This window comes from Schistocerca piceifrons, chromosome 2 (genome assembly GCF_021461385.2).
Source record: "Schistocerca piceifrons isolate TAMUIC-IGC-003096 chromosome 2, iqSchPice1.1, whole genome shotgun sequence".
Lineage (NCBI taxonomy): Eukaryota > Metazoa > Arthropoda > Insecta > Orthoptera > Acrididae > Schistocerca > Schistocerca piceifrons.
In genome coordinates, this window is record NC_060139.1 from 441,908,557 (window position 1) to 441,980,645 (window position 72,089).

Below are 72,089 nucleotides of genomic sequence, written 5' to 3' on the forward strand. Positions count from 1 at the left end.
CCGTAAGTTATTTGAACATGTCTACCATTCTTCTTATGTAATGGCAGTGTAAAATATCCTTCTCACTGGTAGAAAATAAAGTGAGGAAAAAAGTTACTAGGTCTACAACTTTGCTTCTGCCATTTTTTCTCAAAGTTCGGAGCTTTGTTGTGAAAAACTTACCAAAAATTATGATTCATAGTATTGCCCATCACTGGTCACTACATTCTATCACCTTTAGGATAGCAAACAAATCCTGTGGCAGGATTGTGGGGATCCATGAATCAATTCAATTTTGCACTTATTCATATGATCGGAAGTGCTGGTCAGCCAGATTATATGCCACTGATCGAAAAAGGTAGTAGTCTGAGAGAGCAATGTATGGAGAATACAGCAGGAGGGATAGGACTTCTCATTTCAATGTTTCCACATATATTTTGATGGGTTTTGATCGGAAGTGCTGGTCAGCCAGATTATATGCCACTGATCGAAAAAGGTAGTAGTCTGAGAGAGCAATGTATGGAGAATACAGCAGGAGGGATAGGACTTCTCATTTCAATGTTTCCACATATATTTTGATGGGTTTTGCAACATGGGGTTGCGCACTGACCAGCTGCAAAATTACCTTTACGTGTCTGTCACTGTATTGTGGCTGTTTGTGTTTGAGTGCTGAGTTTGAATGCATCAATTGCTTTTGATAATGACGTCCTGTGACTGTCTTCGTCCATTTCAGTAGTTACGAAAACGTTCTGTCTTCCCCCGTCATGCCAGTCTTCGACATCAAAATCACCATTCTTAAGGTGTTGAAAACATTCTCTGTGTGTTCTTCCACTAATAGTTCCCTCACCATTGGTCTTACCCAGAATTTTAAGAACCACAGCCAGACATTTCTTCATGTTAAAGCAGAAAATTAAAACTTCCCGCAAATGGCGAGAAATGGGCATGTAAGTTGATGTACTTAATCAAGAATAACCTTATGATGCAATCACAAATTGACTAATATTTTTATGGCATTATGTTTGCAGATGCCTAAGCGTATTGTATTACACCTATGACCAACTACCTGAATCCCACTTGGCGCTACTGCCGTCTATTGCAAAACGGCAAAGTTGTAGACCTAATAAATTGAGCAAAAAGCTATCGGTCATTCTACCTACAAATAATGTGTGCACAATTCTTGAGACAATGTAAAACTCTTAAATAAAATTAATACATCATTACTAAAAGGATTCTACAATGAATGAAGACTAACTTATTGTCAATATGGCAATTATTATTCATTGACATAAATTACAGAACCCAATCACACATTCTTCCTCTAGGTTCATAAGCAATATATGAAGTGAATTATTAGAAGAAAATGGCACTGCTTCTGAATATTTTGTTTTAAAAAAAATTGAATGAAGTTTACAGATTTTTTTAACATTTCTTGTATACACTGCTTCTGAATTACAACCAATATTCATTCTCAACACTTTTATATTATACACATATTTTATAACATGCCTCTCTTACAGATTAATTATTTCATCATAATCATTAAAAAAAAATAGAAATAAAGCATCTTTTACAAGACATGTTTTAATTGCCCGCTTTCTTTCCCTGCTTGTCACTGTACTATGTATTATATGATTTTAAACTTACACGTTGGGTGGAATCCTTGCAGTAAATATGTTATACATTAGATGAGGGAGAAAAAGAATGGGGACTGATGATCTAGCAGTTTGGTCCCGCCCCCCTCTTTTAAAACAAACCAACCAACAAAAAGTATGTTGGCAGTTTTGCTTTTAACATAAATATAAGAATGAATTTTATAGAAGTGATTATTTTATAGAAACTAATTATAAACATACACTGTAGATTTGTGTGGCATTTACACAGTATCACAAACACAACTCTGTGAAAGAACCTAAAAAAAAATTCTGCAGCATTCTGAGGATGGTTTTCAAATAAATTTATTGTAGAAGTAGATTTCATACACTTAGATGTTTGTACAACTGTTTTTATCTTGCACAAGGCAATATCCAGATGTGTCTGTTTAGCTTAATACTGTAATCATGATTGCTTTTACTGTAAATAAAAAATGTTTCATTTCACAGAATAATTCGTTTTCCACATGCATAACTCCTGCCATATAAATGCATGCAAGTGCAAGTGGTTGGACTGACATTGTTTTCCTTTATTTACTGTTTGTTAAATTTCTGTTACCTGCAAAAATTGAAAGTCTTATAATTATTTTACTTGTTCCATAAAAATTACTTTGGTTTAAGAAGAATCACATGCTTCCGTTATTCAGTACAGGCAGTATGTAAGCAAAGTGTACAGTTGTGACTGTTTCACCACCTCTTTACCTGAAATGGGAACTTGCTCATCATCACACTCACACTTTGCCATCATCCCAGGCTCTATTTATAGTAGCCTAAACTTTCAACTTCCATACTCAATTTAGAACTTTTTGTCATGTATTCATTTTTATACATTAAAACCAATTTTAATTGCCCTTCTCTATGTTTTATCTACTTGCTACACTGTTGTGACACGCAACATAAATAAAAGTATGGCACAACAGTCAATCAGCATACTTCACAGCAAAAAGTACAATACAAACTTTCACAGGTGAAACGAACAGTTCTAAAAAGCAAATTGACAGATTAAACAATGGAAAATCCACAATGGAATGTAACAATATTAGAGATGGAAAGTTACTACTCACCATATAGAGGAGATGCGGAGTCGTGATAGGAAGGAACACGAGCAACATGCACAACTCCACCTCAAAAAGCTCTCCACCCCGCTCACTTCCTATTCCCTCCTCGGAGTACCACGGTCCACCACTTCTACATCAACCTCCAACCCTCCCTCATGTCCCCTCATAGCTGACAAACCCTGTTTCACAGACCTACTACACTTATAGACAGGACCTAGTGGAGGGTGACAGCAACTGTGAGGAGGTTGTGTGAAAGACGAGATGAGTGCCTATTAACTGGATCTGGGCCCTGGTGGCAGCAGGCAGGAGGAGGTGGCGCAGTGGCTGATGTGAGTGTTTATTGCCAGAACCTGGGCCTGGGTGAAACGAGGTGTGGGGAGGTGGCGTGGTGGCAGATGTGAGAGTCAATTGCCAGGATCTGGGGCACAGTGGCAGCAGCTGTGGGAGTTGGCGCAGTGCCCAAAGTGAGCGTTTGTTACCATTACCTGGGACAGGGTGGCAGCAGTCATGACTAGGTGGAGCAGTGGCTAATGTGAGTGTCTATTGCCATGACCTGGGCCAGGGAGGCAGCAGTAGAAAGGAGCTGGAGCAGTGGCAGATGTGACCTGCAGCAGTGTGGCATCAGATGCTCAGAGGAGGCGCTGTTGCCAATGTGAGCTTCTGTCACCATGACCTGCGCCAGAGTGGCAGCAGGTGAGAGGAGGTGGCCCAGTGGCCGAAGCGAGCATCTATGGCAGGGACCTGGTCCAGTGTGGCATCAGGAGCGAGAAGGTGACACAGTATCTGATGTGAGCATCTAATGCCAGGACCTGGGCCAGTGTAGCAGCAGGGGCAACAAGGTGGAGCGGTGGACTATGTAAGTGTTTATTGCCAGGACCTGGGCCAGGGTGTCAGCAGGCATGATGAGGTGTTGTGGTGGCTGATGTGACCATTTATTGCCAGGACCTGGGCCAGAGTGGCAACAGGCCGGAGGAAGTGGCACGGCGACCGATGTGAATGTTTATTGCCAGTCCCTGGGCCCTAGTGGAAGCTTGTGGGGGGGGGGGGGGGGGGGGTGGCATGGTGGCGGATGGGAGCATCTATTGCCAGGACTCGGGGCCAGATGACAATAGGCACAAGGACTTAGAGTGGTGGCTGATATGAGCGTCTACTGCCAGGATCTGGGCCAAGATGACAACAGGTGCGAGGAGGTGGAGTGGAGGTCACTGTGAGCATCTATTTCCGGACCTGGGCAAGAGTGGCACCAGGGGCGACACGGTGGAGTGTGGCTGATGTGAGCATCTACTGCCAGGACCTGGGCCTGGGTGGAAGCAGGTGTGGGGAGGTGGCATAGTAGCAGATGTGAGCAACTAATCCAAGGACCTGGGCCAGGATGGCAGCAAGCAAGATGAGATGGAGTGGTGGCTGATGTGAGTGTCTATCGTGAGGTCCTTGGCCAGGGTTGCAGCAGGTGTTAAAAGGTGGCGCGGTGGCCTATGCGAGCATATATTGCCAGGATCTGGGCCAGGGTGGCAGCAGTAACCAGGAGGTGGAGCAGTGGCTGATGTAACTGTCTATTGCCAGGACCTGAGGACCTGCACAGAGTAGCAGCTGGTGTGAGGAGGTGGAGTGGTGGCCAATGTGAACGTCTATTGCCAGGACCAGGGCCAGGGTAGCAGAATGCATGAGGAGGTGGAGCAATGCTGATGTGAGTGTCTATTTCCAGGCTTAGGTAGGATTTTCTTGGAAATAAATGATGATATAAGATAGTGGAAAATAAATCACGAGGTAAGAAATATGTGAACATATAAATACAGAAAGCATGGTTTAATAGGATTTTTTTTTTGTGTGTGAACAAATATTGAAATAATAGTAAAGATCTACGGAATGAAGTTTTGGTTTGGACTGCAGTACCAAATGTTACACTGAAAAGAAACCCTGTCCTTTCCTTTTGTGTTATTCGGCTATGTGTTTGTGTACCCTTCTGTATTTGTGTCTTTCCTGTCTGTATGTGTTTAACTAACAAGATTTATGTTGTAGAATTTTTCTAATACCAAGCTACATTCACTATGATGAGGAATACTGTTATCCACAAATATAATTTGCATTATTAATATGTTATTTCCTTTCTAAAGTTGGTTAGACATTGTTTTCTAAGGCTATTCTGATCTTTTATGTAATTACTTATGTCTAATTCCTGTAACACTGATTTATTTATTTATTTATTTATTTATTTACATGTTAAGTTCTGTAGGAGCAAATTGAGGAGCAAATCTCCAAGGTCATGGAATGTGCCAGTACATGAACTTACAACATAAAAGTAATAACAGATAAAAATAAATGTTCGTGAACCTAAAAAAAAGTCAGTCCATAAGTTTAAGTAAACGCTATCAGCAATACAATAAGAATCAGCTTAATTTTTCAAGGAATTCCTCGACAGAATAGATGGGGTGACCCATTAGGAAACTCTTCGGTTTTGATTTGAAAGCACGTGGATTACTGCTAAGATTTTTGAATTCGAGTGGCAGCTTATTGAAAATGGATGCAGCAGCATACTGCACACCTTTTTCCACAAGAGTTAAGGAAGTCCAACCCAAATGGAGGTTTGATTTCTGCTGAGTATTAACCAAGAGAAAGCTGCTTATTCTCGGAAATAAACTAATACTGGTAACAAGAAACGATGATAAGGAATATACATATTGAGAGGCGAATGTCAAAATACCCAGACTCGTGAACAGAGGTCGACAAGAGGTTCGTGAACTCACACCACTTATTGCCCAAACCACCCATTTCTGAGCCAAAAATATCCTTCTAGAATGGGAAGAGTTACCCCAAAACATAACACCATACAACATAAGTGAATGAAAATAAGCAAAGTAGACTAATTTACGTGTCGAAGAATCACTCACTTTTCATACCGTTCGAATAGTGAAAATGGCAGTATTAAGTCTTTGAACAAGATCCTGAACGTGAGCCTTCCATGACAGCTTACTATCTATCTGAACACCTAGAAATTTGAACTGTTTGGTTTCACTAATCATATGCCCATTCTGTGAGATTAAAATGTCAGGTTTTGTTGAATTGTGTGTTAGAAACTGTAAAAACTGAGTCTTACTGTGATTTAACGTTAGTTTATTTTCTGTAAGCCATGAACTGAGGTCATCTTCTGCACTACTTGAAACCAAGTCATTGTTGCACACAACATCCTTTACTACCAAGCTAGTGTCATCAGCCCATAATACTAGAGGGCATATCATTTATATAAATAAGGAACAGGAGCGGCCCCAGCACTGACCCCTGGGGCACCCCCCACTTGACAGTACCCCACTCAGATCGCACATCACAGCCGTTATCAACATTGTGAATAATGACCTTTTGCTGCCTGTTGCTAAAGTAAGAGGAGAATCAATTGTGAGCTACTCCCCTTATTCCGTAATGGTCCAACTTTTGGAGCAATATTGTGGGATAAACACAGTCAAATGCCTTTGTTATATCAAAAAATACGCCAAGCGTTCGAAACTTTTTTGTTTAGGCCATCCAGTACCTCACAAAGAAAAGAGAATATAGCATTTTCAGTTGTCAAACAACTTCTAAAGCCGAACTGTACATTTGAAAGCAAATTGTGTGATATAAAATGATCAATTAACCTTACATACACAGCCTTTTCGATAACTTTTGCAAACACTGATGGCATAGAAACAGATCTAAAATTATCTACATTATCCCTTTCTCCCTTTTTATAAAGCGGCTTTACTACTGAGTACTTTAATCGCTCAGGAAACTGACCATTCCTAAAGGAAAAATTACAAATATGGCTAAATACAGGGCTAACATGTGCAGCACAGTATTTTAATATTCTGCTAGACACTCCATCATAACCATGAGAGTCCTTAGTCTTCAGTGATTTAATTATTGACTCAATCTCTCTCCTGTCTGTATCACAGAGGAGTATTTCAGACATCAATCTCGGAAAGGCATTTGCTAAGAAATTTATATGATTTCCTGTAGAAACTAAATTTTTATTTAATTCACCAGAAATGCTCAGAAAATGATTGTTAAATACTGCACATATATCTGATTTATCAGTAACAGAAATATTGTTAATGAGAACTAACTTTATATCGTTGACCTTGTGCTGCTGACCAGACACTTCCTTCACAACTGACCATATGGCTTTAATTTTATCCTGTGAATTATCTATTATATTTGCATACCACATACTTTTTGCCTTGCTAATAACATTTTTAAGCACCTTACAATAATGTTTGTAATGGGATACTATAGCTTGATTGTGATTACTTCTAACATTTTGATATAATTCCCGCATTGTTCTACATGATATCCTTATCCCACTAGTCAGCCAACTGGGCTGTCCATTACTGCTAGTATCCTGTTTAGAATGTTCTAATGGAAAGCATCTCTCAAAGAGCATGCGAAATATGTTATGGAAAGCATTGTATTTATCATCTATATTATCGGCACTATAAACATCTTGCCACTCTTGTTCCTTGACAAGTTTTGAAAAACTCGCTATTGCTATTGGATTAGCTTTCCTACATAATTTGTAATTAAATATGACATTGGTCTGAGTACAAAAACCTTTTAGTGTTAAAATTTACGAATCATGGTCTGAAAGGCCATTCACCCTTTTACTAACAGAATGCCCATCTAGTAATGAAGAATGAATAAAAACCTTGTCTATGACTGTGCTACTGTTCCCCTGCACCCTAGTTGGAAAAAAACACAGTTTGCATCAGATCATATGAATTTAGGAGATCTACCAACGTCCTTTTTCTTGCACCATCATATACAAAATTTATATTGAAGTCACCACATATAACTACTTTCTGGTAGTTCCTACAAAATGAATCAAGAACCCTCTCTGGCTTAAGCAAAAATGCTCTAAATTCAGAGTTAGGGGACCTATAAGCAACAGCAATTAGAAGTTTAGTTTCAATAAATTCAACAAATGCTGCACAACTTTCAAATATTTGTTCAGTGCAGTGTCGTGATACGTCTATGGACTCAAATGAAATACTGTTTTTTATGTACAGAGCCATTCCCCCACCCCACAAGGAACTCCTTGAGAAACAGCCAGCTAATCTGTAGTCTGGTAAAGGAAGCCTCTGAATCATCAAATTATTTTAAGTGGTGCTCTGATATACCAATAATTTCAGAGTTAACATCTATTAACAGTTCACTAACTTTATATCTCTAATACCTCTTATATTTTGATGAAATACGCTAATTCTTTCTCTACTTGGAAACATTACATCCTCTGGAGGTGAGCCCTTAGTTAGAGGTACTTCCTTTAAGCAGGTATACCTGTCAGCTGACTTCAGTCTAAAAAAGGTGCAGTTCTAACACCAGTTACTACAGGATTTTTCCCATGAGTGACACCACTACCACCACCACCACCAACTACCTATAAGCTTAGCCAGCTTCCCCTTCCCATACCTATTGAGGTGTAGGCCATGTCTAGTGAAACCCCATCTACTGATAGACCCAACTGGCACCACTGAGATGTGATCCATGCCCTCCGCCATCAGTGCCCTCCCCAGCCCCACATTAACGTACCTAACAGCCCCATTAAGGTGAGGCCGATCATGACACTGAAACAGTTGCACGAAATGCACATTAGTGCCACCAGTTTGAGTAGCTATCTTAACCAAGTCACCACTGACATCATATTTCTTGTCCCTATCAAGACTGTTCCCTGCTTCACCCACTATCACTACCTGATCCTCCTTTGTAAAATTCTTACATAACTCCCCTAAGCTTTCAGTCACCTGAGCCAACCCTGCACTAGGCTTCACAATGCTGGTGACCTGGTACTCACTCCCCAACACTTCCTGCAACTGCTGGCCCATACCTCTACCGTTTATTTCTATTCTTTTGTAAAGCCTGTATTACTACAAATGTTATCTGTATTCTTATGTTTTAATGATATATTCTGTACCTTTGTAATTGTATTCTCATGTTAAAAAATTGTAATTGACACCAGTTCATCAAATTAAGTAATTTTTAAGCATTCATTTCAGTGCACACATTTCTGTTTGTCATAGTATATGCACAATATGTGAGAAGTTGGGCCTGTTAGTGTTTGCACGTGTGTTAATAATTCAGCAAGGGACTGGTTAACAGCAATGCTGGTTCTAAGGACAATTCCAAAAACTATGTGAGTGCATAAGTAGTCGTTTATGGTCTTGCTATATTGTCCGCAAGACTCTTCGCTGGTGATTGTGCACTTGCACAGCCCCAACAGATGCCTGCTGGCCATCTCTACAAGGACTACAGTGGGTCTGCACCTTTGATGGCCCACCAATACCATACTCTCTACCAGGACTACAGTGGGCCTGCTCTGTGATGATATTGTTGTTGTTGTTGTTGTCTTCAGTCCTGAGACTGGTTTGATGCAGCTCTCCATGCTACTCTATCCTGTGCAAGCTTCTTCATCTCCCAGTACTTACTGTAACCCACATCCTTCTGAATCTGCTTAGTGTATTCATCTCTTGGTCTCCCTCTACGATTTTTACCCTCCACGCTGCCCTCCAATGCTAAATTTGTGATCCCTTGATGCCTCAGAACATATCCTACCAACTGGTCCCTTCTTCTTGTCAAGTTGTGCCACAAAGTCCTCTTCTCCCCAATTCTGTTCAATACCTCCTCATTAGTTACGTGATCTACCCATCTAATCTTCAGCATTCGACTGTAGCACCTCATATCAAAAGCTTGTATTCTCTTCTTGTCCAAACTATTTATCATCCATGTTTCACTTCCATACATGGCTACACTCCATACAAATACTTTCAGAAACGACTTCCTGACACTTAAATCTATACTCGATGTTAACAAATCTCTCTTCTTCAGAAACGCTTTCCTTGCCATTGCCAGTCTACATTTTATATCCTCTCTACTTTGACCATCAGTTATTTTGCTCCCCAAACAGCAAAACTCCTTTACTACTTTAAGTGTCTCATTTCCTAATCTAATTCCCTCAGCATCACCCGACTTAATTCGACTACATTCGATTATCGTCGTTTTGCTTTTGTTGATGTTCATCTTATATCCTCCTTTCAAGACACTGTCCATTCTGTTCAACTGCTCTTCCAAGTCCTCTGCTGTCTCTGACAGAATTACAATGTCATCGGCGAACTTCAACAGTTTTATTTCTTCTCCATGGATTTTAATACCTACTCCGAATTTTTCTTTTGTTTCCTTTACTGCTTGCTCAATATACAGATTGAATAACATTGAGGACAGGCTACAACCCTGTCTCACTCCCTTCCCAACCGCTGCTTCCCTTTCATGCCCCTCGACTCTTATAACTGCCATCTGGTTCCTGTACAAATTGTAAATAGCCTTTCACTCCCTGTATTTTACCCCTGCCATCTTTAGAATTTGAAAGAGAGTATTCCAGTCAACATTGTCGAAAGCTTTCTCTAAGTCTACAAATGCTAGAAACATAGGTTTGCCTTTCCTTAATCTATTTTCTAAGATAAGTCATACGGTCAGTATTGCCTCACGTGTTCCAACATTTCTGCGGAATCCAAACTGATCTTCCCCGAGGTCAGCTTCTACCAGTTTTTCCTTTCATCTGTAAAGAATTCGCGTTAGTATTTTGCAGCAGTGACTTATTAAACTGATAGTTCAGTAATTTTCACATCTGTCAACACCTGCTTTCTTTGGAGGTTGGAATTAATATACTCTTCTTGAAGTCTGAGGGTATTTCGCCTGTCTCATACATCTTGCTCACCAGATGGTAGAGTTTTGTCAGGACTGGCTCTCCCAAGGCCGTCAGTAGTTCTACCGGAATGTTGTCTACTCCCGGGGCCTTGTTTCAACTCAGGTCTTTCAGTGCTCTGTCAAAGTCCTCACGCAGTATCGTGTCTCCCATTTCGTCTTCATCTACATTCTCTTCCATTTCCAGAATATTGTCCTCAAGTACGTCACTCTTGTATAGACCCTCTATATACTCCTTCCACTTTTCTGCTTTCCCTTCTTTGCTTAGAACTGGGTTTTCACCTGAGCTCTTGAAATTCATACAAGTGGCTCTCTTTTCTCCAAAGGTGTCTTTAATTTTCCTGTAGGCAGTATCTATCTTACCCCTAGCGAGATAAGCCTCTACATCCTTACATTTGTCCTCTAGCCACCCCTGCTTAGCCATTTTGCACTTCCTGTCAATCTCATTTTTGAGACGTTTGTATTCCTTTTCGCCTGCTTTATTTACTGCATTTTTATATTTTCTCCTTTCATCTATTAAATTCAATATTTCTTCTGTTGCCCAAGGATTTCTACTAGCCGTTGTCTTTTTACCTACTTGATCCTCAGCCGCCTTCACTACTTCATCCCTCAGAGCTACCCATTCTTCTTCTACTGTATTTCTTTCCCCCATTCCTGTCAATTGTTCCCTTATGGTCTCCCTGAAACTCTGTACAATCTCTGGTTTAGTCAGTTTATCCAGGTCCCATCTCCTTAAATTCCCACCTTTTTGCAATTGCTTCAGTTTTAATCTACAGTTCATAACCAATACATTGTGGTCAGAGTCCACATCTGCCCCTGGAAATGTCTTACAATTTAAAACCTGTTTGCTAAATCTCTGTCTTACCATTATATAATCTATCTGATACCTTCTAGTATCTCCAGGATTCTTCCATGTATACAACCTTCTTTTATGATTCTTGAACCAAGTGTTAGCTATGATTAAGTTATCCTCTGTGCAAAATTCTACCAGACAGCTTCGTCTTTCATTTCTCTCCCCCAATCCATATTCGCCCACTATGTTCCCTTCTCTCCCTTTTCGTACTGTCGAATTCCAATCACCCATGACTATTAAATTTTCGTCTCCCTTCACTACCTGAATAATTTCTTTTATCTCATCGTACATTTCATCAATTTCTTCATCATCTGCAGAGCCAGTTGGCATATAAACTTGTACTACTGCAGTAGGCATGGGCTTCGTGTCTATCTTGGCCACAATAATGTGTTCACTATGCTGTTTGCAGTAGCTTACCCATACTCCTACTTTTTATTCATTATTAAACCTACTCCTGCATTACCCCTATTTGATTTTGTATTTATAACCCTGTATTCACCTGACCAAAAGTCTTGTTCCTCCTGCCACCGAACTTCACTAATTCCCACTAAATCTAACTTTAACCTATCCATTTCCCTTTTTAAATTTTCTAACCTACCTGCCCGATTAAGGGATCTGACATTCCATGTTCCGATCCATAGAATGCCAGTTTTCTTTCTCCTGATAACGACGTCTTCCTGAGTAGTCCCCGCCCGGAGATCCGAATGGGGGACTATTTTACCTCCGGAATATTTTACCCAAGAGGACGCCATCTTCATTTAACCATACGGCCATAGTTTCCCCTTGCTTTCAGCCATTCGCAGTACCAGCACAGCAAGGCCACTTTGGTTAGTGTTACAAGGCCAGATCAGTCAATCATCCAGACTGTTGCCCCTGCAACTACTGGAAAGGCTGCTGTCCCTCTTCAGGAACTACATGTTTCTCTGATGATGACATACCTACAAAAATTCGAATGACACTGTTGTGGGTTTGCTCTGTTGTAGCCCATTACCTGTCTGCATGTCAAGAGTCAGTACTGTCTTTCCGTTGGAAGGACAACACCACTTCTTCAAGACTGCAAGACTGTATGGAAATCCACTACTTCCGTGTGCATTTTCTTTTACTGCTCAGACTTTCAAAAGAAAAAAAGAAATCATTCCTCACTATTGTGATGAATGATGAGGACTGTCTTTGTGAGAAGAAATTTGGCTTTTGACCAACATTGCACCAATAAGTGTGTGCATTTGATATCTTTGTTATTGTAATTATGAAAAATTTTATCAAATCATTAATGGCCACTGCCCAAAAAAATTTGTAAATTTTTTTGTGGGGAGCATGGGGACTTTGTAAGTAGGCAGTTTAGGTTTTTATGTTGGTAACGCCACATAGTCCTCTGTATGAAAATCACTGACTGTGCTGTGTGCAGCCTGTGGCTGGTTGTATTGTTGGAATATTTGCTATTGTAGTGTTGGGCATTGGAATCTGAACAGTGCGTAGTGTTGCACAGTTGGAGGTGAGCCATCAGTAGTGGTGGATGTGAGGAGAGAGATGGCAGATTTTTCAACAGCAGACAATCTGGACATGTGTCTGCCAGAATGAGTAAATTTGTAATACTGTATATCATGAAGTGATATATATATATATATATATATATATATATATATTTATGAATTTTGAACATTATTAAGGTAAATACATTGATTGTTGTATATCAAAATCTTTCATTTGCTGACTATGCCCATCAGTAGTTTGTGCCTTCAGTAGCTAGAACCTTTTATTTAGCTTGCAGTAGTGGTGCTCACTGTATTGCAGTAGCTGGAGTAATGAAGATTTTTGTGAGGTAAGTGATTCATGAGAGGTATAGGTTATTGTTAGTCAGGCCCATTCTTTTGTAGGGATTTTTGAAAGTCAGATTACATTGTGCTAAAAATACTGTGTATCAGTTTAGTGTTGATCAGAATAAGTAAAGAGAGTAACGACTGAGTACGTTCAGTTTTCTCAGCTCTAGGAAAATCAAATAACATAGAGGTTTATCAGCACGATAATTCATTAATTTCTCAAAGGGTATGTTTCAAGTTGTGTGGAGGTGGCACAATGGCCAATGTGAGTGTCTATTGGCAGGACTCTGGGCCAGGATGGGAGCCGGTGTGGGGAGGTGGCATGATGGCAGATATGAGCGAAAAATGCCAGGGCCTGGGCCGGGTAGAAGCAGGGGTGGGGAGGTGGCGTGATGGCAGATGTGAATGTTAATTGCCAGGGCCTGGGCCAGGGTAACAGAAGGCACGAGGAGGTGGAGCAATGGCTGATGCGAGCGTCTGTAACCAGGGCCACAGCCAGGGTGGCAGCAGGTGCGAGGAGGTTGCGTGATTGCCGATGTGAGCGTCTATATAGAGGTCCTCTACAAGAATGGCAGCAGGTGTGAGGAGGTGGCATGGTGGCCAATGTGAGCCTCTATTGCCAGGACCTGGGTTAGGGTGGCAGCTTCCACAAGCGGGTGGAGCAGTGGTCAATGTGAGCATGTACTGCGAGGACCTGGGCAGGGTGGCTGGAGTTGTGTGGAGGTGGTACGGTGGCTGATGAGAGTGTCTGTTGCCAGGACTCGGTGCCAGGTTCGCAGCAGGCACAACGAGGTGGAGTGGTGGCTGATGTGAGCATTTACAGCCAGGATCAGAGCAAAGAAGGTAGATTGGAGGCTGATATGAGCGTCTACTGCCCGGAACTGTTCCAGTATCACAGCAAGGCTGTGGCTAATGTGAGTGTTTATTGTGAGGATCTGGCAGCAGGCACAAGGAGGTTGCGTGGTGTTGATGTGAGCGATTATCACCAGGTACTTGGTCTGGGTGGCAGCAGGCAAGAGGAGGTGTCCCAGTGGCCGATGTCAGGACCTGGCCCAGGGTGGCAGCAGGAGCGAGGAGGTGTAGCGTGGCTGATGTGTCTATTGCCAGGACCTGGGCCTGCATGGAAGAAATGACACAGTGGCCAATGTGAGGGGCTATTGCTAATATTCAGGGCCAGGTTGTAAGTGGGCACAATGAGATGGAGCAGTAGGTGATGTGATTGTATATTACCAGGACGTGGGCCAGGATGGCATCAGGCACAAAGAGGTGGAGCAGTGGCCAATGTGAGCGTCTATTGCCAGGACCTAGTCTAGGGTAGCAACAGGCTTGAGCAGGTGGAGCAGTGGCCAATGTGAGCATCTATTGCAAGGACCTGGGTACAGATGCAGCAGTCGTGTGTAGGTGGCCTGGTGGTGGATGTGAGCATCTATTGGCAAGACTCGGGACCAGAATGGCAGCAGGCACAACGAGATGGAGTGGTGGCTATTGTGAGCGTCTACTGCCAGGAGCTTGGCCACGGTGGCAGCAGGGGTGACATGGTGGAACGGTGGCTGATGTGAGTGTCTATTGCGAGGACCTGGGCAGGGTGACAACAGTTGTGTAGAGGTGGTACAGTGGCCAATGTGAGCGACTATTGCCAAGACTCGGGGCCAGGGTAGCAGCAGAGGTAGCAGCAGATGTGAAGAGGTGTAGCGGTGGCTGATGTGAGTGTTTATTGCCTGAACCTGTGCATGGGTGGAAGCAGGTGTCAGGAGATGAGGTTGTCAATTGCGAGAGCCTCGGTCACGGTGGAAGCAGGTGTGGGGAATTTGAGCAGTGGCCAATGTCAGCATCTATTGCCAGGACATGCGCCAGTGTGGCAGCAGGGGCGACGAGTTGGAGCTGTTGCTGATATGAGTGTTTAATGCCAAGACCTGAACCTCGGTGGAAGCAGGTGTGATGAGGTAATGTGGTGGCAGATGTGAGCATCATTTTCCAGGACCTGGGCCAGGGCGGCAGTAGGTGTGGGGAGGTAGATCGGTGGCCAATGTGAGCGTCTATTCCCATGTCCTGGGCCAGGGTGGCAGCAGCCATGGTGAGGTGGTGTGGTGGCTAAGGTGAGCATTTATTGGTAGGACTTGGGCCAGGGTGGCAACAAGTGCATGGAGGTTGCATGGTTACTGATGTGTGAGTATTTTGCCAGGCCGTGGGTGAGGGTGGCAGCAGGCATGACGAGGTTCTGTGGTTGCTGATAGGAGCATCTATTGCGACAATGTGGGCCTAGGTGGAGGCAGGTGTGGGCAGGTGGCATTGTTGCAGATGTGAGCATCAATTGCCAAGGCCTGGGCCAGATTGGCAGCAGTGGCCAATGTGAGTGACTATTGCCAGGACCTGCACCAAGGCGGAAGCAGGCATGAGGAAGTTGCAATAAGCTATCGGTCATTCTGCCTACAAATAATGTGTGCACAGTTCTTGAGACAGCGTAATACTCTAAAAGAAAATTAATACATCATTACTAAAAGGATTCTACAATGAATGAAGACTAACTTATTGTCAATGTGGCAATTATTATACATTGACATAAATTACAGAAACCAATCACACATACTTCCTCTAGGTTCATAAGCAATATATAAAGTGAGTTATCAGAAGAAAGTGGCACTGCTTCTGAATATTTTGTTTTTTAAATAATTGTATGAAGTTTAAATTTTTTTTCATTTTTCTTGTATACACTGTCTCTGAATTGCAACAAATATTCATTCTCAACACTTTGATATTATACACATATTTTATAACATGCCTCTCTTACAGATTAATTATTTCATCATAATCATTTTAAAAAATTAGAAATAAAGCATCTTTTACCAGATATGTATCAATTGCCCACTTTCTTTCCCTGCTTGTCACTGTACTATGTATTATATGATTTTAAAGTTACACGTCGGGTGAAATCTTTGCAATAAATATGTTATATATTAGATGAGTGAGAAAAAGAATGGGGACTGATGATATAGCAGTGTGGCCCCTCCCCCCCCCCCCCCCCCCGCCCCCTCTTTGAAAACAAACCAACCAACAAAAAGTATGTTGCCGCCCCTTTAACATATATAGAAGAATGAATTTTATAGAAGTGATTATTTTATAGAAACTAATTATAAACATACACTGTAGATTTGTGTGACATTTACACAGTATCTGTTGTGGGTTGGCAGGAGAGCCAACACCGGGTTACAAGAGGAAGCCTAAAGGCACGCATTTTAGCTCACGCAGGCTGGCATGAGGTCTGGAACAGGACAAGGAAATTAGAATTTAGAAAAACGGACGTAGCTGGTGGAATACTTAACTTTAATCCGTTAATGGTGAGTGTCGGTCTGACGGTACATGAATCACAAGATCAATAGCAACTGATAATGGCGCCTTGCTAGGTCGTAGCAAATGACGTAGCTGAAGGCTATGCTAACTATCGTCTCGGCAAATGAGAGCGTATTTTATCAGTGAACCATCGCAACAAAGTTGGTTGTACAACTGGGGTGAGTGCTAGGAAGTCTCTCTAGACTTGCCGTGTGGCGGCGCTCGGTCTGCAATCAATGATAGAGGCGACACGTGGGTCCGACGTATACTAACGGACCGCGGCCGATTTAAAGGCTACCACCTAGCAAGTGTGGTGTCTGGCAGTGACACCACAGTATCACAAACACAACTCTGTGAAAGAACCTAAAAAAAATTCTGCAGCATTCTGAGGATGGTTTTCAAATAAATTTATTGCAGAAGTAGATTTCATACACCTAGATGTTTGTACAACTGTTTTTATCTTGCACAAGGCAATATACAGATGTGCCTGTTTAGCTTAATAATTTAATCATGAATACTTTTACTGTCAATAAAAAAATATTTCATTTCACAGAATAATTTGTTTTCCCCATGCGTAACTCCTGCCATATAAATGCGTGCATGTGTAGGTGGTTGGACTGACATTCTTTTTCTTTATTTACTGTTTGTTAAATTTCTGTTACCTGCAAAAATTGAAAGTCTTATAATTATTTTACTTGTTCCATAAAAATTACTTTTCTTTGAGAAGAATCACCCCAGCACATGCTTCCTTTATTCAGTACGGGCAGTATGTAAGCAAAGTATACAGTTGTGACTATTTCTCCACCTCTTTACCTGAAATGGGAACTTGCTCATCATCACACTCACACTTTGCCATCATCCCAGACTCTATTCATAGTAGCCTAAACTTTCAACTTCCATACTCAATTTAGAACTTTTTCACATGTATTCATTTTTATACATTAAAACCAATTTTAATGATCCTCCTCTATGTTTTATCTACTTAATACACTGTTGTGACATGCAACATAAATAAAAGTATGGCACAACAGTCAATCAATTTACTTCACAGTAAAAAGTTTAATACAAACTTTCACATATGAAATGAACAGTTCTCAAAAAAATTGACAGATTAAACAATGGAAAATGCAGGATGGAATGTAACAATATTAGAGAAGGAAAGTTACTACTCACCATTTAGAGGATATTCTGAGTTGTGATAGGCAGGACATGAGCAACATACACAACTCCACCTCAAAAAGCTCTCCACCCTGCTCACTTCCTATTCCCTCCTCAGAGTACCACTGTCCATCACCTCTACGTCAACCTCCAAACCTCCCCCACGTCCCCTCATAGCTGACAAACCCTGTCTCACAGACCTACTACACTTATCCCACCCTCTGCAACTCCATCCCATCACCACACAGAACCCAGAACCTAAACAGACTTGCAACACAGTCATGAACCTTTCCGCCAGAAGCCTTGGTCACACAGAAATATCAGTCCTTTCCAAAGGCCTCACCTTTTTCCCCACTCCCAAATTCAGTCATGAAGGACTTATTAAAGACCTTCTCTCCTTCTCCTGGTCCCTACGGTGGAAACACTTTTCACCACCAACCTGACCAGCCAGACTCAACCAAAGACCAATATTGAACCTTGTCTAACTCAGTTCACTCCTCTATCCAACTGTGATCCACCCCTACTTCCACATATAAATCTTGGCACAGTGACCCCATTCCAGTAATCCAGCAGGATCTCCAGTGACTACTCAAATCCTTTGGCCCATCCCAGAATATCTCCCCAGAGTCCATCTCTCTACTTACCCCTACCAGTCCCTGCACCTCCACCTTCTGAAAGCTTCCTAAAGTCCATAAACCCAACCACCCAGAATGATCCATTGTGGCTGGTTACTGTGCCCCAACTGAAATAATCTCTGCTCTCATAGACCAACACCTTCAACCTATTACTTGGAACCTAACCTCCTGTATAAAAGATACCAACCATTTTCTCGACCGACTCTCCACCGTTCCTGTCACTTAACCACACGGTGCCCTGCTCACCACTGTTGATGCCACCTTCCTGTGCACTAACATTCGTAATGCCCATGGCCTTATGCTATTGAACACTACCTTTCCAGACGCCCTACGGATTCCAAACAAACAACTTTCTTCCTAGTTTCAATGACCAACTATATCCTCACCCACAATTACTTCTCCTTTGAAGGCATTTCCTACAAACAAATCCAGGGTACGGCTATGTGGCACAATCCTATGCCCACATATTCATGGGCCATCTAGAGGAATCCTTCCCAAAAACCCAGAAGCCTAAACCCCTCCCCTGGTTCATATTCATTGATGCATCTTTGCTATCTGGGTTGAAGGTGAGTACACCCTATCCACATTCCTCCAGAAGCTCAAAAACTTCTCCCTCATTTGCTTCACATGGTCCTACTAAACCCAACAAGCCACCTTCCTAGATGTTGATCTCAACCTCAGAGATGGCTACATCAGTACCTCTGTCCATATCAAACCTGCTAACCACCAGTAATATCTCCACTTTGACAGCTGCCACCCATTCCATACCAAGAAGTCCCTTCTGTACAGCCTAGCCACCCATGGTCATTGCATCTACAGTGATGAGCAGTCCCTCTCAAAATATACCAAGGGTCTCACTGAAGCCTTCACTGACTGCAATTATCCTCCCATCCTTGTACAAAAACAAATCTCCCATGCCTTATCTTTCCAGTCTCCCACCACCTCCCAAAGTCTCACAGTCCAGCCACAGAGGAGCATTTCCCTCGTAACTCAGTACTATCTGGGACTGGAGCAACTGACAGGGTTTCCATTACCTCTCGTCATGCCCTGAAATGAGAAATGTCTTTCCCACTATCCTTCCCACCCCTCCTACCATGGTATTTCAACGTCTACTGAACCTACACAATATACACGCCCATCCTTACACAACCCCTGCTCCCAATACCTTACCTCGTGGCTCATATCCCTGTAATAGACCTAGATGCAAGACCTGACCCATACATCCTCCCACCACCACCTACTCCAGTCTGGTCATTAACATCACCTATCCCATTAAAGGCAGGGCTACCTGTGAAACCAGTCATGTGATTTACAAGCTAAGTTGCACTCACTGTGCTGCATTCTATGAAGGCATGAGAACCAACAAGCTGTCTGTCCGCATGAATGGCCACCGACGAGTGGACCACCCTGTTGATGAACACGCTACCAGACATGATATCCCTCATCTCAGTGACTTCTTCACAGCCTGCGCCATATGGATCCTTCCCACCACACAGCCATCTTTCATCGCCACACCCAGTCCTTTATTTTCTTTTTATTTCTCTCCTTTCCGCTACTTCCTCCCCACCCTCTCCACCTTCTCTCTTGCCCTCCGTATAAACTGCAGCACTTCACTGTCCACCATCCCCACCATACTATCCCTCCCTCTCCCCGCCCCAGCCTTCTCCTTACCCCCACCCAGTTGCCACTCCCATAATGCACTGGTGCTGCTGCTTGCAGTGTGGTTTCAGTTATCTGAGACTGTAGACGTGTTTGCAAGTTACGTTTGCCTCTGTGTGTGTGTGGAGGGGGGGGGGGGGGGGACAGGCCTTAATGGCCAAAAGCTATGTGTGAATCTTTTTGTTGTGCCTGTCGTGCATCTCTGCTATATGGTGATTAGCAACTTTGCTTCTCTAAAATCTATAGATTAATCGGAATAATCCAGAAAAACTTTGCGAGTAGCTTTGTATGTAGAGACATTAGGTAAACTGTATACCATTGTGTGAAGGAGGGCTTGAGCAGCTCATGACATCAGTGTAAGAAAGACAGCTGTAGACAACTGCCTCAGTGGTGAATTTAGCTTTGATTAGAATAAGCTGTTTGTAGCTCACTAGGCAGCAACCTGTTGGTTCATGTGTCAGTGCACCTAGTTGTATGTAATTATAAAATTTCAGCAAGGGTGCTGATGCTCCAGTATCGATCTGCAGTTGGATCTCTATTGCACATTGCAAGAATAATGAACAATTTATTCAGTCTACCATTTCAGGTTGAGAAAATGGATGTGATAACATTAATATCCATTGGTTCCTGCCAACAGACTCATTAGTATGAGCAGGTCCTACCTACAGTAGCGATATATCCATCTTTATTTCATTTTTCCCCTATGTGCTCATCAGCCTGGGCAATCATTCTGGGAATACTTGTTGAAACAGTCCTGGCAAGATGATTATGTATGCCAATCTAAGCACTGAAACTTTTCCATTGTTTGAAAGGTTGTGCTAGAGTGCAGCAACTTTGACATTTGACTACAGCCACTTCTGTCTAGTCAGCTAAGCTGTATGATTTTCCTGGTTTGGAAATGCCTGCTACCATATCTGCCCAAAACTCTAAATGTCAACTGAACACATGGGAAACTGAGTCAAGATCAAAACCACCTCCAAAATGGGATCATCGAATTGTAAGACCTTTTGACATACTTCCTTGTCTGGAACTGACAAATAATATTATCATGGAAAATCTCATATAAAGATGTGAAACAAATACTAACAAAGAGATAGAGGGGCTGGCCAGTACTTACCTCAGCTCAGTACAGCCGATAGATACACAAAAAACAGAACCAAAAATTTACATTCCTAGCTTTCGGAACAAATGTTCCTTCATCAGGGAGGAGAGAGGGGAAAGAAAGGGAAGAAGGGAAAGTAGATTCAGTTACTCACAACCCAGGTTATGAAGCAACAGGGAAAGAAAAACAGGGAGGGTAGCAAGGATGGAGGCATGGTTGTCAGAGGGAAGCCAAAGATATTCTACTGTAAGTACTGTGCCAGCTTCAAACCAAAGCGGATGCATACAGAAGTAAAGAGGTATATAGTATAAAGATAAACACAACTATGTAGGATGAAAAGATGCGTGAAGGCTAAAGAGGAAAGGGAAAGAGGAGAAGACTGAAGAGTAAATGGGAGTGAGGTTGTTTAACGTAGGTTCAGTCCAAGGAGATGGCAGGATGAAAGGATGTGTTGGAGTGCAAGTTCCCATCTCCGCAGTTCAGAGGGACTGGTGTTGGGTGGGAGAAGCCAAATGGCACATATGGTGTAGCAGGTTCCTAGGTCCCTAGAATTATGCTGGAGGGCATGCTCTGCTACTGGGTATTGGACATCTCCTAGGCGGACAGTTCGTCTGTGTCCGTTCATGCACTCAGTCAGTTTAGTTGTTGTCATACCGATGTAAAAGGCTGTGCAGTGCAGGCATATCAGCTGATAAATGACGTGTGTAGTTTCACATGTGGCCCTGCCTTGAATTGTGTATGTTTTACCAGTAGCGGGGCTGGAGTAGGTGGTTGTGGGGGGATGCATGGGGCAGGTTTTGCAGCGGGGTCGGTTACAGGGGTAGGAACCGCTGGGTAGAGAAGGTAGTCTGGGAATATTGTAGGGTTTAACAAGGATGTTATGGAGGTTATGGGGGCGATGAAAGGCAACTCTGGGTGGTGTGGGGAGAATTTTGTCGAGGGATGATCTCATTTCAGGGGTTGACTTGAGAAAGTCATATGCCTGGCGGAGAGTTCATTGTGCAGAGCAATCTTGATTTCAGTGCTTTGGTAGCTACCATGCTGTATTTGGTGGAATTCATATTTATACTTCCATAATATGAAAATTTGCAGTGTTCATTGTAGTGGTACATGTTGCTATAGAGCATAGCAACACATCTCACTTTTCTGTTACTAGACCGTGAAAGATTAGCTTCTGAAAAACACGACTTTAACTAGTAGGAGGATAAAGAGCATTTACTGTGTGCTGGTTTGTTGGAATTTATGTGTAGATAAGAGAAAGAAAAATGCAAGTACAATGCAGAAAGCAACAACAGACGCATAATATTGACTGGCCAGTGAGGGGTCGCTTACACATTGCAGTTGTGCTTCGGGGGTGCTGTGGACTCCAAAGACGAATGAGACCTGATGGTGATGGTCAAGCACTAAAGAAAACTGAATGTTGTTATATAGACTCTATGCGTTGCTACCTCAAGTTAAGTATGAACTTATGGTTTTGGCGAAGCATTATGTATGAACATATTGTCTGAAAATCTTTGTTAATTATCAGCTGTTGTGAGTTGATAACTTCCTTGAAGATAGAAGAATTATAGAAACAGCTTTTTATGATTTTGTAGCGAGTTATTTAAATGTAGAAGCTCTCTTCTAGCCCTCATCCCTTTGCAATTCAGAAACAAAATCCACAGTTCAATGCATGGCACTGCATAGCAGGACCACAACATCAAGAGAAAACAAGATGGTGACTGCAAAATCCAGAAAAGAAGGTAACTATTATTACATTGGAATGCATAAGGATTTGGCATCTCACAATGTAACAATCACTTAAAATCGACCCACAATGTGTTACTGCGCATTACAGATCTCTCTAAGACTCGTTTTTGGCTGGTTTTCATTTCCTAAAGTTCCTGGATGTTCAATGCTGGAATATAAAATGTTTACTATTCCAAAGCTTGATAAGTTTTATAGCTCCAAGGAAAAGTATATTGTCATTTAACATGGAAAAAAATGTACCTTTACCCAAGGTATGGCATACATATATACAAGAAAAAGAGTATTTTTAACTGGGAAATCTGGAAAAAGCCCAGGAATTTATTTTTCTTGTCTGTGAACAAACCCTCTAGGTCCAGCACTGTGGGTGGGGGGGGGGGGGAGTAAGGGGAGGACTATGTAGCTGAGTTGCCAGAACAGAAGGTGATTGTGAGGCTGGAGTGGGAGCATGGGAGCAGAGAGGGGCATAGAGACGGAGACTATTATTTATGTGATTTGGAGGTACACAGGGTGCAAAGTTTAGTACACAGATCTGCCACCTGAGGCAGTAACAACAGCTCTAAGCCAGCGGAGCACCTACCTGAACTGAGCTCAGATGACAGATAGAGCTGTGTAATTCCACACTGCTACAACTCTCTGCCCGAGTCACCAACCGTAGTGGCTGGGCCGTGACAAACTGTAACCAAATGTACTCCCTGTATGTGAGATCTGGAAAACATGCTGGCCAGGATAAATGTCAAACACCATCCTTACGGAAGTAGATTAGGACAGCACGTGGTCTTGCATTATCTTGTCAAAAGCTAACATCATGGAGGCCTCAAAGATACAGCATAACCACTGGCCATAACACAGCTGCTGGCCAAATTTCTGGCTGTTTGAACCAGAGGTGATCATGTTGCATCCAGTGGCATCTTATACCATCACATGAGGTTCTAGGCCAGTGCGATGATGCTGCACGCAACCTGGCAATGTTCATTCTCCTCAGAGCTTCCACACGTGGCTATATTCTTAATGCTTTATGCAGAACTGGGCCTCATCTGAAATATGACATGGCACCTATCCTGTGTGCAGTGTCATGCTTGTGTACACCACTGATAGCTTGCCTTTCTTTGCTGCCACACCAAGAAAAGCCACAATGGTCACTGTGCTAACAGTTCATGACCAGTATTTCACTAGGAACAATCTTTCAATAAGTGTTAGTGTCAGGGATGTGTCTGTGTCCTCTGTCATCCGAGGAGCTGCTGCGGAACCGAAGGCCCTTGTAGTCTGGTCCCTTCAGTCCCACAAACCAACCAATGAAGCTGCGTCACCCTGCATCGATCCCCTTATGAATTTGGTCTTTTGCATCTCATTCCAGGATCAAGGCAGAATTCCTTCAATGCACTGACTGCCACAACACCACCAACAGCACTGCAGAGCAGCCTGCTAAGGCCACTGCCGGCCACACAGCAGTTGACATGTTAAATCCCAAACAAATGAATGACACTATGTACACACATTTCTTATCTGGTGCAAATGCATCAAACTCAGTTTCAGATAATGATGATGATGATGATGAAGTCCCATACCCCGTGACGGAGCGTAGGGGAATGATGCGGGAGACCCACACCGCCGTACTAAGCAAGGTCCTAGTGGAGGTGGTTTGTCATTGCCTTCCTCTGACCATAATGGTGATGAATGATGATGATGAAGATGACACAACAACACCCAGTGATCTCGGGGCAGGAAAAATCCTTGACCCCGCCGGGAATCGGACCTGGGACCCCATGCTCGCGAAGCAGGAACGCTACCTCGAGGCCACGAGCAGATAATATTTCCTCTGTAATCACATTTGCAGTTAATGGAGCTGTGCTTAGACCATAACTGGCATCGTTAGTTGTTACAACACTACACTCTAGTTTTGAGCTCAGCCAGCTCGTGACACAGAAATCCTGTTCACACCAGACACATTTGTGTCAGAAATTTCAGAAAAGCTACCTGTTAAGCTACCTGTTTTAATACTTGATTTCTGCTGTTTATATCTCCTTTAACCATAGTTATTGCATCAATTATGAGTTTTTGACAATCTTTCATTCAGATGTGGTAGAATTTTTTCTTCCCCCATCTGTTAAGATTCCGTGTGCAAACATCGTGCTCTTTTTCAATTGAATTAAATTTTCTGGTGACAGTCTCACTTATGTTTTTATCTGTTTCAGATTTATAGCCTTAGAGCATAATTTCACTCTTTGTCTGTTGTTCTCCTTCCTGATAGGAAAAGTTTAGTTTGATAATACCACTTATTTCCTTATCTTTTTCAGTAAGGCACTTGGTCATTTTGTCTTTCACAGAGTCTGCCTAAAAACTTGCAAGATAGCATACTTGGCAATGACTTTCCAAAGAAACTTAATGACTATCTCATTGAAAAAGAGTTTTACAGTGTTGCAGAATACTTAAGCCAATAAATTTGTATATATTGTTATTCATTATCAATGATATAAAAATGTAAGCTAAAGGGGTAGAAAAATAAGTGATAATGAATGTTACTACTTTGAAATGTCCTATATTACACGTACATTTACTGTACACAATGTAATCTTACAGGATCAACTTGCTTGGAGATAATCTTCTCCAGGTCCTTAGAAATCATTTTAATTTTTACTGCAAAGTCAGTCTGCAATTTTGTATGTGCAGCTGACAATTGCTCTTGTAAATGTCAGGACTCCTCCTGTGCATGAAACATTTCTTGCTGAGCATGAGAAATTTCTTCATTTTTCATCATTAGTTCTGTTTTAATCTTTTCATGAGTACTCAAAGACGATGTTCGTAGTTAATGTAATGGTGTCTCAACTTTTTCAATATTGCATCTATTTGACTCACAGGGTTCACTGTTGTGCATTTTTTGCTCTCTGATTCCGTTTTGAATTAATACTAAATTTAATTAAACACTCACACACACACACACACACACACAAATAGATATACAACTATTAATACTTAAATCCACAAAAACCAATAGCAACAGCGATGATGCCTTTCCTGTAGCCAGATGCCATATAATGACTGCCAACTGGTGCAAAACAATGTTAAAGTGCTTCTTCTAGAGGTTTGGAATGCAAAACTATTGTCATTACATTCAATGCTGCAGATAACATTCAACAACAGAAATGTAGTCTGAAAATTTGGGAAAATATCTTGCTCATCAAAATTTTGGAGATACCACTGCTGGATGCAGGGGTCCAACTACTAATATAAGGAAAATCCTGACTTGTTATATTGCAGCACGAAAAGAGAAAGAATGCACAACTAATGCACAATAATTACAGTCCCATCACAGTCACCAATTAAGGGGCTGCAGCATAAAAGTAAAAGTTATCTTTGCAACAAAATACTTCAGTTAAATGTGAATCATTAATAGGCATATGAATAATTGTGAGTGAAAATAGTTATGGGCTGGATAGACAAATCACAATCAAACTATGTTGCAGGCTATTTTTCTATTTTGGAACAATCAGGACAGTCTGCAGGGATAAAATGTTGCATCTGTTAATCTGCAGTCATTCACTTTCACAGTTGGCTTGTGTTGCAGACTCATAGAATATTAAGAATAGCTTTCAACAGAAAAAGACATGTTGAACAAATGACAAATTAGAAGTGTTTATGTATTAATTCATCTTAAATTGCTCAAAAAATCCATCCACATAGTATTACGTGAATCACTATGTCCCTGCATGTTGTACGCTACACTAATATACGTATATTATGCATATAATGTGTACGTAATGTGAACAATCAGCCTGTGTCCTATTCGTACCAATACTGATATAAAAAAAGAGTGAAGACAGAAGACTAAAAACCCAGGCATCATGATAGACAAATGATACTAGAAATACAATCAGTGATATAACATAAAATTTTATATGAGCTTCTGTGCTGCAAAGATTAACCCTAGTAATACCAATGCATTGTCCACAAAGCATCAAGTGCATTTCAATCTGGTGCGATGAGTGGGGGTGTACTTTATGCCCACCCTAACAAAACCAATAGTTATTAATTACTGCTGACTTATGCTAACAACACACTTTTTAAACTAGTACTGATGTTTCAGTAGCAATATCAATGCACATTCAATAATGTGTATTGGCCAGGGAGGGCAGGGAGGGGGGGGGGGGGGAAGGGGAATACTTGTTGACTTTCCCTCATAACATCATTTTTAAAGAGATGCTCAGGTGTAAATGGCATCCTGAATTTAATAAAACTGAATATGGCATACATTGTCAAAAACAAACACTGGAATATCCAGGATGGAATAATCGTGTGTGTGTGTGTGTGTGTGTGTGTGTGTGTGTGTGTGCGTGCAAATGATGTTAAGTTTGCAGACGGCACAACAAATAGACTGCTAAATAAGCAGGTATTAATGAAAAGGATAGATTGCTACTCACCATATAGTGAAAATGTTGATTTGCAGACAGGATGAGAAAAATACCGCTAAATAAGCAAAGTTTCAGCTAAAAAGCATTCTTCTGAATTAGGAAACACATACAGCAGTGTGTGCACACACACACGCGTGCATGGGCGCGTACATGCACTTGCGTGCCTGTGGTTAGGGTGGCAGCCTGCACGAGCAGGTGGAGCAGTGGCCGATGTGAGCCTCTGTTGTGAGGACCGGGGCAGGGATGCAGCAGTTGTGTGGAGGTGGCACGGTGGCCAATGTGAGTGTCTGTTGCCAGGACTCGGGGTGAGGATGGCAGCACAAACAACTAGATGGAGTGGTGGCTCATGTGAGTGTCTACTGCCAGTATCAGGTTTAGGGTTGCAGCAGGTGTGGGGAGGTGGGGCAGTGACCAATCAGTGCGTCTATTGTTCGAACCTGGGCCAAGGTAGCAGTAGGCGTGAGGAGGTGTATCGGTGGCTGATGAGGGTGTCTATTGCCAGTACCGGGGCCAGGATGGCAGCAGGTGCGAGGAGGTTGCGTGGTTGCCGATGTGAGTGTCTATCGCCAGGTCCTGTGCCTGGGCAGCAGCAGAAGTGAGGAGGTGGTGTGGTGGCCGATGTGAGCATCTACTGTCAGAACCTGGGTTAGGGTGTCAGCCGGCACAAGCAGGTGGAGCAGTGGCCAATGTGAGCGTCTATTGCGAGGACCTGGGCAGGGTAGCCGATGTGAGTGTCTATTGCCAGGACACGGGGCCAGAGTAGCAGCAGGCACAAGGAGGTGTAGCGGTGGCTGATGTGAGGATCTATTGCGAGGACCTGAGTCTGCATGGAAGCAGGTGTGGGGAGGTGGCGTGGTGGCATATTTAAGTGTCTATTGCCAGTACCTGGGCAAAGGTGTTAGCAGGAACAAGGAGGTGGCACGGTGGCCAATGTGAGTTTCTATTGCTATGACCTGGGCCAGGGTGGCAGCCTGAGTGCGGAGGTGGTGCGGTAGCCAATGTGAGCTTTTATTGCCATGACCTGAGCCAGGGTGGCAGCAGCCGGGAAGAGGTGGCCCAGTGCCTGATGTGAGCATCTATGGCAAGGACCTGGTCCAGTGCGGCAGCAGGAGTGAGAAGGTGACACAGTATCCGATGTGAGCATCTATTGCCAGGACTCGGGGCCAGGTTGGCAGCAGGCACAACGAGTTGGAGCGTTGGCTGTTGTGAGCATCTACAGCCAGGATGTGGGCCTGGGTGGAAGCAGGTGTGGGGACGTGGCATGGTGGCAGATGTGAGCTTGAATTGCAGGGCCTGGGCCTGGGTGGCAGCAGGTGTGGGGAGGTGATGCGGTAACTGATGTGAGCAATTAATCCAAGGAACTGGGTCAGGAAGGCAGACTGCAAGATAAGGTGGAGTGGTAGCAGATGTGAGCGTCTATCGCGAGGTCCTTTGCCGGGGTTGCAGCAGGTGGGAGGAGGTGGGAGTGATGGCCTATGTGAGCGTCTGTTGACAGGATCTAGGCCAGGGTGGGAGCAGGTGTGAGGAGGTGGCGCAGTGGCCGATGTAATTGTCTATCACCGGGACCAAGGCCATTGTGGCAGCAGGCAAAAGAAGGTGGAGTGGAGGAGGATGTGCGTGTTTTTTGCCATGACCTGGGCCGTGGTGGCAGCAGGTGGGAGGAGTTGGTGTGGTGGCTGATGTTAATGTCTATTGCCAGGATCTGGGTCTGGGTAGCAGAACACGTGAGGAGGTGGCACAATGACTGATGTGAGTGTCTATTGCCAGGCTTAGGTAGGATTTTCTTGGAAATAAATGATGAGGTAAGATAGTTGAAAATAATCATGAGGTAAGAAATATGTGAACATATAAATACAGAAACCATGCTTTAATAGAATTTTTTGTGTGTGTGAACAAATATTGAAATAATAGGAAAGATCTATGGAATGAAGTTTTTGTTTGGGATTGGATACAAAAGGCACAATGCCGACTTATGTACACGAGGAGTGACGCTTCAAACAGTGTGTGATTTGTGCCTCTCTTGTATGAACAGTATTAGATTCTGTTGCACCACTGCAGGTTTACAGTAACCCCACGACCTTCGTATTGACGATGGTTAATAGAAATTGCACCGGGATTGAATAAAAGAGGCACAATGTCGACTTCAGTATGCGGGGAGTGACGGTTGAAACAGACTGTGCTTTGAGCCGTTCCTGGCAGATCAGTATTAAATTCTGATGCACTACTGCAGGTTTACTGCATCATTTGGACTTTCAGATTGACGATGAAACACAGAAATTGCATAAGGATTGAATACAAAGGGCACAATGCATACTTCAATGCATGGGGAGTGACGCTACAAACAGTCTGTGCTTTGAGCCTCTCCTGTCAGAACCGTATCAGATTCCGATGCACCACTGCAGGTTTCCTATATCGACTGGACTAATACATTGATGATGAAACACCGAAATTGCATTGGGATTGAATACAAAAGGCAAAACTCCGACTTCTGTTGACGGGGAGTGACGCTTCAAACAGACTGTGTTTGAGCCGTTTCTGCCAGAACAGTATTAAATTCAGGTGCACAACTATAGGTTTACTGCATCATTTGGACCTTCACATTAACGATGAAACAGAAAAATTGCATCGAGATTGAATACAAAAGGCACAATGTCGACTTCTGTACCCGGGGAGTGACGCTTCAAACAGTCTGTGATTTGGGCCTCTGTGCTTTGAGGATTTCCTGGGAGATCAGTATCAGATTCTGATGCACCACAGAACGTTTACTGTATCACTTGGACCTTCACATTGACGATGAAACACAGAAATTGTATCGGGGTTAAATACAAAAGGCACAATGCCGAATCTGTACACGCGGAGGGACGCTTCAGTCTGTGCTTTGAGCTTTTCCTGCTAGAACAATATTAGATTCCCATGCAACGCTGCACGTTTACTGCATTCCTTGGACGTTAGGATTGACAATGAATTACAGAAATTGTATCGAGATTTAATACAAAGGACACAATTCCAACCTCTGTACATGGCGAGTGACGCTTTAAACAGTCTGTGCTTTGAGCCTCTCCTGGGAGAACAGTATCAGATTCCGATGCACCACTGCAGGTTTACTGTATCCCTTGGACCTTCACATCGAGGATGAAACACCGAAATTGTATCCGGATTGAAAACAAAATTACAATTCTGATCTGTACGTGGGGAGTGGAGCTTCAAACGTTCTATGCTTTGAACCTTTCCGGGGAGAACAGTTTTAGAGACCGGTGCACCACTGCAGGTTTCCTATATCGATTGGACCATTGTACTGACGATGAAACACAGAAATTGCATCGGGATTGAATTCAAAAGGCACAAAGTCGACTTCTGTTCACGGGGAGTGACGCTGTAAACAGTCTATCTTTTGAGCCCTTCCTGGGAGAACAGTATTGGATTTCGATGCACCACTGCAGGTGTACTGTGTCCCTTGGACCTTCACAGTGACGATGAAACACAGAAATTGCATCGTAAATAAAAACAAATGGCACAATGATGACTTCTGAACATTGGGAGTGACGCTTCAATCAGTCTGTGCTTTGAGCTTTTCCTGGGAGAACAGTATTAGAGTCCGATGTACCACTGCAAGTTTACTGTGTCCCTTGGACCTTCATAGTGACGATGAAACACAGACATCACATCGGGATAGAAGCAAAAGGCTGAATGCCGACTTCTGTACCCGGGGAGTGACGCTTGAAACAGTCTGCGATAAGAGGCTTTCCTGGGAGAAGAGTATTAGATTCCGATGCACCACAGCAGGTTTACTGCGTCCCTTGGACTTTCACAGTGACGATGGAACACAGAAATTGCATCGCGATTAAAAACAAAGCTCACAATGCCGACGTCTGTACATGGGTAGTGACGCTTCAAACTGTCTGTGCTTTGTGCATATCCTGGGAGAACGGTATTAGATTCCGATACACCACTGCAAGTTTACTGTGTACCTTGGCCCTTCACAGTGACGATGAAACACAGAAATTGCATCGGGATTAAGAACAAAAGGCAATATGCCGACTTCTGTACCCAGTGAGTGACGCGTCAAACAGTTTGTCCTTTGAGTCTTTCGTGGGACAACTGTATTGGATTCAGATGCACAGCTGCAGGTGTACTGTGTCCCTTGGAGTTTCACAGTGACGATAAAACACATAAATTGCATTGGGATTAAAAACAGACGGCATTATTCTAACTTCGGTACCAAGGGAGTGACGCTTGAAACAGTCTGTGATTTGAGCGTTTCCTGGGAGAACAATATTATATTCCAATGCACTACTCCAGGTTTACTGTGTCCCTTTGACGTTCACAGTGACGATGAAACACATAAATTGCAACGGGATTGAAAACAAAAGGCACAATTCGGACCTCTGTACATGGGGAGTGGCGCTACAATCAGTCTGTGCTTTGAACCTTTCCTTGGAGAACAGTATTTGATTCTGATGCACCACTGCAGGTTTACCGCGTCTCTTGGACCTTCACAGTGACGATTAAACACATCAATTGTATCTGGAATAAAAATAAAAAGGGACAATGCCGACTTCTGAACATTGGGAGTGACGCTTCAGTCAGTCTGTGATTTGAACCTTTCCTGGGGGAACAGTATTATATGCCGATGCACCACTGGAGGTATACTGTGTCCTTTGGGCCTTCACAGTGACGATGAAACACAGACATTGCATCGGGATTAAAGCAAAAGGCACAACGCCGACATCCGTACCCGGGGAGTGACGCTAGAATCAGTCTGAAATTAGAGCCTTTTCTGGGACGACAGTATTAGATTCCGATGCAGTACAGCAGATTACTGTGTCCCTTGGACCTTCACAGTGACGATGAGACACAGAAATTGCATCGGGATTAAAAACAAAACGCATAATACCGTCTTGTGTACATGGGGAGTGACGCTTCGAACAGTCTGTGCTTTGAGCAATTCCTTGGAGAACAGTATTAGATTCCGATGCACCACTGCAAGTTTACTATGTCCCTGTGACCTTCGCAGTGACGATGAAACACAGAAACTGAATCGGGATTTAAAACAAAATGCACAATGCCGACGTCTGTACATGAGGAGTGACGCTTCAAACAGTCTGTGCTTTGAGCCTTTCGTAGGAGAACAGTATTAGGTTCCGATGAACCACTGCAGGTTTACTGTATTCCTTGGACCGTCACAGTGACGATGAAACACAGAAATTGCATCGGGAGTAAATACAAATGGCACAATCCCAACTTCTGTACCCAGGGCGTGACACTTTAAACAGTTTGAGCTTTGAGTCACTCCTGGGAGAACAGTGTTACCTTCCGATGCACCACTGCGTTTTTAATGTGTCCCTTTGACCTTCGCAATGTCGATGAAACACAAAAATTGCATCTGCATCAAATACAAATGCACAATGCCAACTTCTGTACCCGTGGAGTGATGCTTCGAACAGTCTGTGCTTTGAGCCTTTTCTGGGAGACCAGTAACAGATGCCGATGCCCACTGCAGGTTTTGTGTGTCCCTTGTATCTCCACAGTGACGATGAAACACTGAAATTGCATCGAGATTAATTACAAAAGGCACAATGACAACTTTTGCACCCGGGAAGTGACGTTTCAAAGAGTCTGTGCTTTGAGCATTTCCTGGGAGAGCAGTATTAGAGTCCGACGCACCACTGTAGGTTTACTGTGTCCCTTGGACCTTCACAGTGACGATGAAACACAGAAAGTTCATCGGGATTTAAAAAAAAAAAACCGCAATGCCGACTTCTGTTGATGGGGGGTGACGCTTCAATCAGTCTGTGCTTTGAGCCTTTACTGGGAGAACAGTATTAGATTCCGATACACCACTGCAGGTTTACCGTCTCTCTTGGACCTTCACAGTGAAGATGAAACACAAAAATTGCATCTGGAGTAAATACAAAAGTCCAATGCCGACTTTTGTACCCGGGGAGTGAAGCTTCAAACAGTCTCTGCTTTGAGCCTTTTCTGGGAGTCCAGTAACAGATTCCGATGCACCACTGCAGGTTTACTGTGTCCCTTGTATCCTCACAGTGACGATGAAACACAGAATTTGCATCGGGACTAAATGCAGAAGGCACAATGACGACATCTGTACCTGGGAAGTGACGCTTCAATCAGTCTGTGCTTTGAGCCTTTCCTGGGAGAACAGTATTAGATTCCGATGCACCACCGCAGGTTTAAGGTGTTCCTTGGACCTTCACAGTGACGATGAGACACAGAAGTTGCATCGGGATTTAAAACAAAACACTCAATGCCGACGTCCGTACATGGGGAGTGACGCGTCAAACAGTCTGTGTTTTGAGCCTTTCCTGGGAGAATGATATTAGTTTCCCATGCACCACTGAAAGTTTACTATCTCCCTTGGACCTTTGCAGTGTTGATGAAACACAAAAATTGCAGATGCATTAAATACAAAAGGCACAATGCCGACCTGTGTACTCGGATTAGTGACGCTTGAAACAGTCTGTGCTTTGATCCTTTCCTGGGAGAACATTATTAGAGTCCGAAGCACCACTGCAGGATTACTGTGTCCCTTGGACCTTCACAGTGACGATGAAACAAAGAAATTGCATCGGGATTAAAACAAAAGGCACAATGCCGACTTCTGTACATGGATAGTGACGCCTAAAACAGTCTGGTCTTTGAGCATTTCCTGGGAGAACAGTATTCGATTCCGATGCACGACTGCAAGTTTAATGTTTCCCTTGGACCATCACAGTGACAATTAAACACAGAAATTGCATCGCGATTAAATACAAAAAGCACAATGACGACTTCTGTAACCAGGGAGCAACGCTTCAAACAGTCTGCGCCTTGAACCTTTCCTGGAAGAACAATGTTAGATTCCAATGCACCACTGCATTTTTACAGCGTTTCTTGGACCTTCACAGTGACGATGAAACACAGAAATTGCACCGGGATTAAAAACAAAAGGTCCAATGCCGACTTCTGGACATTGCGAGTGACGCTTCAAACAGTCTGTGCTTTAAGCATTTACTGGGAGAACAATATTAGATTCCGATGAACCACTGCCGGTTTACCGCGTCTCTTGGACCTTCGCATTGACGATGAACCTCAGAATTTGCATCGGGATTAAATACAAAAGGCACAATGCTGACTTCACTACCCAGGGAGTGACGCATCAAACAGTCCGCGCTTTGAGCCTTTCATGAGAGCGCAGTATTAGATTACGACGCACAACTGCAGGATTACTTTGGCACTTGGACCTTCACATTGACGATAAAACACAGAAATTGCTTCTGGATTAAATACAAATGGCACAATGCCGACTTCTGTACCCAGGGAGTGACGCTTCAAACAGTCTGTGCTTTAAGCATTTCCTGGGAGAACGGTATTAGATTCCGTTGCACCGCTGCAGGTTTACTATGTCTCTTGGACCTTCACAGTGTCCATGAAATACAGAAATTTCATCAGGATTCAATACAAAAGTCACAATGCCGACTTCTGCACCCGGGGTGTCACGCTTAAAACAGTCTGCCCTTTGAACCATTCCTGGGTGAATGGTATTAGATTCTGATGGACTACTGCAGATATACTGTGTCCCTTGGACCTTCACAGTGACCATGAAACACAGAAACTGAATACGGAGTAGATACAAAATTCACAATCCGTACTTCTGCACGGGGGAGTGATGCTTGAAAAAGTCTATGATTTGAGCCGTTCCTAGGAAAACAGTATTACATTCTGATGCACCACATCGGGTTTACGGTGTCCCTTGCACCTCCACAGTGACGATGAAGCAGAGAAATTGCATCAGGATACAATACGAAAGGCACAATGCCGACTTCTGTACCCGGGGAGTGACGCTTCAAAGAGTCTGCGCTTTGAACCTTTCCTGGGAGAACAGTATTAAATTCCAATGGACTACGGCAGGTTTACTGCGTCAATTGGACCTTCACAGTGACGATGAAACATAGAAATTGAATCCGCAGTAAATAAAAAATTCACAATCAGTACTTCTGCTCGGGGGAGTGACGCTTGAAACAGTCTATGATTTGAGCCTTTCCTACAGAACAGTATTACATTCTGTTGCACCAACTCGGGTTCACTGTGTCCCTTGGGCCTTCAAAGTGGTGATAAAACACAGAAATTGCATCGGGATTCAATACAAAAGGCACAATGCCGACTTTTGTAGCCAGGGAGTGTCGCTTCAAACAGTCTGCAATTTGAACCATTCCTGGGAGAACAGTATTAGATTCCGATGGACTACTGCAGGTTTACTGCGTCCTTTGCACCTTCGCAGTGACGATGAAACACAGAAATTGAATACGGAGTAAATACAAAATTCACAATCCGTACTTCTGCACGGGAGACTGACGCTTGAAAAAGTCTATGATTTGAGCCGTTGCTAGGAAAACAGTATAACATTCTGATGCACCACATCAGGTTTACGGTGTCCCTTGCACCCTCACAGTAACGATGAAACACAGAAATTGCATCGGGATTCAATAGAAAAGTCACAATGCCGACTTCTGCACCCGGGGTGTCACGCTTAAAACAGTCTGCGCTTTGAACCATTCCTGGGAGAATAGTATTAGGTTCCGATGGACTACTGCAGATATACTGTGTCCCTTGGACCTTCACAGTGACCATGAAACACAGAAATTGAATACGGAGTAAATACAAAATTCACAATCCGTACTTCTGCACGGGGGAGTGGCGCTTGAATCAGTCGATGATTTGAGCCTTTCCTACAGAACAGTATTACATTCTGATGCACCACTTCAGGTTTGCTGTGTCCCTTGGACTTTCACAGTGATATTGAAACACTGAAATTGCATCGGGAGTGAATAGAAAAGGCGCAATGCCGACTTTTGTAGCCGGGGAGTGACGCTTCAAACAGTCTGCGATTTGAACCTTTCCTGGGAGAACAGTATTAGATTCCGATGGACTACCGCAGGCTTACTGCGTCCCTTGGACCTTCGCAGTGACGATGAAACACAGAAATTGAATCCGCAGTATATACAAAATTCACTATCCATAGATCGGCACTGGGGAATGATGCTTGAAACAGTCTATGAATTGAGCATTTCCTAGGAGAACAGTATTACATTCTGATGCACCACTTCAGGTTTACGGTCTCCCATGCACCTTCACAGTGACGATGAAACACAGAAATAGCATCGGGATTCAATACAAAGTCACAATGGTGGCTTCTGTGCCCGGGCTGTGATGCTTCAAACACTCTGCGCTTTGAACCATTCCTGGAAGAACAGTATTAGATTCCGATGGATTTCTGCAGGTTTACTGCGTCTCTTGTACCTTCACAGTGACGATGAAACATAGAGATTAATTCCGCAATAAATACAAAATTCAGAATCCCTACTTCTGCACGTGGGAGTGACGCTTAAAACAGTCAATGATTTGAGCCTTTCGTAGGAAAACATTATTACATTCCCAAGCACCACTTCGGGTTTACGGTGTCTTTTGGACCTTTACAGTGACGGAGAAACACAGAAATTGCATCAGGATTCAACACAAAAGGCACAATGCCGACTTCTGTTCCCGGGGAGTAACACTTCAAAGAGTCTGCGCTTTGATCCCTTCCTGGGAGAACAGTATTAAATTCCGATGGACTACTGCAGGTTTACTGTGCCCCTCGACCCTTCACAGTGACGATGAAACACAGAAATTGAATCTGGAGTAAATAAAAATGCACAATCCGTACTTCTGCATGAGATGTGACGCTTGAAAGAGTCAATGATTTGAGTCTTTCCTAGGAGAAAAGTATTACACTACGATGCACCACTTCGGGTTTACGGTGTCCCTTGGATGTTCACAGTGACGATGCAACACAGAAATTGCATTGGGATTCAACAAGAAAAGCACAATGCCGACTTCTGTACCCGAGGAGTGTCGCTTCAAACAGCCTGCGCTTTTAACCTTTCCTGGGAGAACATTATTAGATTAAAATGGTATACTGCAGGTTTACTGCGTCCCTCGGACCTTCACAGTGACGATGAAAACCAGAAATTGAATCCTCAGTAAATACAAAATCCACAATCCGTTCTTCTGCATGGGGGAGTGACGCTTGAAATAGTCTAAGATGTGAGCCTTTCCTAGGAGAAAAGTATTACATCCCGACACACCACTTCGTGTTTACGGTGTCCCTTGATCCTTCACAGTGACGGAGAAACACAGAAATGGCATCGGGATTCATTACAAAAGGCACAATGCCGACTTCTGTAGCCGGGGAGTGACGCTTCAAACAGTCTGCGCTTTGAACCTTTCCTGGGAGAACAGTATCAGATTCCGATGGACTACCGCAGGTTTACTGTGTCCCATGGATCTTCACAGTGACGATGAAACACAGAAATTAAATCCGGAGTAAATACAAAATTCACAATCCATACTTCTGCATGGGGGACTGACGCTTGAAACAGTCTAAGATTTGTGCCTTTCCTAGGAGAATTGTATTACATTACGAAGCACCACTTCGGGTTTACGGTGTCCCTTGGACCATCACAGTGACGATGAATCACAGATATTGCAACGGTATTCAATAGAAAAGGCACAATGGCGACTTCTGTACCTGGGGAGTGACACTTCTAACAGTCTGCGCTTTCAACCTTTCCTGGGAGAACAGTATTAGATTCCGATGGACTACTGCAGGTTTACTGTGTCCCTTGGACCTTCGCAGTGATGATGAAAAACAGAAATTGAATCCGGAGTAAATACAAAATTCACATCCCGTACTTCTGCACGGCGGAGTGACGCTTGAAACAGTCTAAGATTTGAGCCTTTACCTAGGAGAACAATATTACATTCCGATGCACCACTTCAGACTTACGGTGTCCCTTGGAACTTCAGAGTGACGATGAAACACAGAAATTGCATCGGGATTCAATACAAAAGGCACAATTCCAACTTCTGTACCCGGGGAGTGACGCTTCAAACAGTCTGCGATTTGAACCTTTCCTGGGAGAACAGTATTAGATTCCAATTGACTACTGCAGGTTTACTGCGCCCCTTGGACATTCACAGTGATGATGAAACACAGAAATTGAATCCACAGAAAATACAAAATCCACAATCCTTACTTCTGCACGGGCGAGTGACGCTTGAAACAGTCTATGAATTGAGTCTTTCCTAGGAGATCTATATTGCATTACGATGCACCACTTCTGGTTTACGGTGTCCCTTGGACCTGCACAGTGACGATCAAACACAGAAATTGCATCGGGATTCAATACAAAAGGCACAATGCCGACCTCTGTACCCAGGGTGTGACGCTTCTAGCAGTCTGCGCTTTGAACCTTTCCAGGGAGAACAGTACTAGTTTCAAATTGACTACTGCAGGTTTAATGGGTTCCTTGGACCTTCGCAGTGACGATGAAACACAGAAATTGAATACCGCAGTAAATACAAAATTCACAATCCGTTCTTCTGTATGGGGAAGTGACACTTGAAACAGTCTATGATTTGAGCCTTTCCTTGGAGAACAGTATTAGATTCCGATGAACCACTTCGGGTTTACGGTGTCCCTTGGGCCTTCACAATGACAATGAAACACAGAAATTGCATCGGGATTCAATATAAAAGGCACAATGCCGACTTCTGTACCCGGGGAGCGACGATTCAAACATTCTGCGCTTTGAACCTTTCCAGGTAGAGCAGTATTAGATTCCGATGGACTACTGCAGGTTTACTGCGTCCCTTGGACCTTCACAGTGACGATGAAACACAGCACTTGAATCCGCAGTAAATAGAAAATTCACAATCCGTACTTCTGCACGGGGAAGTGACGCTTGAAACAGTTCATAATTCGAGCTGTTGCCGTTCCTAGGAGAACAGTATTACACTCCGATGCACCACTTTGGGTTTACTGCGTCCCTTGGGCCTTCACAGTGATGATGAAAAACAGAAATTGAATCTGCTGTCAATACAAAATTCACAACCCGTGTTTCTGCACCTGGGAGTGACGCTTGAAACAGTCTATGATTTGAGCCGTTCCTAGGAGAACAGTATTACACTCTGATGCACCACATCGGGTTTACTGTGTCCCTTGGGCCTTCACAGTGATGATGAAACGGAGAAATTGCAACGGGATTCAATGCAAAAGGCACAATGCCGATTTCCGTACCCGGGGGTGACGCTTCAAACAGTCTGTGCTTTGAAACTTTCCTGGGAGAACAGTATGAGATTCTGATGGACTACTGCAGGTTTACTGCGTCCCTTGGCCCTTCACAGTGTCGATGAAACACATAAATTGAATCCGTAGTAAATATAAAATTCACAATGCGTACTTCTGCACGAGGGAAAAACGCTTGAAACAGTCTACGATTTGAGCCTTTCCTAGGAGAACAGTATTACATTCGGTTGCACCACTTCCGGTTTACGGTGTCCCTTGGACCTTCACAGTGACGATGAAACACAGAAATTGCATCGGGATTTAATACAAACGCACAATGCCGACTTTTGAACACGAGGAGTGACGCTTCAAACAGTCTGCGCTTTGACCCTTTCCTGGGAGAACAGTATTAGATTCCGATGGACTACTGCAGGTTTATTGCGTCCCTTGGACCTCCACAGTGACAATGAAACACAGAAATTGAAACCACAGTGAAAACAAAATTCACAATCCCTACTTCTGCAAGGGGGAGTGACGCTTGAAACTGTCTATGATTTGAGCCTTTCCTACAGAACAGTATTCCATTTCGATGCACCACTTCGGTTTTACTGTGTCCCTTGGGCCTTCAAAGTGACTATGAAACACAGAAATGGCATCGGGATTCAATACAAAAGGCACAATGCCGACTTCTGTATCCGTGGAGTGACGCTTCAAACAGTCTGCGATTTGAACCTTTCCTGGGAGAACAGTATTAGATTCCGATGGACTACTGCAGGTTTACTGCGTTTCTAGGACCTGCGCAGTGACGATGAAACACATAAATTGAATCCAGAGTAAATAAAAAATACACAATCCGTACTTCTGCACGGGGGAGTAACGCTTGAAACAGTCTATGATTTCAGACTTTCCTAGGAGAACAGTATTACATTCCGATGCACTACTTTGGCGTTACAGTGTCCCTAGGAACTTCACAGTGACGATGAAACATAGAAATTGCATCGGGATTTAATAGAAAAGGCACAATGCGGACTTCTGTACCCGGGGAGTGACTCATCAAACAGTCTGCGCTTTGAAGTTCTCCTGGGGGAACAGTATTAGATTCAGATGGACTACTGCTGGTTTACTGTGTCCCTTGGACCTTCACAGTATCTATGAAACACAGAAATTGAATCCGCAGTGAATATAAAATCACAATCCGTACTTCTGCACGGGGGAGTGACGCTTAAAACAGTCTATGACTTGAGCCTTTCCTAGGAGAACAGTATTACATTCCGATGCACTACTTTGGCGTTACAGTGTCCCTAGGAACTTCACAGTGACGATGAAACATAGAAATTGCATCGGGATTTAATAGAAAAGGCACAATGCGGACTTCTGTACCCGGGGAGTGACTCATCAAACAGTCTGCGCTTTGAAGTTCTCCTGGGAGAAAAGTATTAGATTCCGATGGACTACTGCAGCTTTACTGCGTACCTTGGGCCTTCGCAGTGACGATGAAACTCAGAAATTGAATCCGCAGTAAAAAAATAAATTCACAATCCGTACTTCTGCACGGGGGAGTGACGCTTGAAACAGTCAATGATTTGAGCCTTTCCTAGGAGAACAGTATTACATTCCGATGCACCACTTCGGGTTTACGGTGTCCCTCGGACTATCACAGTGACGGAGAAACTAAGAAATTGCGTGGGATTCAATACAAAAGGCACAATGGCAAGTTCTGTACCCGTGGAGTGACGCTTCAAACAGTCTGCGCTTTGAACCTTTCCTGGGAGAACAGTACTAGATTCAAATTGACTACTGCGGGTTTACTGCGTTCCTTGGACCTTCACAGTGACGATGAAACACAGAAATTGAATCCGCAGTAAATACAAAATTCACAATCCGTACTTCTGCACGGGGGAGTGACACTTGAAAAAGTCTATGATTTGAGCGTTTCCTAGGAGAACTGTATTACATTACGATGCACCAGTTCAGGTTTACAGTGTCCCTTGGACCTTCACAGTGACGATGAAACACAGAAATTTCATCAGCATTCAATACAAAAGGCACAATGCCCACTTCTGTACCTAGCGAGTGACGCTTCTAACAGTCTGCGCTTTGAACCTTTCCTGGGAGAACAGTACTAGATTCAAATTGACTACTGCAGGTTTACTGCGTTCCTTGGACCTTCGCAGTGACGATGAAACACAGAAATTGAATCCGCAGTAAACACAAAATTCACAAACCGATCTCATGTGTGGGGAAGTGACGCTTGAAACAGTCTATGATTTGAGTCATTCCTTGGAGAACAGTATTAGATTCCGATGCATTACTTCGGGTTTACGGTGTCCCTCATGCCTTCACAGTAACGATGAAACACAGAAATTTCCTCGGGATTCAATACAAAAGGCACAATGGCAAGATCTGTACCCGTGGAGTGACGCTTCAAACAGTCTGCGCTTCGAACCTTTCCTGGGAGAACAATATTGGGTTCCGATGGACTACTGCAGATTTACTGTGTCCCTTGGACCTTCACAGTGACGATGAAATACAGAAATAGAATCCGGAGTAAATAAAAAATTCACAATCGGTACTTCTGCACGAGGGAAAACGCTTGAAACAGTCTATGATTTGAGCCATTCCTAGGAGAACAGTATTACATTCCGTAGCACCACTTCAGGTTTACAGTGTCCCTTGGACCTTCACAGTGACGATGAAACACAGAAATTGCATCGGTATTCAATGCAAAAGGCACAATGCCGACTTCTGTACCCGGCGAGTGAAGCTTCAAACAGTCTGCACTTTGAACCTTTCCTAGGAGAACAGTATTAGTTTCTAATGGACTACTGCAGGTTTACTGCGTCCCTTGGCCCTTCACAGTGTCGATGAAACACAAAATTGAAACTGGAGTAAATACAAAATTAATAACCCGTACTTCTGGAAGGGGGAAGGAGGCATGAAACAGTGTAATGTTTGAGCCATTCCTACTGAACAGTATTACATTCCGATGCACCACTTTCGGTTTACTGTGTCCCTTGGCCCTTCACAGTGACGATGAAACAGAGAAATTGCATTGGGATTCAATACAAACGGCACAATGCTGACTTTTGTACCCCGGGAGTGACGCTTCAAACAGTCTGCGGTTTTAACCATTCCTGGGTGAACAGTATTAGATTCCGATGGACTACCGCATGTTTACTGCGTCCCTTGGACCTTTGGAGTGACGATGAAACACAGAAATTGTATCCGCAGTAAATACAAAATTCGCAATCCGTACTTCTGCACAGGGGAGTGACGCTTATAGGATTCTATGATTTGAGCCTTTCCTAGGAGAACACTATTACATAACGATGCACCACTTCAGGTTTACGGTATCCATTGGACCTTCACAGTGACGGTTAAACTCAGAAATTGCATCGGGATTCAATGCAAAAAGCACAATGCCGACTTCTGTACCCGGGAAGTGACGCTTCAAACAGTCTGCGCTTCGAACCTTTCCTGGGGGAACAGTATTAGATTCCGATGGTCTACTGCAGGTTTACTGTGTCCCTTGGATCTTCACAGTGACGATGAAACATAGAAATTGAAACTGGCGTAAATACAAAATTCACAATCCGTACTTCTGCACAAGGGAAAGACGCTTGAAACAGTCTATGATTTGTGCCTTTCCTAGGAGAACAGTATTACATTATGTCGCACCACTTTGGGTTTACGGTGTCCCTTGGACCTTCACAGTGACGATGAAACACAGAAATTGCATCGGGTTTCAATACAAAAGGCACAATGCCGACCTCTGAACTCGGAGAGTGACGCTTCAAACAATCTAAGCTTTGAACCTTTCCTGGGAGAACAGTATTAGATTCCGATGGACTACTGCAGGTTACTGCGTTCCTTGGACCTTCGCAGTGACGATGAAACACAAAAATTGAATCCTGAGTAAATACAAAACTCACAATCCGTACTTCGGGAGGGCGGAGTCTTGCTTGAAACAGTCTATGATTTGAGCCTTTCAAAGGAGAACAGTATTACATTCCGATGCACCACTTCGGGTTTATGATGTCCCTTGCGCCTTCACAGTGTCGATGAAACACAGAAATTGCATCGGGATTCAATACAAAAGGCACAATGCCGACTTCTGTACCCAGGGAGTGACGCTTCAATTAGTCTGCGCTTTGAACCTTTCCTGGGAGAACAGTGTTAGATTCCGATGGACTACTGCAGGTTTACTGCATCCCTTGGACGTTCACAGTGACGATGAACTACAGAAATTGAATCCGGAGTAAATACAAAATTCGCAATCCGTACTTCTGGACGGGAGAGTGACGCTTGAAACAGTCTATGATTTGTGCCTTTCCTAGGAGAACAGTATTACATTATGTTGCACCACTTTGGGTTTACGGTGTCCCTTGGACCTTCACAGTGATGATGAAACACAGAAATTGCATCGGGTTTCAATACAAAAGGCACAATGCCGACCTCTGAACTTGGAGAGTGACGCTTCAAACAGTCTAAGCTTTGAACCTTTCCTGGGAGAACAGTATTAGATTCCGATGGACTACTGCAGGTTACTGCGTTCCTTGGACCTTCGCAGTGACGATGAAACACAAAAATTGAATCCTGAGTAAATACAAAACTCACAATCCGTACTTCGGGAGGGCGGAGTCTTGCTTGAAACAGTCTATGATTTGAGCCTTTCAAAGGAGAACAGTATTACATTCCGATGCACCACTTCGGGTTTATGATGTCCCTTGCGCCTTCACAGTGTCGATGAAACACAGAAATTGCATCGGGATTCAATACAAAAGGCACAATGCCGACTTCTGTACCCAGTGAGTGACGCTTCAAACAGTCTGCTCTTTGAACCTTTCCTGGGAGGTCAGTATTAGGTTGTGATGGACTACTGCAGGTTTACTGTGTCCCTTGGATCTTCGCTATGACGATGAAACTCAGAAATTGAATCCGGAGTAAATACAAAATTCACAATCCATACTTCTGCACGAGGGAGTGACGCTTGAAACAGTCTATGATTTGAGCCTTTCCTAGGAGAACAGTATTACATTCCGATGCACCACTTTGTGTTTACGGTGTCCATTGGACCTTCACAGTGACGACGAACACAGAAATTGCATCGGGATTCAATACAAAAGGCACAATGCCGACTTCTGTACGCGGGGAGTGAAGCTTCAAACAGCCTGTGCTTTGAGTCTTTTCTGGGAAAACAGTAATAGATTCCGAGGCAGCACTGAAGGTTTACTGTCTCCCTTGTACTATCTCAGTGACGATGGATCAATGAATTTGCATCGGGAGCAAATACAAAGGGCACAATGACGACTTCTGTACCTGGGATTGACGCTTCTAAGAGTCTGTGTTTTGAGCCTTTCCTGGCAGAACAATATTAGATTCCGATGCACCACTGCCGGTTTACTGTGTACCTTTGACCATTGCAGTGACGATGAACCACAGAAATCGCATCGGGAATAAAAACAAAACGCACGATGCCGTCGTCTGTACATGGGTAGTGACGTTTGAAACAGTCTGTGTTTTGAGCTTTTACTGGGGGAACAGTAATAGATTCCGAAGCACCACTGCAGGTTTACTGTGTCCCTTGGACCTTCACAGTGACGATGAAACACAGAAATTGCATCGCGATTAAATACAAAAGGCACAATGCCGACTTCTGTATCCGGAGAGTGACACTTTCTAATAGTCTTCGCTTTGAACCTTTCCTTGGAGAACAGTATTAGATTCCAATGCTCCACTGCAGGTTTAATGTGTCCCTTGTACCATCACAGAGAGGATGAATCACAGAAATTGCATCGGGATTTAAAACAAAACGCACAATTCTGACGTCTGCACATGGGGAGTGACGCTTCAAACAGTCTGTGCTTTGAGCCTTTCCTGGGAGAACAGTATTAAATTCCGATGCACCACTGCCGGTTTACTGTGACCCTTGGATCTTCACAGTGACGATGAAACACGGAAATTACGTCGGGATATAAAACAAAACGCACAATGCCGACGTCTGTACATGTGGAGTGACGCTTCAAACCGTATGTGCAATGAGCATTTCCTGGGAGAACAGCATTAGAGTCCGATGCACCACTGCAGGTTTACTGCGTCCCTTGGACCTTTACAGTGACGATGAATTACAGAAATTGGATCGCGATTTAAAACAAAAGGCACAATGCCGCCTTCTGTACATGAGGAGTGACACTTCAAAAAGTCTGTGCTTTTAGCCTTTCCTGGGAGAACAGTATTAGATTCCGATGCACCACTGCAGATTTACCGTGTCCCTTGGACCATCTCAGTCACGATGAAACACAGAAATTGCATCGTAATTAAATACAAAAGGGAGAATGCCGACTTCTGTCCCTGGGGAGTGACGCTTGAAACAGTCTGTTGGTTGGTTGGTTTGTGGGATTAAAGGGACCAGACTGCTACGGTCATTGATCCTTTTTTCCAAATCCTAAAAACACCCACAGAGAACAAAAACGAACAATAGCAAAGAAGACAGATGACACAGAACAAGTGAAACTTAGACAAAGACCAGACAAGATGAACTAAAATCACACAGAGTGTGACTGTGGTTGGCTGACCATGGAAACAAAAAGGTAGAAGCCAACCACCGAGAAACACATTAAAAATCAGACTAAAATCGTAGGCCATAGGCCAGATTCAACACAAAAACACACACACTTACATTTAGTGATAAAATCCCCCTGCGCGAATAAAACGCAAATCTATGTCTGCTATGGCAGAGTCGTCAGTTAAAAGCGCAGGGAGCGTATCAGGCAGCGCGTCTGTCTGAGCACAGTTAAACGGGCACACTCCAACAGAATATGGACCACCGTCAAGGACGCCTCACAACGACAAAGAGGTGGATCCTCACGACACAGTAAATAACTGTGTGTCAGTCGGGTGTGGCCAATGCAGACCCGACCAAGGACGACTGAGTCCCTGCGGTTGGCTCACATGGATGACCGCCACACAGTCGTCGTCTCCTTGATACGACGGAGTTTGTTTGGCACGGGCAGGTTGCGCCAATCAGTGTCTCATAAATCGAAAATGTTGCGGCGTAATAGTGCCCGCAAATCAGTCGCCGGGAGGCCAATCTCCAGAGATGGTTTACTGGTGGCCTCTTTCGCCAGGCGGTCAACAGTTTCATTGCCGGGTATCCCAACATGGTCTGGGGTCCAAACAAAGACCACAGATCTGCCGCAACTTGCAAGAGTATGCAGGGACACCTGGATAGCTATCACCAGACGAGAACGAGATAAACACTGGTCGAGAGCTCGTAAAACGCTCAGGGAATCGCTACAGATAACGAAGGACTCACCTGAGCATGAGCAAATCTACTCTAGGGCTCGAAAGATGGCGACCAGCTCAGCAGTGTAAACGCTGCAGCCAGCCGGCAACGAACGTTGTTCACAATGGTCCCCTAGAGTTAGCGCGTAACCGACACGACCAGCAACCATCGAACCGTCAATGTAGGCAACGCCACAGCCCCTATACGTGGCTAATATGGAATAAAAGCAGCGGTGGAAGGTCTCCGGAGGGACTGAGTCCTTCGGGCCCTGTGCCAATTCGAGCTGAAGGCAAGGGCGAGGCACACACCATGGCGGCGTATGCAGCGAGGCCCGGAAAGGAGGTGGAACAGGGAAAACCCCTAGCCCGGAGAGAAGCTCTCGGACGCGGACCGCGATCGTACATCCAGCCCTAGGCCGACGTTCTGGGAGATGGACGACTGACTGCAGGAACAGGAGTCGATAATTTGGATGCCCGGGCAAGCTAGAAACGTGGACAGTATAAGCAGCCACTAATTGTTGGCGTCGTAACCGCAGTGGAGGGACACCAGCCTCCACAAGTATGCTGTCCACAGGGCTGGTCCGGAAAGCACCAGTGGCAAAGTGTATTCCGCTGTGGAGGATTGGGTCCAGCACCCGCAACGCAGATGGGAATGCTGAGCCATAAGCCAGGCTCCCTAAATTCGGACGAGACTGGATTAACGCCTGGTAGAGCCGTAACAAGGTAGATCGGTCGGCGCCCCAGCGGGTGTGGCTCAAGCATCTCAGAGCATTTAGATGCCGCCAACACATCTGTTTAAGCTGCCGAATATGAGGCAGCCAAGTCAACCGGGCATCAAAAACTACACCTAAAAACCTGTGGGTCTCCACCACAGCAAGAAGTTCGCCGCGGCTCTGGGTGGGCAGTGCGACGCCGGCAGAAATGCATAACGCAGGTCTTGGCTGCCGAAAACTGGAACCCATGAGCGACAGCCCAAGACTGTGCTTTACGGATAGCGCCCTGTAGCTGACGTTCAGCAGCTGCAGTGCCAATATTGCTGTAGTAAAGGCAGAAGTCGTCAGCATACAGGGACGCTGAGACAGACGTCCCCACCGCCGCAGCGAGCCCGTTAATGGCTATTAAAAACAGGCAGACACTTAAAACAGATCCCTGTGGCACCCCGTTCTCCTGGACTCGGGAGGAACTATAGGAGGCCGCGACTTGCACGCGGAAGGTACGATACGACAGAAAATTTCTGATAAAGATCGGCAGAGGGCCCCGAAGACCACATCCATGAAGTGTAGAAAGGATGTGATGACGCCATGTCGTACCGTACGCCTTCTGCATGTCGAAAAAGACAGCGACCAGGTGCTGACGGCGGGCAAAGGCAGTACAGATGGCCGACTCCAGGCTCACCAGATTGTCGGTGGCGGAGCGGCCTTTACGGAACCCACCCTGAGATGGAGCCAGAAGACCCCGAGAGTCCAGCACCCAGTTCAAGCGCCGGCTCACTATCCGTTCAAGCAACTTGCAAAGAACGTTGGTGAGACTAATGGGATGGTAGCTGTCCACCTCCAAAGGGTTCTTGCCTGGTTTCAGAATGGGGATAACAATACTTTCCCGCCATTGCGACGGAAACTCACCCTCGACCCAAATACGGTTGTAAAGGTCGAAGAGCCGTCGCTGGCAGTCCACTGAAGGGCGTTTCAGCATCTGACAGTGGATGCCATCTGGCCCAGGAGCGGTATCAGGGCAAGTGGCTAGGGAACTGCGAAATTCCCACTCACTGAATGGAACATTGTACGATTATGGATGGTGGGCATGAAACGAAAGGCTCCGACGTTCCATCCGGTCTTTAATGGAGCGGAAGGCCAGGGGGTAATTCTCAGAAGCGGAACTCATAGCAAAATGCTCTGCCAAGCGTCCGAGTCTGTACAAACTGCTCCATTCAGTGAGAGCGCAGGGACGCTGACAGGGGTCCGATAGCCGTAGACGCGCCGAATCTCGGCCCAGACCTGCGGTAGAGTGGTATGGAGGCCAATGGTTGACACATACGGCTCCCAGCACTCCTGCTTGCGTTTGCGGATAAGGCGGCGGGCTCGCGCACGCAGCCGTTTGAAGGCGATAAGATACTCTATGGAAGAATGTCGCTTGTGACGCTGGAGCGCCCGCCGGCGATCTTTAATCGCTTCAGCGATCTCAGGCGACCACCAAGACACAGTCCGCCACCGAGGTGACCCAGAAGAACGGGGAGTGGCAGATTCTGCGGCAGTAACGGTGCCGGTGGTGACCGAGTGAATCACCGCATCAATGTCGTCATTAGAGAGAGGCTCAATAGCGGAAGTGGAGGAGAACAAGACCCAGTCAGCCTTATTCATAGCCCACCTGCAAGGGCGCCCAGAAGACTGATGCTGTGGCAGTGACAGAAATATCTGAAAGTGGTCACTACCACACAGGTCGTCATGCACTCTCCATTAGACAGAAGGTAAGAGGCTAGGGCTGCAGATCGAAAGGTCGATTGCGGAGTACGTGCCATGCACCACGCTGAAGTGTGTGAAGGAACCATCATTTAAAATCGAAAGATTGAGCTGTGTCAATAAACGCTCAATGGTGGCGCCTCGACCTGTCGCCACTGACCCACCACACAGAGGGTTATGGGCGTTGAAGTCACCCAGTAACAGGAAAGGCGGCGGCAATTGCACTATCAGCGCAGCCAGGACATGCTGCGCAACATCACCATCCGGTGGAAGGTAAAGACTGCAGACGGTAACTGCTTGTGGCGTCCACACCCGAACAGCGACAGGCTCTAAATGTGTTTGTAGAGGGACAGACTCGCTGTGAAGAGAGTTAAGGACATATATGCAGACGCCACCAGACACCCTTTCATAAGCTACCCGATTCTTATAACAACCCCGATAGCCACAGAGGGCGGGGGTTCGCATCGCTGGAAACCAAGTTTCCTGATGAGCAATGCAGAAGAAAGGGTGAAGGCTGGTAAGTTGTCGGAGCTCAGCTAGATGATGGAAGAAACAGCTGCAGTTCCAGTGGAGGATGATATTGTCCATTACTCAGAAAGGCATGAAGGTACTGGGAAGGCAGATTACGCCGATGGGTCACCTGCTGCCTCCGATTGAGCACCTGTGCCAGTGCTATCCATGGCGTCTGAGGGACCGGCGAGATCGAGGTCCTCAGTGGACGCCAGAATCTCCACCTCATCCTCAGACGCAGAGCTGGAAAGTTGCGGTGTGGTGGATGCCAACACGAGTTCCTTAGGCTTAGAGCTCTTCTTCTTGGATTTCTCACGCTGCTCCTTGGGTTTCACTGGCTGGAAGGACTTCACTGATTCAGTCTCTGGGACGGAGGAGGATCGCAATGCCCTACGACCAGCTGATTGTGGGCACTTACGCCACTGTCGGTCGTCAGCCTTCCCGCCTGTGGAAACCTGGGAAGGGAGGGACCCAAGGGACCCCTTGCGAGCGTGAGAAGCCGAAGAAGTTGGACACTTCTCCGGCTTAGAAGCGTTGACGGATGTCCCCAATGTGTGGGGGGATGTTGCTCCCGAGGTAGGTGGCGAAGGAGCAACAGGGGGGAAGAAGGCCCCCATTGGCAAGGGGGCATGTGGAGTTGTACGGCTCTGTGATTGGGCTGGAATATGCTGAACTGATGGGGCTAACACGGTTGTCGCTGCAGCAGCATAGGAGGAAGTCATTCGTACCGGATGGAGTCATTCATATTTCCTCTTGGCCTCAGTATAGGTCAGTCGGTCCAGGGTCTTATATTCCACGATTTTGCGCTCTTTCTGTAAGATCCTGCAGTCTGGGGAGCAAGGTGAATGGTGCTCTCCGCAGTTGACACGGATGGGAGGCGGGGCACATGGAGTATCGGGATGGGAGGGGCGTCCACAACCACGACATGTGAGGCTGGAAGTGCAGCAGGAAGACATATGGCAGAACTTCCAGCACTTAAAGCACCGCATCAGGGGAGGGATATAGGGCTTGACGTCACATCGGTAGATCATCACCTTGACCTTTTCCATTAATGTATCACCCTCGAAGGCCAAGATGAAGACACTGGTAGCAACCTGATTGTCCCTCGGACCCCGATGAACGCGCTGGACGAAATGGACACCTCGACTCTCTAAGCTGGCGTACGGCTCGTCATCAGACTGCAAAAGTAGGTCCCTATGGAAAATAATACCCTGGCCCAAATTTAAACTCTAATGTGGTGTGTTGGTAACGTTAACATCCCCCAATTGGTCAGAAGCAAGTAACCTGCGTGACAGGGCAAAGGATGCCGTTTATATCAAAACTGACCCAGAGTGCATTTTGGACAAGCCCTCCACCTCCCCAAACTTGTCCTCTAAATGCTCTACAAAGAACTGAGGCTTTACAGATACAAACGATTCCCCATAAGCTCTGATACAGACGAGATACCTGGGTGAATACGTCTCACTTTCATTCATTGCCTTTCATTCCTCCCATGGTGTGGCCAGGGAGGGGAACGATTTGGGGTCATAAACGTTAGCTTTAAAATGAGCCCTCGAATGCTGAGAGACTGCTGGTGGATGGCCACCAGCAATAGAAGATGTGCCACGCTTCATTGCGTGTCATCCACCCTGATGCCACCTACTCCGACCAAGGGCCCTCCTCATGGGCGCCACCCAGCCACAGCAAGGGCCACCTGGCACGATGGCCATTGCTGGGAGTCCTGATGCCCCAGGGAGATGGGCATCTACTCCTTGGCATACATGGGGAGTAAACGGCGCAGGCATCAGTAGAGCGATCCCTGTGTTGTCAGGTGCTACTACCAACAGGGAACATGGCAGCCCCACCACAACGGACTGGCTACCCTGCTGGATATTAAGCGCAATAAGGTCCATGGTCGACGTCTCCGCAAAAAGCAACACTGCACAGTACATAATGGAAATTGTACCCAGGAATGCATCCTCGCCCAAGAGATGGAGAATGAGTGGGACGGCAATGCGACGATGGTAAAGCTGGCTAGAGGTCTCAATGCACGATGGGCAAAATGCTCCATGTAAGGCGCCCTTCCGCAATCGGCTCGCTCTTCGGAAGAATTTTGAGATATGGAGGTCAATCCCAACAGGGGATCATCACATAAGGCCGAAACGTTTGAGACTCCTTTTAGTCGCCTTTTACGACAGACAGGAATACTGCAGGCCTATTCTTACCCCCGAACCCACAGGGGTCATCACAGGATGACAATTAATAAAGGGAGACCACATCTCCAGAAGTGAATCACATCACAACATGCCTCAGTCCACAAGGGTACCAGGACATGGTGCAGAAAAGAAGTAATGCGGGGTACACAACATTCTGCAGTGGTTAAGATATTGTTGATAAGGTACTCTACCTGGTTATCACCCATCTGGTAGTTGATGTTCATTGAAAGTAGTCAGGGGAGTAACACATCCATTGGTCTTAGATAGCTGCTAATTTTGTTTAGACATAGATGGTATAGGAGTCAGCAAATGCATAGCACACGGGAAATGGTTGCTGAAGTACAAGTCAGAGAGAAATGGCCTCTGGAGATGATAGGAAAGCTGGGCAGTGGAGAACAAGAGGTCAAAATGGGAATAGGTGTGTGTAATGTCTGAAAGGAACGTGTGTTAAGACAGATGAGGTTGAGTTGACCGAGTTCAGTCAAGAGGTAACCTATCTAACATGTTCTCAAAGAGCTCAAAGCAGGATGGTGGGCACTAAACTCACTCAGCAGGAGAAAGGGCTGAGGGAGCTGACTATTAAGCTACCCTGGTGACAGATGAAGAAATAGGTAGGTAGGTAGGTAGGTAGGAAGGTTGGTTGGTTGGTTGGTTTAAAAGAGGGAAGTGGGACAGACCAAACTGTGAGGTCATCGGTCCCTTGTTACTGGGAAAATAATTGCACAAGGGAAAGAAGGAACGAATGGTGACTTACAGCACAATAACTGGAGAAAGAAAAAACCAGAAGAATGACAAAAGGACAACCAACACTACTATGGATATAACAGGAAAAGAAAACCGCAGAGAAGCAGGAAACGGCGAGAAGGGGTAAAAACAAGATAGCGGAAGACCATGGCTGGCTGACCCTGAAAATAAAAAGAAAAAGCCAGCCACTCTGTGACACATTAAAACACCCAGCCTAAAGGCAATAGAGTGAAGAACACAAAGAGAGAAAGAACATGAGCCAAAACTTATATACGATGATAAAACCCACCATCACATATGAAATGTAAAACCAAATTAGCCGATGAGGCATTGTCAGCTAAAATTAATGGCAATAAGTCTGGTAACTGAAGAGTCTGCTGCAGGGAGGCCAAAGAATGGCAGTTCACCAAGATAAAGGGACTGTCAGCTGGGCACCACACCAACACTGAGGCGGGTCATCACGGTACAGGAGGTAACCGTGTGTCACAGAAGCTTGGCCAGTGCAGACAACCACAGAGACCCTGCAGGAGGCCCGCATGCAGGACTGCCATGCATTCATTGTCTCCGTAATGGCACACAGATTGTTGTGCATGTAGAGGTTATGCCATTTCATCTCCCAAAGCCACAAAACCTTGCAGCGTAGTACTGCATGCAGGTCAGTTGCAGAGAAGCTGATCTCCATAAGCGGTTTCTGCGTAGCCTGTTTGAACAGCCTGTCAGCAAATTCATGGCGTGGGATTCCTACATGACTTGGGGGAGGGAGGGGGGGGGGGGCAGACAAACACCACTGAATGATTGGACCATTACAGGGCATAGTTAAACTCCTGGATGGTAGCTACCAAAGGATGATGATGGTAGCACTCGTCGATAGCTCGTAGGCTGCTCAAGGAGTCGGTCCACAGAAGGAACGACTCCCCAGGGCATGAACGTATGTGGTCAAGAGCACAAGATAGAGCCACCAGCTCAGCAGTGAAAAAACTGCAGCCATTGGGCAAGGAATGCTGTTCAATATGACCTCTATGGACATACGCAAAGCCCACATGATCAAAAGCCATTAAGACATCAGTGTAAATCACTTTGTGGCCTCGGTACATGTCAAGGATCGAGAGGAACTGGCAGTGGAGATCTGCGGGGTTAACTGAGTCCTTAGGACCATATGGAAGGTCCAGGCGAAGCCTCAGTCTAGGTGTACACCATGTTAATTGACCTGAAGTATAGATGGTAAAGACAAGGACTTCAGTTCAGAAACAAGGGATAGGACACAAACTGCAATTGGAAGCCCTGGCCTGGGTATCTAATGCGGGAAATGGACTGCCGTGGGTGGGAAAAGGGGACAGTGATACTAATGTGCAGTAGAACTACAAATGTGTGCAACGTAACTGACCAGCAGTTGTGCACGCCTAATCTGCAATGGATGGACTCTGGCCTCCACAAGGACACTAGTCATCGGACTCGTCCTAAAAGCTCCTGTCACTAGGCGAACGCCACAGTGGTGGATTGGGTTGAGTAAACGCAAGACTGAGGGCACTGCCGAACCATAAACCAAACTACCATCGTCTAGGCAGGATTGAACAAGGGCTCTGTAGAGCTGCAGCAGTGTAGAGTGATCTGCGCCCCAGTTGGTGTTGCTCAGGCAGTGAGGCGCATTGAGGTGCTGCCAGCACTCCTGCTTAAGCTGATGGAGGTGAGGAAGCCAAGTCAATTGGGCATCGAAAACCAGTCCTAAAAATCGGTATGTCTCCACTAGAGTGAGTGGATCGTCATTAACGTAAGGTTCTGGTTCTGGATGAGCGATACGACACCAACAGAAGTGTGTAACACAAGACTTTGCAGCTGAAAACTGGAAACCGTGGGCTAGAGCCCATGACTGCACCTTGTGGATGGCTCCCTATAGGCGTTGCTCAGCAACACCAGAACTGGTGGAGCATGTAACCCTACGCTACTGCGCACAATACTTATTAAAGCCTGTACTATAGTAAGTTGACGGGCTTCACCTTATAAGAAAGGATTTTGGTATATATGTTGACTGCGTGTACCTCAATGGAGGCAAAATCAGACTTCCACCCACTCAGTAACAACAATGATACGTCAAGCAAGTCTGAAGTGCAACTACACGTTAGGATGGACAAGAAACGACACAGCAGATGCTACCAAATTGTTAATAACACGGTCGCCAGCCTAATTAGGCATTAACTGAGTTTCTTCCCAGTACAAGTTGATGTACGTTCATACAAAACAACACGTAATAGCATTGCATAATATGGTAAATTTTAGAACCAGAAAATCTACTGAACTAATAATTTCACTTTCTGTACTAATATGGCCAAGCCAAAAATACACAACAATACACTATCATGTTTACTACGAACTTCGTACTGTCTATTGAACTGATTAAAATCGGGCATAGGTTACCCTAGAAATAGCACTTTCGAAACACACATACAATGTCAATTTTGAAAAAGGTAGAACACTAATAAATTTTGGTTTTATATTGACTTTAACTTTGCTGGTCAAATCAGTTCAGTACACTTCAGAATTTAAATGAATAGAAAAGAAAAAAAGGGGGGAGGGAACCCTGAAACTGTTATGATCACTGTACTGAAAATTTTGATTATGGAATCGTTAAGCACTCAAGATTTCCAATATATGAGTTACAACTCTTTTTGTCTTATTTCTTGCTCAGTTAACTACCATTAATTTTGTCTCAAATTAATTAAACTTTATTACTAAACCAATTTCAACATTATCTTCCAACTTTGTCAGATCTATATTATTTGCCTATATATTCATTAACAACAAAGTTCTTTAAACATCATTCTAACATAGATAGGTCTGCAGGTAATTATTATTAACATAAACTTTAAATCTTCATCCCAGGACACTCGGATTGCACAACATGTGGAAAGGACCCTGTCTAGGTTAATGATTAGGATAATTAAATGATAGGACTGTTCTGGTAAAAGTTAAGTTGTTATAGAACAGTAAGGAACAAAAGTAACACTGGTCCACACGAATACAGTACTAAAAGATTCAACCTGTTCGTATCGATGCGGCGGTTGGCGGGCGGTGAGATGGCGAGGCGCAGAGCACACATACAATCACAGCTATGGCTCTTGATGTATCGGCACTTTACTTCTTCATAGCGTCGCAGTATTTTTCCATTTAGTGCCTATGGAATTTTGCCATGCTGTATAGTCGTCGGAAACGGCACATCCGAGGCTCAATGAAACTACGTTTTCCAGGAGAGCCTCCTCGATCCAGAACGTGTTGCTCAGATCAAAGCCCAACTCCGACTACTACTGCTGAGCCCGTTATGCCGTGCTGCGTCTGTGTGCATTTTCCCGCGCTCGCCTGCCATCCACCTTTTACCGCTCCCCTACAGACAGGGTATTCACCAAAGGTTTTGCACTCCACATATCCTAATACATTGCCTACGTATGGACCAGGCGCACAATTACAACTTTAACATCTTACAACAGTTTCAACATTTCTTACATTTCCATTTTGTTATAATATTGCTTGCAATTTGCCATAAACATTAATATCCACATCGAAAATTGTTTATAGTTTCCTCAACACAATGACATGAAAAGAAAAAGAAATGAAATCAGAATGTCGATTACACTAATTTACCAAAATCAGAAGAAAATATTATTATATGTACAATAGTATAACGTTGTTGATGTTACAAGCAGTACAAAATGCAGAGGTCATCTGCGTACACAGAAGGTGAGACAGATGGCCCTACAGCAGCTGCAATACTATCAATGGCCACTACAAATAGGAACCCTATTCTCCAGGATATGGGGGGAACCACGGGAGACACCAACTTTGACGCAGAAAGTATGAAGCAACAGGAAATTTTGGATAAAAATCGGGAGCGGGCCTCTGAAACCCCACTTGTATAATGTGACAAGGATATGATATTGCCAAGTGGTGTCGTACGCTTTTTGTAAATCAGAAAAGATGGCAACCAGGTGTCAGTGCCTGGAAAAGGTTGTTCAGATGGTAGACTGTAGGGTACAAGATTATTAGTGGTAGAGATACCCTGGCAGAAGACGTCCTGACATGGAGGCAGTAGGCCACGTGACTCCAAGACCCAACCCAAACGCCAACATACTGTACATTCTAGCAGCTTACAAAGAACGTTGTTGAGGCCGATGGGTCGATAGTTGTCCACATCAAGCGGTTTTTTACTGGGTTTGAGCACCGGAATGATGGTGCTCTCCTGTCATTGCAATCAAAAGATATGGTTGAAGATGAGGGCGAGCTGGCGATTGTAGTCACGTGAGAGATGTTTAACCATCTGACTACGGATCCGATCTAGCCCAGGAGCAGAGTCAGGGCAATATGCAAGGGCACTGAGGAGCTCCCACTCTGTAAATGGGGACGTCGTAGGATTCACTCTGGTGTGTAGTGAATTAGAGGACTATCCAATCCAGCTGCCATTTGAGAGTGCAAAAGACTGGGGCGTTATTCTCTGCTGAGCACCATGCTCGAGCCTCCGTGTCAAAGTGCTCAGCAATCGCGTCTGCATTGGTAGGTAACATGCAATTTATGTTAACACTGGAAACATCTGTAGGGGTCTGGTACTCGAAAACATGTTTGATGTTTTCCCAGACTTGGGAAGGTGACATATGGCACCCAAGATCGAGACGTGTCTCTCCCAACACTCCTGCTTCCATCATTTAATAAGTTGGTGAACATGGGCACAGAGCTGTTTAAAGGCTATGAGGTGCTCCAGGGGAGGGTACCACTTACGCCACTTTACAGCTCACCAACACTCCTTAATTGCCTCAGCGACTTCTGGTGACCACTAGCGGACTGCCTTTGGCTGGGGGTACCCTGAACAGCGAGATCTCGTGTTTTCTGCCACAGAAACGAGTTTTGTAGTCACCTGCTGAACCATCACATTAATGTTCCCGTGTGGGGGAGATTCAGCGGTGACACCAGAGATGAAAGCTTCCAGTCCACTTTGTTTGAAGCCCATCTGGGCAGCCATACATGGGCCTGACGCTGTGGAAGTGACAGGAAGATGGGGAAGTGGTCACTACCACACAGGTCGTCATGTGCTCTCCAGTGGATAGATGAGATAAGTCCTGGGTTGCAAATTGATAAATCAATGGCCGAGTAACTACATGAGCCACACTGAAATGTGTGGCTGCACCAGTATTTATGAGACAGAGGTCGAATTGCAACAGTAATGTTTCGGCATCTGTGCGACTGCCAGTAAGCATGGTACCACCCCTCAAGGGGTTATGGGCATTAAAATCTTCCAGAAATAGGAAATGTTTAGGGAGTTCATCAATCATTGCAGCTGATAAATTCAGGGGTACAGCACCATCTGGAGGAAGATTTACATTGTGAACAGTTATTTCCTGCATTATACTTATTCTGACAGCCACAGCACAGTCTCACTACTGACTCAGTTTAGGGCATAAACACAAACTCCACCTGACCCTCAATTAGAGTCGCTATGGTTCCAGTATCCCTTATAGCCGTGGTGGGCAGGAGTCCGCATTGCCGGGAACCAGGTTTCTGGAGGGCAATGCAGAAAGCAGGAGTAAAGCTTAACAGTTGCTGTAGCTTAGCCAGGCAGTGGAAAAAAACTGCTGTAATTCCACTGGACGATGACGTCATCTTAAGACTGGGAAGGCATGGAACATTGAATGAGGCAGTTTATGCCTCGGTCACCTGCTGCCACTGACTTATTGCCTGAGCAGTCAATATCCATTGTGTCTGAGGGTCCAGTGAGATCTAGGTCCTCAGCAGATGCCAGGATCTCCAGCTCAACTGCAGATGCAGAGCTTGTAGGTAGCGGTGGTGTAGGTGCCACCACTATTGTCCTGGTCTTTGGGACCTTCGTTTATGATTTCTCTCGCTGCTCCTTGGGTTTCTCTGGCTGGAAGTATTTCACTGATTCAGTCCACGGGACTGAGGATAAACATGAAGCCCTTCAAACACCTGGTTTTGGGCTATTCAGCCACTGGCAGATGTCATAGTGACCCAAGGGACCACTTCCTAGTGAGAGGGGCTAAATAGTACTTATGCTTCTCCCGCTCAGGAAATGGGGAGAGGTATCCCCAATGGTTGTATTGGGGGGGGAGGGGGGTTGCTCCAAAAGTAGGTGGTGTGGGAGCAACAGGGAGGGAAGTGTCCCCCACCATCAAGGGGGCAGATGTAGTCTTCCGGTTCTGAGAGGCAACAGGAATGCGAACAAATGTAAATTTTGTCAGTACTACTTTTCAATATGCTCTATGTATTGTTCTTAAGCTGTACACAGTTTGCGAGTGTATTTATATTTTTCTCATTTTTGCTGCAGATCTGATGACGGTCATTAAAGACTGAAACCGGTAATCTGTAAAACAGAAAAGATTGTGGCCATAGACGTAAATTAAAGGAAACTTATTACGTATTTAAGCTCTTATGGCGTAACAGAAATATCGCCCAACTTGTGATGAGCGAGTAACGTCCGTGACTGGGCACAATTTGTTGTTTTTGTCTAGACTGACCCAGAGCACATTTTGCACAAGCTCTCCACCTCCCCAAACTTGTCCTCCAAATTTTCCACAAATAACTGAGGTTTATGGACATGAGAGATTCCCCTTCAACTCTCATACATATGAGGTACTGGGGCGAAAATCTTCACTGCCATCCATAGCCTGGCATTCCTCCCGTTGTGTGGTCAGGGAGGGGAGTGATTTAGGGTTATATTTGTTAGCTATTTCTTAGCACTGAAGTTAGACTTTGCCCGATTAGAGACTGCTGGTGGCGGACTAACAGCAAGAGATGATGTACTATGCTTCACGGCTTGTCATCCGCCGTGATGCGAACCACTCGGACCACGGGCCCTCCTCACGGGCGCCACGCAGCCTCAGCAAGGGCCACCTGGCAGGACAGCCATTGCTGGGAGTCCCAATGCTCCAGGGAGACGGGCATTTACTCCGTGGCACACGTGGGGAGTTAATGGCGTGGGCACAGCAGAGCACTCCCTGTGTTGTCAGGGGGCTACAACCAACAGGGTATATGGCAGCCCCACCACAACAGACTGGCTACTGTGCTGGAGATCAGGTGCAATGGAGTACATGGTCATCATCGATGCAGAAAGTGACACTGCATAGTGCATGGTACATGGTGGAGAATGCACCTAGGAAGGTCACCTCGCACAAGAGATGGAGAATGGGCATGACTGCAATGCGGTGGCAATAAAATGGGCAAAAGATCTCGATGCATGATGGACATGATGCACCATGTAAGGTGCCCTTCAGCGACTGGCTCACTCTTTGGGATAATTTTGAAAAATGGAGGTCAAACCCTAGAGGGGACCATCACATAAAGGCCGAAATGTGTGAGAGCCCTTTTAGTCACGAGAGAGAGAGAGAGAGAGAGAGAGAGAGAGAGAGAGAGAGATACCTGTACCTTTGAACTTGAGCCCTAGATCCACTACATGCTTTGTTTCAGAAGTTTCATGTCACTCTTAAAAATAACACTACAATCACTTTCTCTCGTTTACGAAATATAAAAGAATTCTAATGACAGTGTTATGAAAAAGATATGTTGCTACTCAACATACAGCAGAGGCATTGTGTTGCAGACAGGTAGAACAAAAATACAAATTAGCTTTAGGCCAGAAAGCCATCTTCTGAATTAGCCAACACCCCCCCCCCCCCACACACACACACCCTCTGTCTGAGGGAGAATACAGGAATGAGGTGGAAGATAGGTGCAATTGGTGGTTACACGGAGAACAGGGTGGGGGGGGGGGCGGAAAAGGAGAAATGTAAAAATACTGTGGATGCACTTGTGTAACAGAAGGCTGTGTGATGCTGCAGTGGGAACTGGGGAGAGATTAGGCAAAGGAAGGAAAATGAATAATGAACGAAGGTCATGGCCAGGAGTGTTGCAGGAATATAGGGTATATTGTAGGCAGAGTTCACACCTGTGCAGTTGAGAAAAGCTGGTGTCCAGTAGGAAGATGCGATATGGTGCAAGCTGTGAAGCATTCATTTAAGTGAAGAACATTGTGTTGTGCAGTGTGCTTGACAAACGGATGGTACAGCTGTCTCTTGACAACAGTTTGTCGGTGGCCATTTGTGTGGACAGATAGCTTGTTTGTTGTCATGCACATGTAAAATGCAGCACAGTGGTTGCAGCTTGGTTTGTACATCACATGACTTGTTCCACAGATAGCCCTGCCTTTTGATGGGAGAGATGATGCTTCTGACTGGACTGGAGAAGGTGATGGTTATGGTAAGATGTATTGGACACGTCATGCATCAGGGGTTTGAGCCATCTGGGAAGGGGTTGGGAGAAATGGTTGTGGAGGGATGGACGAAGATATTCCATGGGTTTGGTGGATGGCAGAATCCCACTGTTTGAAGAGTGTGAAGGATAGTGGGTAGCACATTCCTCATTTCAGGCCACAGTGAGACGTAGTTGAAGTCCTAGATGAGAATGCGGTTCACTTGTTCCAAACCTGGTTGGTTGGTTTGTGTGATTCAAGAGACCAGACTACTAGGGCCATTGGTCTCTTTTTCCATGAACTTGAAACCCCCATAAGAAATAAAAACAAACAACAGAGATGACAAGAGACGACACATGACAAGAAAGACACAGACAGAGACCAGACAAAAGGAACTAAAATCGCACCGAGTTTGACAGTGGTTGGCCAACCATAGAAACGAAAAAAAAAAGAAAAGCCAAGCACCAAGGAATGCATTAAAAATCCCAGTCTAAAATCGTGGGCCAAAGGCCAGACTCAACACAAAAGGACAAACACTTAGATCAAGCGGTAAAAACCCCCTGCATGAATAAAACTCAAAACTAGATCTGCCATTGCAACGTCATCTGATAAAAGTACAGGAAGCGTATCAGGCAGTGCAAACATCTGCCTGAGCAGTGTTTGGGCAGTCTAACAAGATGTGGATCACAGTCAAAGTTGACCGGCAGTGACAAAGGTGGGTCATCACGGCGCAATAAATAGCTGTTTCGCAGCCGGCAGGGGACAACAGAGTCCTTGCGAGAGACCCACAAGGAGGAGTGCCAGGCACCGGTAGCCTCCTTGATGGACCGAATTTGTTGGTTGAAGGCAGGCTGTGACATTCTTTACCCCAGGTGTGAAGTACCTTCTGCCACTAAACTGACCTAAGTCACTCTCCGAAAGGTCAATCTCCAAGGCTGGTAGACCGACATCCTGTTTGACCAGCATGTCAACACATTCATTTCCCGAGATGCCTACATGACCCAGGCTCCACACAAAGACCACAGAGCGGCCACAACGCGCAAGAGTATGGAGGGACTCCTGGATAGCCATCAACAGATAAGAGTGAGGGAAACACTGGTCGATAGCTTGTAAACTGCTCAGGGAGTCACTACAGATAACGAAGGACTCACCTGAGCAGGAGCGGATGTACTCTAGAGCGCGACAGATGGCGACCAGCTCGGCAGTGAAATCCAGCCGGCAATGAGTGTTGTTTATAATAATCCCATAGAGTAAGAGCATAACCGACACGACCAGTAACCATCGAACCGTCAGTATAGACAATGTCAGAGCCTTGACACGTGGCAAGGATTGAAAGAAAGCAGCAGCAGAGGGCACCAGGAGCGACTGAGTCCTTTGGGCCCTCTGCCAAATAGGGCTGAAGGCACGGGTTGGGCACACACCATGGGGTATACGTTGAGGGGCCCGGAAAAGAGGTTGAAGATGGAAAACCTCAAGCCCAGAGAAAAGAGCTCTGACGCGAACCGCAATCGTACACCCTGACCTGGGCCGTCATTCCGGAAGATGGATGACTGACTGAGGGAACAGGAGACAGTAAGTGGGATGCCTGGGCAAACTACAAAAGTGTGTAGCATAAGCGGCCAGTAATCGTTGGCGCCAGAACAGCAATGGAGGGACACCTGCCTCCACAAGTATGCTGTTGACAGGGCTTGTCTGGAAAGCTCCTGTGGCGAGTCTGATTCCGCTGTGAATGATGGGGTCCAGCAACTGCAATGCAGAAGGGAATGCCCAACCGTAATCCAGGTTTCAATAATCTAGATGGGACTGATTTAGCGCCTGGTACAGCCATAGAAGGGTAGACAGATCGGCACCCCAGCAGGTGTGACTCAACCAACAAAGAGTGGTAAGATGCCACCACCACATTTGTTTAAGCTGCCGAATATGAGGCAACCAAGTCAACCAGGTATCGAAAACCAACCCCAAAAACCAATGTGTCTATATCACAGCAAGAGGTTCACTGTAAAGATAAAGCCATGGGCCCAGGTGAACAGTGCGTCACTAGCAGAAATGCATAACGCAGGTCTTTGCACCCAAAAACTGGAAGCCATGCACTACAGCCGAAGATTGCGCCTTTTGGATAGCGTCCTTCTGCTGCCATTCAGCAGCTGCAGTGTCAGTGGAGCTATAGTGCAGGCAGAAATCGTCAGCATACAAGGAAGATGAGGCAGACGTTCCCACCCCGACACCGAGCCCATTAATGGCAACACCACACCAGACTGTTGGTGGCAGAGCAGCCCTAATGGAACCCACCCTGAGATGGAGCCAGAAGACCCCGAGACTCAAGTAGCCAACGCAACCTCCGACTCACCATGCATTTGAGCAACTTGCAAAGAATGTTGGTGAGGTTAATGGGGCGGTAGCTGTCCACCGCCAGTGGGTTCTTGCCAGGTTTCAACATGGGGATTACGAAGCTTTCCTGCCATTGCGACGGGAACGCCCCCAGCCCCGATATGGTTGAAAAGTTCCTGGAGGCGTCTCTGGCAGCCCACCAAGAGGGTGTTTGAGCATCTGACAGTGGACACGATCTGACTCGTGTATCCACTTCAGGGCAAGCAGCAAGGTAGTTTGGAATTCCCTCTCAGTGAATGGAGTGTTGTATGATTCAGGGTGGCGCATGTGACATGAAAGGCTCTGACCTTCCAACTGCTCTTTCATGGAGCAGAAGGCCAGTGGGTAATTCGCAGAAGCGGAACTCTGAGCAAAATGCTCTGCTAAGCGGTCTGCAACTGTGTTGGAGTCAGTACAAACTGTTCCATTCAGTGAAAGCGCAGGTATGCTGACGGGGATTTGATAGCCCTAGAGTCACCTAATCTTGGCCCAAACCTGCAATGGAGAGGTACGGAGGCCAATGGTGGAGACATACCTTTCCCAGCACACCTGCTTGCATTGGTGAATGAGGCGGTGGGCTCTCGCATGGAGCCGTTTAAATGCAATGAGGTGTTCCAATTAGGGATGCCGCTTGTGAAGTCGGAGTGGCCGCTTGCGATCTTTAATCGCCTCAGCGATCTCGGGCGCCCACCAAGGCATGGTCCTCCGCCGAGGGGACCCGAGTGAACCATCACATCATTGGCGTAATTGGAAAGAGTAGTGGCAATGGATGTGAACAAGTCCCAGTCAGCCTTATTCACAGACCATTTGCAGGGACACCCAGAAGAGTGATGCTGCGGCAGTGACAGAACGATTGGAAAATGGTCACTACTGCACAAGCCGTCATGCACACCGGATAGGACAGATGGCAATAGGCTAGCACTGCAGATTGGAAGTTCGATGGCTGAGGACGTGCCATGCACCACACTGAAATGTGTGAAGGCACCATTATTTAAAAGAGAAAGGTTGAGCTGTGCAAATACTTGCTCAACAATGCTGCCTCGGCCTGTTGCCACTGATCCACCCCACAGAGCATTATGGGCATTGAAGTTCCCCAGTAACAGAAAAGGTGGTGGCAATTAGGACATGTTGTGGGACATCACCATCTGGTGGAAGATAGAGACTGCAGACAGTAACAGCCTGTGGTGTCCAAACCCGAACAGCGACAGCCTCTAAAGATGGTTATAGAGGGACAGACTCGCTGTGAAGGTAGTGAAGATAGTAGATACAGACGCAACCAGATACCCCCTCATAAGTTGCCCAGTTCCTATAATAACCCCAATAGCCACGGAGGATGGGGGTTCACGTCACCAGAAACCAAGTTTCCTGAAGAGCAATGCAGAGGAAAGGGTGGAGGGTGAGAAGTTCTCGGAGCTCAGCAAGATGGTGGAAAAAATCGCTGCATTTCCACTGGAGGACGGCATTGTCCAAGGCCGAGAAAGATGTGATGGACTGAGGAGGCAGATTACGCCGCTGGGTCACCTGCTGCCACTGACTGATTACCTGTGCCATTAACAGCCGTTGCGTCTGAGATTATAGCGAGATCTAGGTCCACAGCGGACGCCAGAATCTCTACCTTGTCTTCAAATGCAGAGCCTGTAGGTTGCGGTGCGGTGGGTGCCCCCGCAAGTTCCTTTCTTAGACACCTTCTTTTTGGACTTTTCTCGCTGCTCCTTGGGTTTCACTGGCTTTGAGGACTTCACCAATTCAGTCTATGGGATAGAGGAGGATTACAAAGCCCTACAACCAGTTGCTTATGGGCTCTTATGCCAATGCTGGGCGTCACCCTACCCACTTGTGGAAACTTGGGAAGGGAGGGACCCCTTGCGAGCGAGAGGAGCCAAAGAAGTTGGACGGTTCTCTGGCTTAGAAGTGGGTACAGACATCCCTGATGGGTGGGGGGGGGGGTGTTGCTCCTGAGGTAGGTGGCGCAGAAACAAAAGGGTGGGTAGTGCCCCCAGGGGCAAGGGGGCATATGGATTTGTAACGCTCTGAGCCGACTGGAATTCGCTGAACTGATGGGGCTATCATGTTGTCGGATGCGGCGGCATATGAGGAAGTAATTCACACAGGATGGAGTCGTCCACATTTCCTCTTAGCCTCAGTATAGGTCAGTCGGTCCAAGGTCTTATATTCCATGATTTTGCGCTCTTTCTGGAAGATGCTGCAGTCTGGCGAGCCCCCCAGGCACTGAAAGAACACAAAGGCGGCAACGAACACTACAGACAAGAAGAGTACAGATGAACACCAGACAGAAAGAAACAGAAGAAAAGAAGATGGCCGGAGACTGGTTGACTGACCACGAGAACAAAAAGAAGGGGAAAGAGTCAACCATCCGACTACACACCAAAATCTGCAACCAATTATGAGAGACTCGAGGACAAGAGACACAGAAAGGGAAAGGTGCAGGACCTCCCTAAATGGAACCATAAAAAGGACTACCACAGATAAAATTTAAAACGTTGTCAGCCATGGAGGCATCGTCGCATAAAACCAAAGGCAAAGTGCCCAGGAGATTAAATGACTACCGGAGGGTGCACAATCAGGGACACTCCAGCAAAATGTGGGCGACCGTCAGCTGCGACCCACACCGACACAGGGGGGCATCCTCCTGACGCAAAAGATGGCCATGCATCAGGTAGGTATGGCCGATGCGGAGCCGACACAGGACAACAGTGTCCCTGCGAGAAGCCCGCAGGGAGGACCGCCACACATCGGTCATCTCCTTAACAGTCCACAGTTTATTCGGGGATGTCAGGCCACGCCACTCATCAGTCCACATTCCAAGCACCTTACGGCGCTACACCAACTGCTGATCACGAGCCGGGAGGCCGATCTCCATAGCTGGGGCGTCGATCGCCCCTTTGGCCAGCCTGTTGATACGTTCGTTCCCTGGGATGCCAATGTGACCTGGCGTCCAAACAAAGACCACCGAACGACCAGAGCGGGTAATGGCGGAAACAGACTCCTGAATAGAGGATACCAGAGGAGAAGAGGTATAGCAGCGGTCGATAGCCTGGAGGCTGCTCAGGGAGTCACTGCAGATGACGATGGACGTACCTGAGCAGGAACGCATATGCTCAAGAGCGCGCAATATGGCCACCAGCTCTGCAGTAAAAATACTGCAGCCAGCCGGCAAGGAGCGCTGTTCAACATGGGCAGCGTGAGCAAAAGCGTAGGCAGTGCGACCATCAACCAGGGAACCATCAGTGTAGACAGTCTCACAGCCCGGAAATGAGGCGAGGAGCGCAAGAAAACGGCGACGGAGGGCCACAGGCTGAACCGAGTCCTTGGGTCCCTGTGCCAAGTCCAGACGGACGGACGGCCGGGGCGAACACCAGGGAGGCGTAGGTGCACGGACCCAGAAGGGAGGCAGAAGAGGGAATGACCCCAGTTCCGACAGCAGGGACAGGACGCGGACAGCTATGGAAAGCCCAGACCGAGGTCGCCGTTCAGGCAGATGGAGGACCATGGCCGGGAAAAGCAGGTGATGATTGGGATGGCCCAGCGAGCAATGCACATGGACAGCATAGTCGGCGAGCAGTCGATGGCAGCGAATCCACAGCAGGGGAACCCCAGCCTCCACCAGTAGACTATCCACGGAGCTCGTACGGAAAGCACCAGTTGCAAGCCGAACCCCACAGTGGTGTATGGGGTCTAACAACGTCAACACTGAGGGAGATGCAGACCCATAGGCCAGGCTCCCATAATCAAGCCTGGACTGCACAAGGGCTCTGTACAATCGCAATAGTGTGCAGCGATCTGCACCCCAAGACGTGTGGCTCAGGCAGCGGAGGGCATGTTGAGGTGCCGCCAGCACTTTTGCTTCAACTGAGTAATATGAGGAACCCATGTGAGCCGGGCATCAAAGACGAGTCCTAAGAAGCGGCTAGTGTCCACCACTTCAAGGAGGTGGCCGTCAAGGTAAAGTTCAGGATGAGGGTGGACCGTCCAACGCCTGCAGAAGTGCATAACTCGGGTCTTGGCTGCAGAGAACTGAAAACCATGAGTCAGAGCCCATGATGCTGCCTTGCGAACGGCTACTTGCAGCCTGCGTTCGGCGACTCCCGTAGTCGTGGAGCTAAATGAGATGCAGAAGTCGTTGGCATACAAAGAAGGAGACACCGACAACCCCACGGCTGCAGCCAGACCATTAAAGGCTACTAGAAATAAGGAGACGCTCAACACCGAGCACTGCAGAACGCCATTTTCCTGTATATAAGATGTACTAGAGGTGGCACCGACTTGCACCCGGAAAGAGCAGCGCAATAAAAAGGTTTGAAGAAAAGCCGGGAGCTGGCCACGAAGACCCCACTCATGCAACGTAGCAAGGATGTGATGCCGCCATGTGGTGTCATACACCTTCCGCAGATCAAAAAATACAGCAACGAGATGCTGACGTCGGGCAAAGGCCGTATGGATAGCAGATTCCAGCCGCACCAAATTGTCCGCAGCAGACCAGCCCCAACGGAAGCCACCCTGGGATGGAGCGAGGGGACGACGCGACTCAAGGACCCAACACAAACGCTGCCCCACCATACATTCGAGCAATTTGTACAAAACGTTGGTGAGGGTAATGGGACGATAGCTGTCCACCGCCAGTGGGTCCACACCGAGCTTCAAGATGGGGACAATAACACCCTCTCGCCATTGCGACGGGAACATGCCCTCGTCCCAAATGCGGTTAAAGATGGTGAGGATGTGTCTGTGGCAGTCCCTGGAGAAATGCTTCAGCATCTGCGCGTGGATGCAGTCTGGTCCTGGTGCTGTATCAGGGCAATCGGCGAGGGCAGCGAGGAATTCCCTCTCGCTGAAAGGAGCATTGTATTTTTCAGAACGACGCGTGTGGAATGATAACGGCGTCTGCTCGGCTCACTCCTTTAGAGAGCGAAAGGCGGGGGGGTAAGTTCCAGTCGCACAGCTCATAGCAAAGTGCGCGGCAAGGTGTTCAGCAATGGCGGCAGCGTCCGTGCAAACAGCGCCGTCCAGGGAGATCCCAGAGACACCCGGAGGGGTATGGCATCCATAAATCCGCCGGATCCGAGACCACACGAGCGAGGGGGAGACACAGGAGCCCAAGGATGAGACATACCTCTCCCAGCACTCCTGCTTACGCCGTGCAATAAGACGATGGGCCAAGGCACGGAGCCTCTTATAGGCAATGAGGGTCTCTAGAGACGGGTGCCGCCTATGATGCTGGAGAGCCCCCTACAGTCGCGAATAGCCTCAGCAATCTCCGGCGACCACCAGGGTACAGCATTCCTCTGAGGGAGTCCAGAAGAGCGGTGGATGGTAGCCTCGGCCGCAGAAATGATTGACATGGTCAAGACAGAGACCACCTTGTCAATGTCACCCTGTGGGGGAGACTCAATGGTTGCAGCGGAAGTAAAAGCCGGCCAGTCAGCCCTGTTGAGAGCCCAGCGGGGCAGGCGCCCAGAAGAATGACACTGGGGCAGTGACAAGTAGGTGGGAAAATGGTCACTACCACACAGGTCAGAATGCACTCTCCAGTGGAGGGATGGGACAAGTCCGGGGCTGCAAAGAGAGAGATCGATGGCCGAGAACGTGCCATGGGCCACACTGAAATGCGTGAGAGCACTGGTGTTCAAGAGGCTAAGGTCGAGCTGAGCCAACACATGCTCCACGACACGACCGCGGTCGTCTGAGAGAGTCCCACCCCATAGAGGATTGCAGGCATTGAAATCGCCCAGAAGCAGCAATGGTGGCGGGAGTTGAGCCAGTAGCGCAGCCAAGACATGTCGGGGGAGGCCCCCATCTGGAGGAATGTAAACAGAGCAAACAGTAATAGCCAGCAAGAGCTCAACCCTGGCAGCGACTGCCTCTTAAGGCGTCAGAAGGGGTACTGGCGAGCTACAGACAGAGTGGTGAACAAAGAGGCAAACCCCACCTGACGCTCGTTGACAGGCAGCGCGGTTCTTATAGTATCCCCGATAACCGCGAAGGGTGGGGGTCTGCATTGCTGGAAACCAAGTTTCCTGCAGAGCAATGCAGAGAACAGGGGAAACACTCAGAAGCATCTGGAGCTCAGGCAGGTGGCGGAAATAACCGCCGCAGTTCCACTGGAGAATGGAAGCAGAAAGGGACAGGGAGGGCGTGAAGGCGACTAAGAGGCAGATGGCGCCTCAGAGCCAACTGCTGCCACCGGGGGAGAGTCAGCTGTGTCCATAGGAAAGGCCCCCGAGGGTTCTGTGAGGGCGACATCCGTGGCAGAGGCGAGGATCTCCACCTCATCCCCGGAGCCAGAACTATTTATAGCAGGCGGTACTGAAACCGCCAGAACGTCCTTCTTCTTGGACACGTTTCGTTCCTTCTTCTCGCGTCTGTCCTTAGGGTTAGAGGGCTGGGAGAGCTTCTCTGAAGAAGCATCGGAAGCTGACGAAGACGCAGAAGCCCTACGACTAGCAGGTGGCGGAACCTTCAGCCACTGGCTGACATCCGGCTGGGTAGGAGAAGAAACGGAGGAAGGGAGAGCCCCGAGGGACCCCTTCCGCGAGAGAGGAACTGGCAGAGGCAACGCCGACAGAGAAGGAAGAGGAGGGATCGAGCCCCCCCTCGTTTTTGAGCAGATGTCACTCCCGAAGTAAGCGCGGGGGGAGCGACAGAAGAGGGTTTGCCCCCAACTGCTAAGGGGACAACAGAGGAAGGCTTGCCCCCAGACATGAGGGGGGCAGACAGAGATGCATGGCCCTGAGGGCCCACTGAAGGCGGCACAGATGAGGCGATAACCGCTGCTCGCGAGGGCGACGATAACGTGGCTGCAGCATAAGATGTTTGAAGGGAAGCAGGATACAACCTTTTATATTTCAGTTTTGCCTCTCGAAGCTGGTCCAGGGTCTTAAATTCCATTATCTTCCGCTCCTTATGAAGAACGGGGCAATCCGGCGAGTATGGAGAGTGGTGCTCCCCACAGTTGACACATACAGGCGGAGGCGCACATGGAGAATCGGGATGAGAGGGGCGTCCACAATCTCGACAAGTGGCGCTGGATAGGCAACAGGAGGACATATGCCCAAACTTCCAGCACTGGAAGCACCGCATTGGGGGAGGGATGTATGGCTTGACGTCACAACGGTAAACCATTACCTTGACCTTCTCGGCAAGACATCACCCTCAAAGGCCAAGATAAAGGCACCGGTGGCCACCCTGTTAGTTTTGGGTCCTCTATGTACACGACGGACAAAATGTACACCACGTCGCTCCAGGTCGGCTCTCAGCTCGTCGTCGGATTGTAACAATAGGTCACGATGGTAAATAATCCCCTGGACCATATTTAAGCTACTGTGGGGAGTGACGGTAACAGGGACATCACCCAGCTTATCACACAAGAGCAACGCTCGTGACTGGGCTGGGGAGGACGTCTTGAGGAGGATGGACCCATTCCTCATTTTAGACAACCCCGCCACTTCCCCAAACTTATCCTCCAGGTGTTCCACAAAAAACAGAGGCTTCTTTAGAAGAAAGGAGTCACCGTCAGTCCTGCTGCAGACAAGGTATTGTGGGACGTAAGGCTCCCGCTTGGCACTAGATCGGCGTCCCTCCCACGGCGCAGCCAACGAGGGGAACGACTGAGGTTCAGATTGCGCAGCATCAAAGTCAACCCTGCCTCTCTTAGAGACGTTGGTGGCCATGCGACCACCAGCTTAGTGTGATTTATTGCGCTTCATTGCGCCACATCCACCCAGATGCCACCTACTCCAAACGAGGGCTTCTCCATGGGCGCCACCCAGCCAAAGCAATGGGTACCTGGCCGATATCCCATTGCCCGGGGTCCCCGTGCCCCAGACAAGATGGCCACATACTCTGTGGCATGTGTGGGGAGGAAATAGGTCTGGCATCTGTAGTGCGATCCCTGCATGGTCAGGGGGCTACCACCAAGAGGGTACATGACGACCCCACCACAACAGACTGGCTACCGTGCTGGATTTTATGTGTTGAAAGGGTCCACAGTTGTTGGGGGCGCTAAGAAGGGGATTGTGCACAAGACGAGAAGGAGGCAACCCAGAAGACGTTGGGTGTAAATCCCGCCACACGACAACAGGTAGCATGCAAGATGGTGGTGCATGATGGACCACTAGAAAAACACCACGTACGGCGTCCTTCCCCAAATGGCACGCACAAACAACAGAAATTTGGAAAAATGGAGGTCAAACGCAAAGGGGGACCATCACATTAAGGCCGAAACGTTTGAGACTCCTTTTAGTCGCCTCTTACGACAGGCAGGAATACCGCAGGCCTATTCTTACCCCCAAACCCGCAGGGGGTTGGGAGGTGGGGCAAATGGAGTATTGGGATGTGATGGGCATCCGCAATCGCAATATGTTAGGCTGGAAGTACAGCAGGAATACATATGGCAGGAGTTCCAGCACTTAAAGCACTGCATCAAGGGAGGGATATAGGGCTTGACGTCACAGTGGTTAGACCATCACCTTGACCTTATCCGGTAATTTATCAACCTTGAATGCCAAGCTGAAGGCACTGGTAGCAATCTGATTATCCTTAGGACTGCGATGAATGCGTCAGACGAAAGGAACACCTTGATGCTCTAAACTGTCTCGCATCTCATCATCGGACTGCAAAAGAAAGTCCCTATGTAAAATAGTACCCTGGACCATATTTAAACTCTTATGGGTTGTGATGGTAACTAAAATATCCCCAAGTTGTCACAAGCAAGTAACCTTCATAACTGGGCAGAGGATGCTGTTTTTATCAATATTGATCCAGAGCGCATTTTGGACAAGCCCTCCACCTCCCCAAACTAGTCCTCTAAATGCTCTACGAAGAATTTAGGCTTTATTGACATGAAAGTCTCCCCATCAGCTCTTATACAAACTAGGAGCCTGGGCGAAAAGTGTCACTGCCATCCTGAGCCTTATGCTCATCCCATTGTGCGGCCAGGGAGGGGAACGATTTGGAATCATATTTTGGAGCATTGAATTGAGCTCTAGAAAGCTTAGAGGCTGCTAGTAGCTGACCACCAGCAGGAGATGATGTACCACGCTTCATTGCAGTTC